The 54,128-nt window shown below is 36.6% G+C and overlaps 2 protein-coding genes across 2 annotated transcripts; both read left to right on the top strand.

Annotated features, from left to right (window-relative positions):
• The first annotated feature begins 26,305 nt into the window (after positions 1-26,305).
• On the top strand, positions 26,306-26,953 carry LOC141632110 (protein FAR1-RELATED SEQUENCE 5-like). Its single transcript, XM_074444688.1, has one exon. It carries the CDS (start codon positions 26,306-26,308, stop codon positions 26,951-26,953), a length of 648 nt encoding a protein of 215 aa, XP_074300789.1.
• Positions 26,954-27,003: 50 nt separating this feature from the next.
• Positions 27,004-27,963, top strand: LOC141632108 (protein FAR1-RELATED SEQUENCE 5-like). The gene has a single exon (XM_074444687.1). It carries the CDS (start codon positions 27,004-27,006, stop codon positions 27,961-27,963), a length of 960 nt encoding a protein of 319 aa, XP_074300788.1.
• The last annotated feature ends 26,165 nt before the right edge of the window (positions 27,964-54,128 follow it).

Genomic DNA, 54,128 nt, shown 5'->3' with positions numbered 1-54,128 from the left:
CAAAGTCATTTCCAAATTGCTATGCAATAGGCTTTCTATGGTGCTACCAGACCTTGTTAGTGAGAATCAAGGAGCCTTCATCAAAGGCAGATCCATTATTGAGAATATCCTGATATGCCAGGATTTAGTCAAGATGTATAATAGACAAGCAGTGTCACCAAGATGTTTATTCAAAATCGACCTCCAGAAAGCCTATGATACTGTTGAGTGGAATTTTGTAGCTCAGTTACTTGAAGGTATGGGATTCCCGGATAATTTTTCCCAAAAAGTCATGACCTGTATTCAATCCACATCCTATTCTCTTAACTTAAATGGAAGTTGTTTTGGTTTTTTTAAAGGAAAGCGAGGCCTTAGACAGGGAGATCCCATTTCCCCCCTTATATTTGCCTTGTGTATGGAGTACTTAACCAGAATGCTACAATATGCTACTGATAGATGGCCATTCCAGTACCATCCTCTCTGCAAGAATGTCAAGTTGAATCACCTTATGTTTGCAGATGACTTGTTGATGTTTTGTAAGGGTAATGTCCAATCCATAATGTTGTTGATGAGAGCTTTTTCTTCTTTCTCAAAAGCCTCTAGATTTTCCATGAATAGTTCCAAATCTGAGGTATACTATAGTGGAGTCTCTCAAACTGTTAAGGATGACATAAGGCAAATCACAGGATTTACTGAGGGTGCTATGCCATTTAGATATCTGGGAGTGCCTGTTCAAGCTACCAGATTGACCAAGATTGGGTGCAATGTCCTGGTGGAGAAGATGGTTAACAGAATTCGTAGCTTGGGTGCTAAGAAATTGTCATATGCAGGCAGGCTTGTCTTGGTAAACTCAGTGCTGAACACACTGCATAACTACTGGTCATGTATCTTCCTTATCCCAAAATGTGTTGTAAAACGCATTGAGGCAGTTTGCAGGAACTATCTTTGGGATGGGACAGCTGATTTCCATAGAGTACCATCTGTAGGTTGGGATAGGGTAACTCTACCCAAAGAAGAAGGTGGATTGGGAATTAAAATAACGGGTACCTAGAACATTGCTTCTGTTGCAAAATTAGTAGACGGGTTATACTGGAAAGCTGATAGGCTTTGGATTAGGTAGGTTAATCAGGTCCATATCAAGGGAAAGAATTGGCATGAATATGTCCCTCCTGCTGATGTGGCTTGGTCTTAGAAAAATGTCTGCAAAGTAAAAGATTTGGTCAAGAATGCTTATGTAGAGGATCAATGGATGCCTGATGCTCAAGGATTCACTATCAGAAATTTCTATGAATGGTTAAGGCATAGAGCTGCTCCTCAGAATTGGGCACCTGCTGTATGGAACACCTGGAATGTCCCAAAACATTCTTTCATCACTTGGGTGTCCATGAACAATGGTCTTAATACTCGTGCTAAGCTTGCATCATTTGGATACTGTCAAGAGCATCTCTGTTGCATTTGTGAGATCTCAGATGAAACTCAAGCTCATCTGTTCTTCCAATGTGCATACAGTCAAAGAGTCATGCAGGAAGTTGAGAAATGGTGTGGTTTCAGTGTTGATGTGACTATGGCAGTACTGGCATCACCTGGTAATAGAATGAAAGGGTTGAAACAGCTGGTTCATTGTCAGCTCTGGGTATCCTGTCACTATCACGTCTGGTTGGAAAGGAAGAGTGTAAGGTTGAATGCAGTGGTCACTCCCCCCATCAAACTGGCTGAAAGGATAATTGTAGAAGCTAAGACGAGAATTATGAGTAAGGTAGGCAAGTCCAAATGTGTTCATAATAGTATTTGGTTGAGGAAATGGGGTTGTTTGGTAACATGAATGTAACTTAGCTTACTCTTATTTCTTCCCTGGAACAATACCTTTGTATATCTTTTTTTATTATTAATATATTCTTACATTTCACCAAAAAAAAAATACATATTAACTTGGCCAAGTTATGATTTAACAACGATAGATGATACAAATAAACATACATGTATCATAAATCAAATAAAACAAATCAAACATGTGAATACGATATAATTACTTCGTAATTAAAATTAAACATATGTAAATCCTGTGAGAATGAAATAAACTAACTAAAATTTCATTTTAATTAATTTAAAACATGTTATCGTCCTACAATTAACAAACTGTTTCATTTTATAATTTAAACAAGATAATTATTCTAACTAAACATGTTATCGTCATAAATTGAAAGACATACATATGATTAACTAATCCTAACAGCAATTAATCCGCATTATTAATAACAAATAATTACGAAATATTAACTAATGAAATGATAATTAAAAGACAATAAAAATCAAACAAAAAGACCTTTAGGATGTGACATACAGGATAAAAAGGAAGGAATTGAGACGGGATTTTGTGCGCCCTCAATTTACATGTAAACCTGGACACCACTCGGGATTCCGTATGCAAGTGTTGCTTAAAAGGCGCGTCTTCGATGATTTTAAAACAAATATCGAAACAATTTAACAAAATCAATTTCGAAAAACAAAAACAATTTCTCGCGTAAAAGGCACTTCGTGCAGCGATTTTCAAACGAAGATTGTGACTTCGTTTCTTACTCAAATTTAAATCCGAAAGATGTTCAGGAATCCTTAGAATCCAAAGATTCAAAATTCTGTAAAAAACAGCGGTAAAAAAGGTTAAAACACGAGTCAAAATGAACGAGAACAGGTGCTGTCCAGAACGCGAGAGAACACGAATAAGAGAGCAAATCGATGCTCTAAGGTTCATCTAATCTCTTGTGTGAACTTTGTTATTTGTTTCTGGGTATTATAGGAGCTTAGGGTTGCTTTTTTACGTGAGAAAGGAAGGCAATTGCTAGGGTTTCGAGTGCTCTCAAAACCGTGTTGTTTCGTCCCTCCTTTCCGGTGTTCATGTGTGTGGTTTATATAGAAAACGGGAATGGGGTGCTAGGGGTAGGTTATTTGGCTGGTAGGGAGGCTTAGTAGTTGGCTTATGGAATGGGTAAACGAATTTGGTTAAGATATGGAGTATGGAAGGATATAGTTTCGGTTTTGGAAAGGATAAACAAAGGTTATTGTGTTTCGGTTTTGGTGGGATTTCGTGAGCTGTTGGGATGAGGGAAATATCTTTCTTTACTTGGTGAGTAAGTAAGAAAAGATAGGGAAAGGGATTAGCTTGGATGGGGGTTCGAATAGGGCTTGAAAGCCTCTGTTTTGGGGCGGCAAAACAGAGAACGGGGTGGGTTTTTAGGTACGGGTTTGGGCATGGGTTAGGGCTAGGATGGGTGTTGGGTTAGTGGGCTAGGTAGTGGTGTGGTCTAGGCTGGGTTGGGTGGTGGTTTGGATGTCGGGTTTGGGCTCGAAAAACAGGGGAAGGGGTGTTTGTTTAGGGTGTTTGGGTGTCGGGTTTGGGGTGGAAAAAAGGAGGGGGAAGGGTGGTGGTATGGGGGATCAAACCCAGGACCTTGAGGATGGGGTTGCACCAAAGCAATTCCCTCGAAACTCATGCTCAAAACCGTTCAAAAATCAAGCTTAAAACCGTCTCAAAAAACCTCGTTTAAAACCGCTTTTAAATCTAATTTTTCAAATTAAATAAAGCGATAAAACACGAAACCATCACATATCTCATTTCAAATAAATTTAAAATAAAAACTTTCAAATATAATTTTTTTTCGAATAAATTATAAAATATTTAAATTTTAAATAAACTCGAAAATATGAAAACCCATGAAATAAATTTCATTTATTTCGAAATAATTAAAATTTCATTTAAATTATAAAACCGTCAAATAACGCTTGTCCCGCAACACAACACGAAATCCGCTAAGGAGCGATGTAAGTAAACATGTGTCCTTTCATCATCGGATGTTTTATCGGGATTTCGGTAAATTTCAATATCGACGGATACGGGTATCTACAGAGCCCCCACTTTGACTGAGGCTTGGACAAGGCGAAAGTCAAAGTATACCCCAGGTCCCTCTCGACCTGAGGATTCCGCGGGTCGTTTATAGTTCATTAGATTTGCGTATGTAATTTCGCCATCCATAAACTTGCATATATGGTGCGTTAAGCCTTATCCTTAGGCGCCTACGTATCCGTTGTGGCGGAATCAAACCCGCATCGTAGTTCGGTATACCTTGGCCTTGGCATTCTGCAGTCTCGGCCCGAAACGAGCTTTCCGAAAGGAGGTTGCCGTCATACTTTGGAGATAATTCTCCCATGATGTCTATACTCTTCGAGTTGCATGTGCATTAGCCCACTTAAGCCGCGATTCTTTATCACTGGTGCCCAACATCTGAGCACGTTGTTGTAATATCATTGGTTGCATTCCGTTAGGGAATATTTTCATCTTAGTAACCCGACACGGATTACTTTACTTGGTGGAGACTTCTCCGTTCATCAATATGGCGGTCTCAGGAGCTGGAAAGCGACAGAGCCCCCAGTTGCATTGCGTCTAAAGTTTTCGACTTTAGGGCGCCTAGATGAAGCGTACCTGCTTAAACTTGGACATATATCATAATAGTAATCACATAATGCTATCCCAAACTCATAGCTAAAACATGGATGGGCTCGAGGTCCGAACTAAAACATTGAATTGGGTTTCTGACCCGATTTGCATGTGAAAATGGGCTTCGCCCGGGACTGACATTTCCCTTTGAAAATGGGCTTCGCCCGGAATCATTTCATTTTGAATATGGGCTTCGCCCGGAGCTAAAGTTTCACTTTGAAAATGGCCTTCGCTCGGATTCAACATTTCATTTGAAGATGGGCCTCGCCCGGAAAATTGAAGATGGGCTTCGCCCAGAACATTTCATTTTGAACTTTCGAAATTTCATAGGAAAAAACTATGAGTACACATGTTTCGATTTTCTGACTTGAGGATTGACCCGTAAATAAATGGGCAAGACATAACCCGTAAAATAAAAAAATCCGTAAGCGTGTACGGGTTTTTTAATCCAAACATGGACTCGCTCGGGATAAAAAATGTAGATTAGTCATTCTGGCTTGCGACAACGAACTTTGGTGCAACAAGCGATAAAGGGTAATGAGGGACCCCGTAGGCCCATGCCCCAAGGCCCTCGGCCGTGTTACTTGGGCGGCAAGCAAGGGTTTCCTAAAACCCTTGTTAAAACTCTCCCTTTATTTTTCCTATATAAGGAGATCATAATAGGAGGTAAACCATAACTTCTTATTCTTTTCTTGATAGAATCTTCTTGTTAAACATGAATTCTCTTCTAAAAACCATGTCATCTTGGGCCTCTGACTTCAAAGGATTGGAATCTCAAATACTTGTTGATATGGGTTTGAAACAACTAGTCCCGCTAAGGTAGGTCTTGCCAGAAATTGTTTTTCTTGATGAGTGCTTAAAATTCTGGGACCCTACCCATCATGTTTTTGCCTTTCCAGAAGGAGAGATTTGTCCCTTTCCGGAAGAAATTGCCATTCTAGGAGGTTAGAAGATTGTGCTAACTCCTGTTATTCCCGACTTTCATAGGGGATATGGGCTAACAAGTATCGTGACTTCCTTGGTTTGTCACGAATTGAGGCGCGTGCCTTTGTCGATTACCTGGTCAAGAAAATACTTTCGAGGGGCGCAGTGAGATTGAGTGACCTAGACGGGGAGGACTTTACAAACCCAACCAACCTAGACCAACTCAAGAAATACTACCCTTAAACCCTATCAATAAACAACCTAGCCTAGTTTTACAACTAGCACCAACCTCAACCCTTTTCAAGTCAAGTTCTTCAATATGTTCTGATTTGAAATTGCATGTTTTATCGAGTCTAAGCTGCGGCACCTTGCCCGTTTCGAATGTCCTTTGATCCGTCAAAGGCAACATCCATTTGCAATACAAAAACCAAACCCCTGAACTACGAGCATGGTTTGATTTCACCTCTTCAGGTGAATACGTAGGCAGTCTCTCTTATGCTTGAGGGATACAACCACAAAACCCAATTCAAATTCACAAAACATTTCGAACTACGATCATGGTTTGATTTCACCTCTTCAGGTGGATACGTAGGCAGTCCTTTCTTACACAAGAAGGATACAACCATCCCCACGTACAAAAAAATCCCATCAAAAAAAGGAAAGGGAAAACCATTCCCTTTCCCCACGAAAATACAAAAAACGAGCCTTTCTCCCTTTCCAAAAAATACCACTTTCCCAAGTGCAAACGTTTAGGATGATTCAAATCGAATTGCCTTCAAAAAATGGATGGAAGAAACAAGCGTTCACAATTTTCGACACGAGCAATCCTCTTATTTAATTAATAATGGGAGGGATTACAACTTCAACAACAAATAAAGCTCGACGAGTCTACAACTTGTCAAAGCTAAGGTGTCCACTAACACACCTCACATAATAAAACTAGCACAAAACACACAACTAGCTAGTACAACATAATACAAACTCACAACAATAATACAACATAATAATAAAGCAGGTAATGGAGGTCTTCACTCTTCCATTCTACCCTTGCCTTTTCCCTCGGGGTACATCTTCCCCTTGTTCTTCTTGTTGGCCCGCCTAGCATGGAATTCCTCCTCGGAACGGATCCTAAATGGATCTAAGATGGCGACGGCCTCCGGTCTAGCACAAGACCCCATGTTCGACCCAAGACGAGCCAATGCACGGCCCACTATACTCTTGGGGCCGGAGTTCCTCCTCTTCGGTGGTCTCATCACATCAAGAGTAGCTCCATCAACATACTCTTCAAAGAAGGCACGGTTGGCCTTGCCAACCTCTCGGTACTTCAAGTCGACAACCTCGTCCTTAAGGAATTTGGATTTCTCTTCCAAGGACGGAGCACGTGACCACTTGACATAAGCGGGAGTCACCCATGTCGTGGCAACAGGGTTTGGCACCTCCCAAAGTGGCCGAGTGGCCCACCACCTTTCAAAGAATTCCACAAGCTCGGAGTTCCCGAAAACATCCTCTTGGACAAGGGTATCTTAAGTGGGCACCTTTTGTTGACGCACCATTTGCCTAATGAGCCTTTCGGGATAAATGAAGGAAACAACCTTCAAACCCACCACCATCAAAGAACAAGGACTAGCACCCGAAGTGGGCAACCCCGTGAAGGACCTCAAGTGCCACCACGGCACCACCCAACGGAGATGAGGACCACCCTCCTCCGCCAACCTTGCGACCCAATAGGCCTCGGTGGAAACAAAACTATCTGGGTACAACTTCTTCCTCATGGTAAGGTGACGAAAGGAATAAGAAGAAGGATTAACCGGAGGCTCTACATACCTTAGCCTCTCCAATAGCCACACTTGAAGGATCCTTGGGGATCCAAAAGAGGGAGCTTCTCCACAAGAGCCTTCCTTGTCCAAAGCTTGGATAATCTCTCCAAGCACCAACCACGATGGATCTCTACCATGCTCCATTTGCTCAATCACATGGATAAGGGTCATGCTACCATGGCATCTTGGCCCCTCCTTCTTCAAGACATCAACAAAACGGTACACATGGACAAGGCAAAATGCAAGAGCCCTTCTCCTAGCAACCTCCGAGACATTAGCATCTAACCGATTCGAGAAGATGTTGATAAGAGCCAACATATCCACACCATGTGGAGCAAGAAGAAAGTTGACTTGGCTTGTTGATAAGCCCAACATGGAACGGAATTTCTCCTTGTAGCACAACCGAGTCGGAGGAAGCACCGGAGTACAACCCGCCTACCCACCAATGGCTCCAACTTCTTCAACAAGAGGACAAATCTCGCCCTTCGGGAAAACAAAAACATGATGTTTCGAATCCCAAAACCGAGAACATGCTTCAAGAAACGAAGGTTGCAACTTGACTTGACGAAGCACCAACAATTGACCAACTCCCATGCAATCGAGTTGATACTTCTCGGGAGGCGACAAATCCTGACACCATTGCCGCAAGGCGTTCTCAAAAGCATCCATGAAATATTTTTTTGTGGAAGAAGAGGAGGTTTTGTAGAGATGTTTTTGTGTTTCAGATGCTGAAACGATGAAGCGCAAACGTCTCTATTTATACAAAATGATCAGCGCATTTTTCAGAAAAAGGGGAGAGCCGGCTTCCATCGCCAAGACGCTCGCGCCTCTTTGAGGCTTCTCCAGGATTTCCGCTGTTGACTTGTCTCTTTCAACATGTGTTTTCTCCTGACACCTCAAACCTCCCGCCAGGAACCTCACGCCTCTTCGGGATGATTCAGGAAATTTTGTGTTTCTTCACACTCACATTTCCTTGTTTTCGCGTTTTACGAAGTCCGACACGGTTTCCATGACGCAGCTTTAAACATACGGATTTTTTCTTTCTTTTTTAAGGGGAGAAGGGCTAGTCGCCCCGATCCGCGACGGATCGTTTCCATTCGAAAATTTTTCGCTTTTTCGCAAAACAAAAATCAAAATCGAAAATTGATAACACGACATCAGTTTTCCTCAAAATTCAAGCACTCACAAATTCGAGTCTTGACCTCAAAAGCCAAATATACTCGCAAAAATCCTTTTCTAAAATTCTTTCCTGACGGTTTGAGTTTTTATATTTTTCGAGTCAATTTTCGAAATTTCGATGCAATTTAATTCACGACACGAGTTAATTGCTCAAATTTTCAAATCAATTTCTTTTGAATTCCAAACGTGACGATTTTGCCACGGAATTTTCAAAAATTCATTTTCAAAATTTCAATTTTAACTTCAAGTCATCTTGGTTAATTTTGATTTTTCAAACAAATGCTTTACATGATCAAATGCTTCTACGTGTTTACATGCTATCTGTTGCCTGTTTTTCTACACGAACGATGCAGGAACTGGTGCAAAGCAAAAGGAGAGTCGACAGCCAACAACGCTCCTCCGAAACACAACACAAAAAAGCCAAAAATCACAAAACATACCACATTCCAAAAACACATATATACAAACCGCCTTACGCAAAATACATCAACAAACGTCTATCATACAGACACTGGCCTAAAACAAACGTCTATCATAAAGACACTGGCCTAAAACAAACGTCTATCATACAGACACTGGCCTAAGACAACGAACTAGGGGCTATCCGCCACCTACCGAACTAAGCACTCCCTACTCTTCTGATCGGAAAAGAAAGGAAGCAACAGGAAACAGAGGAGCAACAGTGAAAGCAGAGGAGGTTACCATGGCGATAACCCCTCACTCCTGCTCCATGACAAAAAAGAAGACAATGTCTTGTAGATTTCGGACGATACGACAACCAGGGACCGTAGCTTAGCATGCTACCCCGATGTTGGACCCCACTCAAATTGAACTCAATCGCGATCAAGGTCAACAACAGGGGATAACACACTCAGATCGACCCCAATCATCTGGTCGTCCCGTCCATGAGCCACGATTTAAAAGGACAAACCAGCCATATTGGCCGCCTATCCGGATTTCTACAGACAACGACCAACGATCAATACCCGATCGTTGGCTGGGACAAAGGCCGCCAGGGAGAAACACAACCAAGCTCAGAATAAAAAAAGTCGACTCTTCCCCTCCGGGATCGACTTCCTCCTCCAAAGCCTCAACAACGGACCCCATCGGTCCCAAATGATATCCTGCAATCAAAAATAACAAAAAACGTCAGCCGAAATTTCGGCATTACGACGGCATGAAATGGATAAACCCAAAAACAGCAAAAAACAACCTGCAATACAAAAAACAAAGGGCAATCCCGCCCCCAAACCATTCACAAACAAAAAAAACACAAAAATGACTCGCCCCTCTTTTCAAGCAAAAGACGAGTCAAAACCGCAAAAACGGCATTTCAAGACCCATACAAGGTCTGCCAACAACCCAAAATACATTCCCGACACAATGGGGATTTTTCTACGGTTAAAAAAGGCAATTCATACGCTAATTTGAGCCCGAGCCGGTCAAAAATTCAAAAACGACCGCAAAAAGGCAAACGTGATTTTATCACGCCTCAAGGTGACCCAAAATACCAATAAGGTCCATTTCAAGGCATACTGACTCAATTCAAGCCCAAACAAGCGCTTATTTTGTCAGACGTAAGACCGTCGCAAAAGGCAAAAATTCAATTTTGCCCACAAACATCCAATGAAGGTCCTTAAATGGCAAACACGAGTTTTCCCAACTACAATGCAACTTAGTGGGACCCACTACCCAAGCAAATAAACTTGGCATTGTGAAATGAGATGGTTTCTCGCCTCAATCACGTTTTTCGAGCATAGGGAGCGGGAACGGGGACCAAAATGCAAACTAAAAGCACCCCTATACTCCTAAACAGGTTTCTAACCTAATGCAAATATCAATTTCACTCGAAATTGGCTTAAGCAAAAACGCCCAATTCGATTTTTAGGGCAAAATCCGCCCTAATTCAATTTAGCTAACAACCAACAAATTTGAAAGGATTCAAGAGGAAATACTTACCTTGAGATGACATTTGTTGACAATGGCACGGATGAAAGCAAGCTTGAAGGTCCGTCAATGGCAATTTTGGGCGAATTTTCGAGGTTGAAGATGAATGTTCATCCGCAACTCAACCTCGCGTCTTTTTAACAAAAATAGGAAGCCGGCAGATCGCCAGTGGCTCGCGCCTAAACCAGGCCTCCCCTTTCTTTTTCAGTGAAATTTGGGCTTTGGCCCAATTTCCCACAACAGAATTCGAAATTTTCATTGACAATATCAAATATTGTCATTTCCTCGAAAAAAGACAAAAACAAATGGCGAAAATTCAAAATCGCTATTTTCAAGCAAACGCCAATCGGAACCGCCAACTTCAAAAACAAATGGCGAAAATTCAAAATCGCTATTTTCAAGCAAACGGCGGCAAATAAACCGTCACTTCAATCGATAGTGAAGATTCCAAATTCACTATTTCTTTCAACATGTCAACGGCGGCACATAAACCGTCACTTCAATCGATAGTGAAGATTCCAAATTCACTATTTCTTTCAACATGTCAACGGCGGCATATAAACCGTCACTTCAATCGATAGTGAAGATTCCAAATTCACTATTTCTTTCAACTTGTCAACGGCGGCATATAAACCGTCACTTCAATCGATAGTGAAGATTCTAAATTCACTATTTCCATCAAATGTCAACGACGGCCCATAAACCGTAACTTCAAACGCTATAGCGAACTCAAATTTGCTATTTTCCTTCAAAATTAAAACAAACGGCGATCAAAACCGCCACTGCAAATTCAAGCCGACGAATGGTGAAAATTCCAAATTCGTTGTTCCTTCAAATGCCAGCAAAGGGCTTCCTCGCGGAACCCGCTCATTCTAGAAAAACAGTGATAGTGAGAATCCATACTCGCTATTTCCCCAGCGACATCACGAGTTTGCTACTTTCGAAACAAGCCCATTCGACGCGGCTATTCCCATGGTCTATTAACCGACCTTTACCGCAGCTGGCGAGCATTTGTCCGCAACCTTTTCAGGGATACATCCCGAAGATGCCTCGGGTACATTTTCTTGTCTCGGCTGGCGAGCCTTACAACGCACCGCGGCTGGCGAGCCTTACAACGCACTGCGGCTGGCGAGCCTTACCACGCACCGCGGCTGGCGAGCCTTACAACGCACCGCGGCTGGCGAGCCCTCCTCATATACGCACCACAGCTAGTGAGCATTTATCCGTAACCATGCAAGGACATATTCGAAGATGCCTCAGGTATGACTCCTTCTTATGGCTGGCGAGCCTTTGCACGTAGTCTAATGGACTTTAAACGACCCGCACGGACAGTCGACAGACTATAAACTGTTCCCGATGACAGGTCCCGGACTCGTATCCTCGAGTCGCCTTGGCATCGCCCTTCCCGATGGCAGGTCCTTGGCCTGAATCCTTTCAAGCCGCCGATTTGCCTCGACGTCGCTTGGGTCTTCAGGTTGTAATCTTCGATTGACTTGGGGACTCTACTTTGACTTTCGCCCTGTCCAAGCCTCAGTCAAAGTGGGGGCTCAGAGATACCAAGATCTCGCCGAGACTCCAACAAACACCCGATGATTATCGGACTACAACATGTTTTGGGATCGCAGCGTTTGATCGACAGTTTGTGTACAACTTTACGTCGGAAAACTAAAAACGATTTCGAAAACAAAACATTTCAAAACATTTCAAAAATACCTGGAGTGTTTAATGCACAACGACGGGGTCGCGATGACACTAACTAGAGTCAAAACCGACACCGAGCCAAAAACCGACTCGAAAATTCAAAATCCCGACTCCAACAACGAGTCAAACCGAGTCAACCACAAAAATAAAATATCTTCAAGCCTTCTACACTAAGTTTTCCCGGATTCATGAATGGTCAAGTACCAAACATGTGACTACAAAACCTAGGATAGAACAAATCATGATTGCGTTTGTTGTGATAGTGACAACACAACTCGAAGTGCCGCGATTTGGCTCGCGCCTCTTTGAGCAGCCCAGGTGGCCACGTCGCTCAAAACTCACACAACCACTCATTCTTCTATAAATACCCCTCAAATGTCGCCCATTTGAGACTTACGCGAGTGTCCGCCCCCTCTTTTCTCCCTTAAAGTTCTCGACTCGACTTCTAAAGTCACAACCCGACGCGTGATTACGACCTACCGATCGTAAACACGAGCCTTACACATTGTTTGGTACCGTCATCGTGCATTAAACCACTTGTCCGACCACTTTCACCACTACACCATCACTAAACATTTAAAACACTCTTTTACTTGCCAAAACGGTTTTAAACCGAGTTTTTTCTGATCAAACAAGTTGTTACGCTTACGTCGGTCACTCGCCACAACCAAACATGTAAGTATGAGGGTGTAAAAATCCTCTTTTATTATGTTTTCTTTCGTTTCATGACTTTAACATGCTAAAACATGCATAACATTAACCAAAACATGGAATAAACGAGCCAAAACTGATTTTTGGTCTGAGGCAGAAGCCCCTTAGGTCGCCAACAGGCTCGCGCCTAAATGGGGTGCTCAGACCAGAGATCAACCGTGTTTGTTCTCGTCATTTCCCTTAATCCATTTTCATATTTGTAATCGGTTTTTACCATTTCAAGTATTTTCAAAACCTTTTTGTTTCATTTCACATGTTTTAACCATAAAGCATTTTTCACCCTTGGTTCTTCATACCATCGGTGATAATATTTGGTTAATGACATTTAAGAGGTATTTTAAAGCCTTTTATTTCATTTCTTTACATTTTCAAAACAAACATATTAGTCACCAACAAGAAATCATCCTTGGTTCTATATACCATGCCGGATTTTAACCCGGGTACGATGATGAGTACCGACTAATTACATTCAAAATGGTCTTAAAACAATTAGTTCATAATCATTTTCAAAACTATTCATGTCAAGCTTGTCAAATCGAACCCGACATCGAATATTATCAAACAATGATGATTATTCGAGTCTAGCTCTTCAAATCAACAAATACGGTGTAAACGACCCTTTCAAAATCAAACCGGGTCCAAATACCCATTTTCACACGTTTTATAACGTTTTCTAAACAACCAGAACACGGCATACAGCCGTTGGCTAACCCGCGCCTCAAGCAGGCCTCTTCTTTCTCATTTTCAAAACCAGAGGGAGGCCCCTTACACCGCCGGCTGGCTCGCGCCTCTTGTAGGCGTCTGGTACAGGGCCTGTTCCCTTCCAGCATTAGTCCAGGACAATCCCGACTCCGGTTAACCCGGATATAGGACGGATCAGATGACTATTCAAACCATATTTGCCAAATGCCTTACTAAGACAAATGGATCATGATATGCACCCTAAACCTAATACGGTAAATGGATGTTTAATTTCCGTCTTGCATGCAAATCAATCATTAATCCAACTCGACATCTTATACTTGATACTTGGATTAAATCAACCGACTTAGAAAGCTCACATGTTAGGTTTAAATCATTGGATGCGCATTCATGCATTTAAACCGTTTTATCAACTTTTGCATTCAACCAACCAAGATCGATCAGTAGAGGCCGCTAAACGCGGGCGGGATTGGGTGTTTGATTAAAGGGCTTCCCAATATGTACCTTCACCTCTTACTCAGAAACTTTGGATAGTGGACGACCTTATCCAGGGCGTACGAGAGTCATTCTAGAGATAGGATGCTAAAGAGGGACGATTTCCTTATCTTTAGTACCTATGTCAAACGCTGCTTTGTGCTTCGATTTGACTGAGGTATAAAGTGGAATTCGAACGGGTTCCAAGCATCCCACAAATGCTTGGTGGCGACTCCGAACATCTCTAATCGTTTCGAGACCCTTACCGAGACGAAACCGACCGATCTAAAGCGATCCGGTCGAAAGCACCTTTACGCCGGCGAGCGTGGCTTTCAAAAAGATCGCTGCCGTTGTCCACAGATCGGCTGTGCATACGCAGGTGGGCCCATGTCCACACTTGGCATGAAACTGGAAGAATAAATGATGGAAAGCTAAGACACCTGGCAGATGGTATGCAATGGAAATCGTTCGACGCTAAGTATCCCGAGTTCGGCAATGAACCTAGAAACTTACGTCTAGCGCTGTCCACTGATGGAATGAACCCACACGGAAACTTAGTAGCCAACATAGTACTTGGCCATTAGTGTTGGCTAGTTATAACTTACCTCCATATGTGTGCATGAAAAGAAAGTATTTGATGTTGTCGTTGTTAATTTTCGGCCCTAAACAACCTGTAAATGATATAGATGTCTATTTGGAACCTCTTCTAGATGATTTGCGAATGTTGTGGGATAGTTGGATAGAAGTGTTTGATGCATATAAGAACGAAACTTTCAATTTGAGAGCGACGTTATTGTGTACAATATCTGACTATCCGGCTTATGGCGACCTTTATGGGCACAAAGTTTATGGGAAAGAGGCTTGTCCATTGTTTGGGGAGGATATCGAGTCTGAATACTTGAAGTCTTCTCGTAAGTATGTGTATATGGGAAATAGGAGGTTCTTATATCATGACCATTGTTATCGCAAGATGCAGAAAGCATTCAATGGAAGACAAGAACTTCTTCAACCTCCTAGAATTTTGAGTGGGCATGAAGTTTATCAGAAAGTAAAGCATATTGAGATAGATTATGGGAAGAAGAGCGGCTCTAAATTGTCTACTCGTGGGTATAAGAAAAGATCCATATTTTTTGATAAACTATCATATTGGTCTAACCGGGAGGTCAGGCATTGCCTAGATTTCATGCACATTGAGAAAAATGTCTGTGATAATATTATCAATACCCTTCTGAATGTTCCCGGTAAAACAAAGGATAACGCCGCAGCTAGGGAAGATATGAAAATGATGGGTATTAGGCTAGAGTTGGCACCACAGGAGAGAGGTAATCGTACATTTTTACCGCAAGCAGCTTATACCCTTTCACGGAATGAGAAAAAAGAGTTATGTGCATGCTTGAATGGAATTAAAGTGCCACATGGTTATTCGTCGAACATCAAAAGCCTAGTGTAAATGCAAGACCTAAAACTCACCGGGTTAAAGTCACATGATTATCACACTTTGATGCAACAATTACTACCTGTGGCTATTCATTCCATTTTACCTGAAAAGGTAAGATATGCTATAACTAGATTATGTCTCTTCTTCCAGTCCATATGCGAGAAAGTCATCGATCCCGATGACGCGGATTCATTGCAGGACCTCGTTGTAACCTCTCTTTGTCGGTTGGAAATGTATTTTCCACCCTCTTTCTTCACTATCATGATTCATCTAACCATTCACTTGGTTAGGGAGATTTCGTACCTTGGGCCCGTGTACTTGAAATACCAGTATCCTTTTGAAAGATTGATGAAAGTCTACAAGGACTATACATATAATCGGTATCGTCCGGAAGGTTGTATTGCTGAACGCGCTATTTTAGACGAAGCTCTTTCATATTGTTACGCTCATCTCTCCCCTGAGGAGTTGATTGGCGTTCCTAAGAATCGTCATAGTGACTGGATGACCGGAAAAGGTATTAGGGGCCGGGTTGAAAAAATTGTGACACGTGAAATGTTGCATTTAGCACATACATATGTGCCAAATAACGAAGATGAGGTGCAACCTTATATTCAACAACACAAAGATGAGCTCAAATATGATCACCCAAATAAGACCGAGAAGTGGATTGCAAACTAGCATACGAAGACGTTTGGAGAGTGGTTTAGGAATATTGTCTTAGAGTGTACAAATCAAACTGGTGATGACATCTCTCCTAGGTTACTACGTCTTGGTTTAGGTCCAAATGCCAGGGTCACCTTTTACAGCAGTTTTGCCGTTAATGGATATACTTTTTAGACCCGCGAGTAAGATGAGTTGAGCACAATGCAAAATAGTGGTGTGAGTTTTGAATTTGAGGCAATGCACTTTGCTACTTCAAAAGATAAAAAGCCTATTTGGGGAAAATGCCTTTATTATGGTGTTATTCAAGAAATATTGGTATTAGATTACATTGATTTCACAATGCCTTTGTTTTGATGTAACTGGGTTGATAACAACATCCACTGTGTCCGATAGGATAAGATGGGATTTACGTTGGTCAATATGGGTAAGATTGGCAATAATAAGGATGATTCTTTCATAATAGCATCCCAAGCTAAACAAGTGTTATATGTCACCGATCCTATGGATAAGAAGTGGTTTGTTGTACTGTCTATAAGGAGTAGAAGGAGTAGTCCATCCGATAATGGTGATGATGATCAGGATGTCGTTTTTGAGAGAATGGATCACTCTACCACTGTATCTTATTTCGATGATGTTGATACTGATCATGAGGACACTGAAAGCATCTATATGCGTGATGACCATGGTGAAGCTATTTAGGTTAATGAAGAAACTATGACATCCAAGAAACGTCCCCGATCATGAGATGGTCTATAATGTAAGTTATTAGCTTTTATTTTTATTTTCATTTTTTAAATATATATATCTTCCTTTTAGTTTTTTTTTAAATAACTATCTCCACTGAACAGATTTGCATTTAGGAACTGCATATTTAATACAAACGTAAAGCACTGATACTCTCGATGCTACTTATACAACAGTACTGGAAATCTTACAAGACCATAGGGTTACACATTACCTTTATTTAAGTTGCCTTTTCATACAGGCTCATGACACTGCTTATGATAGGCGGATACAGACACAAACAGTTTGACACTCAACAAATAACACACGACGTTGCTTGGAAGTTTCAGCCACAGACACATTTTGTAGGAGTTTTAGGGGTACATTTCTTGGAAAACAGTCACAACCTGGTTATAGGCATCGATGCTTTCTGACCTGGCCGACTGCTGTCCATCAAAGATGGTCGCATACGGCACTTGGACATAGTCCACGGTATTCTTCAGAAGCTCGGCATCCTCGTCTGTGGCTACCTAGAGGTATAGTTCGAGTGTTGATCTATTCGGAGCATTCCAATCGTTCCTGCCATGACCTTTGAGTTGAAACATTATGTCAAGCTTAAATGCTGATTCTGCATGTGCAGGTGATGTTCCAAACTAAATGAGTAGACTCCCTTTGAATCCCCATGTGGCTTAATTTTGCTGTCCGAGTATCCCAGCTCAATAAGCTTATTCCTCAAAGGGTTAAAGCTTTTGGCAGCAAATTTTTCATTGTCTATATCTATGTGGCATGGGGCATTCATCAGGACACAGTGATATGGACGACCGGCATTTTGAGTCATTTTCAGACCATTAATTTGATGGTTTATTTGTGAGTTGTGGGAAGCTAATGGATACTGAGATAATGGGATGCCTCTTTTCTGAATTTATAGCAAGTTTGAGATGTGTTGCTGGAGTGTATGTATGTTGTCTTTAGCTTTTGCTAGCTTTCAAAAGCCAATAGAAGCAGTGGTCATTGTTAAAGATTCCCAAATTTAGCATGGTAAATCCTGTAGATATGCAGTATGCATGCTGTTGTTGTCTTATTTTCTTGATCTTATTATTAGATGTGGATATTGTTGTTGAAATTGCTGATTAATGTTGTTGTTTCTGCTGTTACAGTTGTGATGCTACTGTATTGTTACAGGTTTGGACTGTAATACAATTACAGTAATTTAAAAAAAAAGAGTTAAACAATAACAATGGTTATATTGACAATACCCGGTGTTATTACTTTCAACAACGGGTTATAACACAGGAACCGTTGTTATTGGTCTGATTAGATTAAAAAAATGAGATAGGAAGTGACAATGGTTGTAGTACTTCTACTCATTGTCATTGCTTTTTTTAGACATATTTCATTTTGGCGCAAATTGGGTGAAAATATATTACAACGGGTATATTTTAACCGTTGTAATAAAGTTATGACAACGGTTGATTTTTATTGACCCGTTGTTATTAACATATCACAACGGTTTTGTTTTAGTGACCCGTTGTTAATAGTTTGTCTTAATAAAAAACTAATTTACAAACACATACAGGTATACAGCATACCACCCAAACACACACAACATCAGTTCAACCGTTGGTATCCTGAGTTTATTCTCTCTCCCCCGCTTTCTACATTCTCGTTGCCGGTCGTCGCCCAGTTTCCGACGCCCAGATTCCGTTGCCTTCCCTTATCATCCTGCTCGTTCTCTTTATTATCATCATCATCAGGTATGTTCACTTTTGTGTTTCGTCATTAGGGTTTTAAGATCATCTTTTTTGTTTTTCATCTGTTTGTTTTTCGTCTTCTTTGTTATCTTTATCATCTCGCATCATCTACTTCATTCCTCTTATTAGGGTTTTAATATTTTAGAAGCACAAACTATTGTTTTAAATTTTCATTCCTCTTTAGGGTTTTAGATACTCTTCATATCGTTGTTCATTTCCTATTTCATTCATATTTAGGGTTTTAGGATTATCATGGGTGAAAAACGGAAAAGAAGTCAAAAGATTAATAAGCCTGAGGATAATAAGCCTGGTGAGAGGGGTGCTACGAAGTGCCCTGCAGCCCTTGCAGCTATAGCGGCTAAACATCCGCTTAAAATAACATGGAACGCGAAGGGTTTTTCTACGGGTCCAAATGCGAAAGATTTATCCACTTGGATTGGATGTTGCACAAGACAGTTTGTGCCTATCCATTTAGATGAAATTAGGAATTTGAATCCAAAATTGGCGCAGTTATTCTTGGATCGTATAAAGGAAGCCTTTGATATTGCCGAATGCTATGATAAGTATTTAATACAGAAGGCAGGGAGTGTCTTAAGGCAGTGGAAGTGTGACGTTGGTAAGTATTGGTTGTATGTGGACAAAGAGACGGGGGAGATGCGTAAGAGCCCACCGTCAAACAAGTGTCCCACCATCACTCATGAACAATGGGATCTTTTCAAAGCGATTCGAACTAGTGAGAAGTTTGAGGTTAAATATCCTCACCTTTTAGCGATTTACCTATCATTTTTTTTTTAATTAATGAGTTCTCTATAATCTTTTTATTATCTCATCTACTTGCGCCTTTATATAATTTCAAGGCCGTTAGCAAAAGAAATCGTGCTAACATTTCATGCAAGAAGAGGAAATGGTATGGTTCTCGAGGCGGTTACAGGTTGATAGAAGACCAACTCGTAAGTAGCATGCATCCCCCTGTTTATTTGATTTTTTTAACCACACTTGGACTTGATACACATTTATATATATAACTGTTACCATGTTAATGTGTAGGTGGCAGAGGGAGTGACCGACTTGAATCGGCATGTAACTTATAAAGAAGGGCACACGCCTAAAGGATCCCGGTCGTGTGACAAATATGATCAGGAAGTATTGGCCAACATAGTAAGCATTATTTTATTAAGACGAGTTCATTATTAACTTTATTATTTTAGTCACAAATATAATTTGAAATTTATTTAATATATTATAGGAGAAGGTATTGAAGGAGGTAGAAGAAGGGAAATTCACTCCCAATGGTCGTGATGACGTTCTTGCTAGAGCGATCGGCCGACCCGAACATCTAGGTCAACTGAGGGGCGTCCCGTTATAGGTTGGAGTCACGAAATATTATGGGACAACTGCCCCGAAAAAGAAGAAAAGGAAGGCTAAGATTGAGAAGGCTGACATGGTACCATTTATTGTATTATTTTCATTTAAGTTCAGATGTTATTGTTTTAAACAAATTACTGAAACATTACATTCTTGCCACGCAGGTTCAGTTATTGGCATCCGTGATACTAAAGATGAATTCTGGAGGCAAGCCTTCCGAAGAAGAATTGAAGATGATAGAGGATGTCATTAAAGGGGGTAAGGTACAACAGATTAGTCAAGAGGCCGAGAACACTACTACCTTGGCAATACATGAGAAGGAAGTATCAGTCAACGAGATTCAGAAAGATCAAGTACCTAATGCTTCTGAAGTTGTAACAACTAAAGCCAATAAGGTAAATATATGACTTCCTTATTTTTTTTTTCTTTTTTTTCTGGGTAAGATCAGGGGGTGTGTTCCCTACCAGCTCTAATGCTATAACTTTTGACATCGTGCCATTGGTTAATTTTATTAGGTAAATGAGTCTGAAAAGGAGATGCAACTTGAGTTATCCGCCACAGCTGACAATAATCAGGGGATGCAACTTGAGAAGATGGTTGATGGAAAACAGCAGCATACATCCCCTTCAAACAGTTCACAGTTTTCGGCAAGGTATGCATGAAGTCTTTAATTAGTGAAATTTATATGAATTCTATTAAATTTTGGGATATAATATATAATGTATGTGTATTCTTCAGGCCGTAAACAGGAAGGTAGTTATTCTTACTGACCCTAAATCCGCGAAACTTATGCGTGTTGGCCGGGGTCTCGTAGACTTGCCCACCAAATCAGGGGAAACTTTATTGGTTCATGGCGAACAACTTTTGCCTGGTCATAGAAAAGTGGAGATAACTCAAGTCTTAGAAGGCCATGAAAAATTTCAACTGCCCGTCCCAGTTCGTGATGACATTACCATTCTGGCAGATGCGGTTGGAAGTTTCATCCAATGGCCTAATTCTCACATCTTCCTAGCTCGTTCGTCTCCGCCTCAACCGAAAGCAGTTGGGGTTAGAAAAAATACCTTTATATATAAAATTTTTATATGTTAAATGTTTTTATATGTTATTTTTTTTTTTGTAGGGAACAAAAAACACGGATAAGCCGGATAAGCCTAAGTCCCCAGACATGCCAACTACCTCGTCGAAACAACAACTTGATGAAGTATTCAATTAACTTCTCTATTTTTTTAAAAACCTCCATTTATTTTTTTATTTTTCTGTATTTCTAAAAAGTATGAAAATTTTGTGTAGGGGATAAAAAAGACGGATAAGTCTAAGTCCCCAGACATACCTACTACTGCCTCATCATTGAAAGAGCAGGTTGATGAGGTATTTAGTTAAGTACTATTTTATTTTTATTACTCCAACTAGGTAGGATATGTTACCTTTGGATTTTTTATTATTTTATTTATCTACATGTATAGGTTGGTGGTAGTAGCCCAAAAAAAGAAAAGCATTATTTCCCCGCACTGAAAGATGTTACGAGTATAAACTCCACTAATGTTACGAGTATAAACTCCACTATTTTTATTACTCCACTAACTGTATTTGGAGGCTAGCCGTCGCATAGCAACCGAGCAATTGATAATTATTCCGTTCGAGGAGGATATTTTAGGAATTGAGCGCGAAGCAATTTTGTCATGGGAGCTGCTAGCCATTTGGGCTGGCCTTCTCGAGATTGATGTCCACCACCTATTTGTTTGGATGAAGTAAGTTTCTTAATAAATCATTTCATATTCTAATATTTTGACTAGATAGTGTTTTAAATACCAGAATTAATACCGTAATAATGTAGGTTAATGAAATCGAGATTGATCCCCGAGAACAAGATTCAATATGATCAATATGGATTCCTGTGCCCCTATATTTTATCTATTCATATCACGTTGATTTCGTACGAAGATCGGGTAGATTATATTGCTCGGGGATTGGCGACAAACAAAAAGCTCATTTTTGCTCCTTATAATGAAATCGGGTGATAAACAAATTAATATTATGATTCCACCTACAATTGCATTTTCATAACTAATTTATGTACTTGTTAATAATGATGATGTATCTTGATGTAGGAGTCATTGGGTGCTAGCAGCCATCATACCGACCAAGAAGAAAGTTTTTTGGTTGGACTATTTGTATAGAGAACAAAACGATACCTTTAAGGGCTTGATTATTAAGTAAGTTTATAATACTGATTTATTTATAATAACATTAAGTTTCAATTTTTATTTATAGCAAAAAGCTCATTTTTGCCCCAAAAATATGAGTTTCTGCCTTTTTTTTTTTTTATAAAAAAAGGGCCTTTGAGAAGAAAAGAGCTAACGAGGATCAACCCACGAAAGATTCTGATGATGGCCCTACTTTTATTACGATAATAGGGGTACGTGCTCAAATACAATACATTAAGTGCAAAAATCTGTCTTTAATAATAATACGTGCGCAAATACAATACCTAGAGTGCAAGATTCTGATGTGGGCCTTCTCGTCTCTTCGTCTTTTATGTAATAATAGGTCGATCTCCAGCCGGATAGCATACAATGTGGATACTACGTTTGTCGGTTCATGTTGGAGATTATTATGCGAAGATATATTCTTATTCCAGAAAAGGTTAGTAATTTAATAATGTGTTTATTACTTTTTTTAAATTAGAGCTGATGTTGTCTTGCTTGCTGCTATACCATGATGTTGCTATACTGAATGAGGTATGTTGTTACAATAATGTCTTGTCTTTGTTTTTTCCGCAGTATGTAATCAACGCGCCACAAGTACCTCAGTACAAAGGGCACCAAATAGACGAGGTAAGGGACATGTTAGGCAAATACGTCTTAGAACATTGCAATGAAGACTAAATGCATGATACTTAGAGCTTAGATCAACTTAGTAAATTTTTTGTTGAAGTTAGGGAGTGATCTTTGTAGATAGAGCTAGGGGGATGCACAGTTTTAGGAATCTTAGTTCATGTAAAGTGATCAAATTGTAAGTATATATGACGTTGTTGTTGTGGTTGAATTGAATTAGAGCTGATCAAATAGCCCAAGCCCATTGGCTCTACCCGGCTCGGCCCGGTTTTTTGAAGGGCTTGGGCCTTTAGTTTTGGCTCAAAAAAGCCCATGGGCCGGCCTAAAAAGGCCCAAAATATTTTGGGGCCGGGTTTGGACCAAGCGTTTGGCCCGGCCCGGCCCATATTTATTAATAATGAATATTTTTTCTAATAAAACCTATTAAAGTAGCGTTAAAGTTATACCCAACTCTTTACAAACTCAAGTATATTTTTTTAGATTTATAAAACAAAGTATACATAACATAAATCATATCTAAGAATGCATGATTAAGCATTCTAAAGTGGCGATTTTTGTCATTAATTTATTTTAGAGAGCAATTCATATGCATTTCATCATATTTTGTGCAATTTTATACATTATGTATGTTTTAAAAGTTGTAACTGAAGGTATTACGCTAATTATTTTGTAGGGTAAGTCGTAAATTTTAGGGCCTGAAAAAGCCCATTTAGGCCCAAAAGTCCGCATTAGCCCATAAGGGTCGGGTTTGGGCTTGCTAAATAAGCCCACGTATCTGGCCCGACCCGGCCCAGCCCACACAAATGGGCCGCTTTTGTTAGAAAGGACTGGCCCAAGCCCACATTGGCCTGGCCCATGATCACCTCTAAATTGAATCTATTGAGTTCTGATGAACCCAGCTGTGATTTATGCTGGTGCTGATATATGATGCTGCTGATATATTCAGGATTTTGAATGGTATGAAACAAATTTAATTTTTAAAAAAATTACGAAAATGTAATAAAAACGGTTACTAAAACACCATTTTAAATACCTTTCACCCGCGCATAATATTCAACAACATGTTTTAAAAAAAGAACCGTTATAAATACCTTTCCCGCGCATACTATTCAATAACAGGTTGAAATGAAGAACCGTTGTTACTAACAATTTCAACAACGGTTATTTACCGTATACTCGTTGTTAAAAGTCTTCACAATTTTGGTGGGAAAGATACAACAACGGTTTTTTATATGACAACCGTTGTTATATCCTTCCCACCAAAATTTTGTCAAACTTTCCACAACGACTTACTCGCAACAACAACGGCTTTTAACCGTTGTGAATAATTTCCACAACGGTTTTAGTAAATAATCTAACCGTTGTAAATACCTTTTACAACGGCCGCTTTAACAACGTCCACTTTTTGTTTTAACAATGGTTTTTACCCGTTGTTATAGCATGTATCTGTAGTAGTGTATATGTGATTTTCTTGTACTTTGCCAGATTCATGACATCAGAGTAACACCACAATAACAGTAAAATAACATCAGAGTAACACCATAATAACATAAGAATAATATCAGAATAACAGTACAATAATACCAGAATAACCACCAGAATAACAGTACAATAACACCAGAATAACACCACAATACCATGTGTTATTGTAGTGTAACAAAAAAAAGACAAAAAAAATAACACTCGAATAACAGGTATTAACCCAACAAAAAAAAATTATTAGATTAATATGTGCTAACACAAAATAAAAAATAAATTAAAAGGTAACATAATGAGAAAACTAGGGAAGCATAAGAACATAAGAATAACACTAGAATAACATGTGAGCACAAACTCACCATAAGAAACCAAACTCACAAGATCCAAACTCTCTCTCTCTCTCTCTATATATATATATACATATATATATATATATATATATATATATATATATATATATATATATATAGGGGCGGGATCAGGTATGAACCAGTTTAATGTACGAACCTACCTTTATGAGACTACACCCGCGTCTTAACTTAAACTGTCATAAAAAACTAACCAAAAATATTCGAAAAATCAAACTCCTCCATCTCCATGTCCGGTAACTTTACTCCATTGCTTCACCTCTATATCGAACCTTCAACTCCATTGCTGCGCATCAAAGGTAAGTTTCACATAAACAATTGAAAAATCAAAAATTAGGTTTTGAACAATTGAAATTTGAAAAAATTAGGGTTTACGATTTTTGATTGCAGATCGTGTTTTTAGTTTTTGATGGTGACTTAATTAATGTTTTGTTACTAATTTTAGGATGGTGATAATTTCGTCATATTCTCCTCCTTCAAGTACTCATAATTTCGTGATTATTGTCCTCCTCCCAAATACATTTTTGGGAACCCTAGAAAAAATAATTGAATTAGGGATCCATTGCTGAAATTGCTTTAGGTATGCTAATACTATTTATTTTTAATTGTATTGTAACAGATAACGGAAGAGAGGACGATTCAGTCATAGAAGAAGTTATAGGTACACATCACTGATTTTCCTTCAATTAAAATATTGTGTGTATATAGAAACTTGTATAAATGTATCTATGGTTTGGTAGATACATGAATTGATTCATGAATCCATTCATGTATCTGTTTATTACCGAATTAACATGAGATGTCAGAAAATGTGACCTTAGACAAGATACACCTCTTTAACTTGTTAGGTACATTTTTCCAGCTAGGTAAATTTCTATTTCTAAATAGTATGTATTAGAGAACTGAACATTTGCATCTAGCCTAATGAAGATATGTACCTGTGCAGAATTTTTTTTCCAACTAGTTATGATTTATTGTTTTTTGGTTTTGCTTATTTAGCAACTAACAGAAGTGTATCTATGTAGCTAACAGAGTGTACCTAGCTAGTGAAAGGTATGTATCTAAAAAACATATATTCTGACACAACAACTAGAGTACCTAATTTCATTGAGATGTGTATGTTTGCAGATAGTATACCTGCTATTAATGTCCATGCTTCAGGTAGTACTGATATACCGCTTCCCTTGACTTATGCACCAAGTACAATAAATGCACCTTCATATTCATTATTTTGGAATTTAAAAAAGATGTATCTTAATACATGAACTGGTGTATCTAATATGCTAGTGATGTGTATCTCTCACTATGCATAACTTCATGTGCATTTCCTGTGCAGACAATGACATTGCTTGTGTAGTTCCATTGACTGATGCACCAGGTAAAAAAATTGTATCTTGCTCATTATTGTACTAGCTAATGAAAATTGGTTTCACATTAATAACAATCTTTTTGTTGATTGTCTTGTAGAAACCCCAGAAGTTGGTTCTGAACATATAATTTTCGGATTCCCGAGTTGTCCAGAACATGTTAAACTAATGAATGGCATGTTATTTCCAAATTTGGAAGATGGCATTGATTTTTACAACAAATATGCCAAAGTTTGTGGGTTTGTTCCAAGGTTAGATTCAACAAAATTGGTTAAAGGGATTATTACACACAAACGTTGTGTGTGTAATAAAGAAGGCAAAAGTAGGAATAAGGGAACTAAAAGGAGGAGGACATTGCAGAACAGGATGTGAAGCTAAGGTTAGTTTTAGGAGAATGGATAGTGGTGAATATGAAATTTATGATTTTGTCGAGGTTCACACACATGCTATGGTTACACCATCAACAATGGTTCATTTGAAACCATCTAGAAATTTGAATCTCTTTCACAAGAAAATAATCATGGATAATTCAAAAGTTAATCATGGTCCGGTGGATTCATTTAGAATGTTCAAAGAATATGTAAAAGGGTACAAAAATGTTGGGGCATCTTTAGACGATTTCAAAAAAATTTCAAGGGATGTTAAGAAGTACATCAAGGAATATGATGCTGAGATGTTACTTGAGATTTTCATGCAAAAGAAGGCTATGTCTCCATCATTTTATTTCGACTTTGATGTGGATGATCAGAAGAGACTAAGTAAGGTGTTTTGGGCAGATCCAATCTCAATTAAAAACTATGTCCTTTTTGGTGAAGCCGTCTCTTTTGATGCTACTTATAACTTCAATGAATATAAAATGGTGTTTTGCCCTTTCACGGGTGTGGACAACCATAAAAGGTGTGTCACTTTTGCGGGTGGTTTGTTAAGAAAGGAAGATGGAGAATTATTTACGTGGTTGTTTCACAACTTTGTAAAGGCTATGGGTGATTGTTATCCTTCTACAATAATAATGACCAATGCCGAGGCATCAATCAAGCTGTAAAAGATGTGTTTGGTGACAAAACACAACATCGATTATGCATGTGGCATATAATGAAAAAGCTGTCAGACAAAGTCGGTCCATCAATTTGCCAAAACACTAACTTTTTGAAGGAAATAAATTCTATAGTTTGGGATGGAGAGATTGATACAGAAGAATTTGAATTGAGATGGAAGGCGATTCTTTCCACGTATGAGCTTTCTGATCATGAATGGCTGAAGTCAATGTTTGACATTCGTGCAACTTGGATTCCCGCCTACTTTAGAGACATATATCTTGGCAGGATTATGCGCACAACATCAAGGTCAGAATCTGAAAATAGCTTCTTTGGGAATTTCACGAACCCGCACCTTACTCTTGTCGAGTTTTGTATGCGTTTCCAATCAGCTATGGATGCTCAGCGATGGAAATATTCAAAGGTCTCAGCGGATGATAAAAACTCTTCTCCAAAATTATCAACACCTCTGCTTTTGGAAAAGAAAACTGCTGAATTCTACACAACAACTCTGTTTTATGAATTCCAACAAGAACTCCAAGCTGCTTGTTTTAGTTGTGGTCTTTCACCGAGGACGATTGAAGACTACAATGACCATATTTCAATAATAGACCGTGATAAAAACAAGGTATACACAGTTGATTTGACTGGTAACAAGTTTTCTTGCTCGTGTAAAATGTTTGAAAGAATCGGAATACTTTGCAAGCATGTTCTGTGGGTGTTGAAGGATAAAGGGTTTGATGAAATACCAAGGGAGTATCTATTAGACAGATGGAGCAAAAATGCAACCTGCCACCCTATTTTTAATGTTGTTGGGACAACACTCCTAGCTGATTGTATGTCGACAGAAAACCACCAAAGCAAGGTAAGTGAATTGTGGTCGGAAGTATTTACTTCGGTTTCGTTTGTTGAGGATAATGAGGAACTTGGTGATGAGCTGCTTGAACTTCTTCGTAGTTTCAATGAGAAATTGATGATTTTAGTTAAACGTGGGAAGTCAAAAAAACAAGAAAGTTGATATTGAGATGCTTATTGGGTCAAAAATTCCTACTGAAGCTAGTGTTCTACCACCAGAAAAATGCAAGAATAAGGGATCGGGAAGACGCGTCACTTCAAGCAAGGAAAAAGCAGTACAAGAAAATGTAAAGCCTCTTAGGAATTGTCGTGCATGTGGTGAAATGACTCATCACGATAGTAGAAATTGCCCAAGTCGAATCAGTCAAAAGTGATTGCCGCAGTTGAACTACTCAAAAGTTATTTCCAGTTTGATTTCAGTGAGTAAAAGTGTAAGCCATTAACAGTATTGCTGTGGACTTAGTAGTATGTAAAAACTAGTAAAAAAGTATGTAATATCTAACTCTAAATTGTAGAAGGATTGTCTTGTTGTTTTGCTTACAATTGAAAACTTGTAGTATTGAAGACTTCGAAGGATTGTCATGTTGGACAATAATAGAAGTTCCTAGCATCCTAGCAAAATTTTAGTTAATTTTAGTTAATTATACTCCCTAGGTCCGTAATACCGTGACACGAAATTATATTCTAATAAGTATTCAATTTAATAATCATCGTGTTCTTTATTACTCCGATTTATTCAATAAAAAATGGTTTGCCTAGTGTAATGTATATTTGGACTACTGTAGATCACCCTCTCCAAGCATGTCAACCACACACATTCACACTATCTACATCTACTTGTCAGTAGCATGTTCAGCTTACTTGACAGTTGAAACATTGAGCTCTAAACTTGCATGTTCAACTGTCTCACAAAAACTAACTTTTAACACTGCTCGATAGTATCCAAGAGTTTGGAGCATGGTGAGCTGAATCAAAGCATTTTACAGCTATTAAAGAAGTATGTTGGCTAGCTAAAAAGATAGCTAAATTCAAATGGACATACACTCTGAAACATGCACTTATATAAACATTGAGCAAGATTCACTCTTACAGAAAATCGAGAATCTCCAATCTTCACCCTAAACCATTTGCTCAAGAAATTTACACTCATCAGTGGCAGTTACCCACTGAGGAACGAAAAAAAATCTCATATTCTGAATTTCAATAACATATTGTGAATTTAACAATGTTCAAAAAAGACAATGAACAAACTGAATTACAAAATACCACCATAAGAAAACACATAAAATCCAGAAAACTTGAGTTCATCCATCTCCTTAAAAAGATCCTAGCAACTGACCTGGCAAAAAACACATGAAAAAGGTGACATTAAGTTACTTTAATAAATCAGCAAAATAAAAAAATAAACCTAACACATGCCATATGTGTATCTACTCACTGGCAGATGCGTATCTAGAAAACAGAAGATGTGTATCCACTCTCCATTCCATTCCTTCCCTTCGAACCAAACACCCCCTTATTTAATTTCAACTCCACTAAAGACTGAGTTTCAAATGAACAGGCAGTGAAAAAGAGTGAATAATGTTCTTCTATCATGATTTGCTTCGGATTTCTAGAGCAAAACAGCGGAAGCCATGATTATAAACGAGACTGACAGAGTTCGGCTGGACCATCGAAAAAAGGACCACTTAAACCAAAAAGGAAAGTGTGAAGCTTCAGCAACGGGAGCTGGCTGACTATATGGTCTATGGTAGTCAAGAATTTCTCATATCTACCAGAGTAAGATGTGATAATGTCGTGATAGTGTACATAGATATCGCAATGGTGAGACAGGACGAAGGTGCTACCAGCTGTTTTGATGGGGAGAAGAGATAGGATTTCATAGAGAAGGAAGTCTGTCTTGCAATTGTTCGTTGCAGACACTGTTGATAGAGTTGTTTCCCATCAAACTCATACTTTCCACGACTCCTTATCATAAACTGACCACGAGGATTATTTTTTCCCCTTATTTTTTCACCTCCTCTCCTTTTGTCCAGGCAAAACAATAGTGCCTTGAAGGTCAAATGAAGATTAACCCTAGGAAGTGTACTTTCGGCGTGCACTATAACCACGAGTAATAGACACTCCTAACAAAAAATTGTTAGTCTCAACAACTACATAGTCTTGATTCACAGCAAAGAGGCATGTAACTGGTCTCACATAGATATGTATCCAGCCGTTTAAGTAAATGCAACTATAACCCCTAGGGTCTTGAAACATACGCATGCCGTATGTGTATCTACACAGTAGCAGATATGTATCCATAAACAGGATATGCGTATCTGCTTTAAATTCTAAATCCACCGTCCTCCACACAAAGGGTCTTTCAGATAACATGCCCCTGTGTGTATCTGCCCCTGTGTGTATCTACGCAGCAGCAGATCTGTATCTATAACACAGGAGATGTGTATCCACTGCAAACCCTTGAAGGTAAAAACTATGAGTTGTATCGACAAAATTTAATACACAACAAAGGAGACGTGTAACTAGTCTCATAAAGATGTGTATCCAGCAGTTTAAATAAGTGTAACTATTGTAATAAAGCTGTGTAGTGTATTTTACCTTCAGAGTATTTTTCTCCCATTTTAATAGTTTCAACATAATTTGACGACGATAACCAATGATATTCTGCAAAATAAAATGGTACAGATTTAGTTAGAAACAAGTGAAATGAAAATTAAAATCAACATGTTAGTTAGGCATTACTTTTTTCGAAGAGCACTTTCAACCAACATGTTGCATTTAGGGCAGCCAACATTATCTCAACCAATTTTTTCAATATATAAAGAAATAGCTATTAAGTCCATGAAACTCACTTTGAAGTAGTTCTTGTCCTCCCATAAATTCTTATCTACTAATGCGCCTTCCAAAAACTTCATAACATATAGTCCGCAATCAAAACTACACACAAATACAGTGTGGGATTGAAAAAACTGCAATCTGTTATAGAGATAGTCTGATAATATGTTAATCAGTAGATGAGAATTTATGCAATTTAAAAAAACGTACGTGTTTTCTTGCTGAGGTACATTCACAATAATAGAAGGAAACAAGATGATGCTCTTTAGATGTTTGTAACCATTGTGGTGGTCAAACTGATTTGAAACATAGAATACCTTTGAATGAGAAACAATCATCAAAATATTAATAGCTTTATTCAAAGAGAACTGATAATACCAGAAGCATAATTATAACAAACACGAGTAAAAAGTCCATACAATATCCTCCACATAAGAAGTATATGCCTCCATTTCATCTATATTTTTTGTATTTGGCTTGCATGAATCCAAAATATAGTTTTCCTGCTTCTTCAAGTCCGACACACAAGCTAACCAATGATTACCATTTTTGCCAATCGTGAAAAAAATTTACAAAAATAAAGAAAGTCAAAAATGAATTGTCAAACACAAAGCTGACTTCGTTCCGAAAATGGACACAAATACACCAAACAAAAGTGGAGGTTACACGAACAATAGACACTTCAATAAAAAAAAAATAGGTTCGCATAAATTCCATTTAAAAAATTTACCTTATCAATAGTTGCTCCATTTTTAGGCTTGTAGTGCATCTTTAGATGAGGACACCAGACAACGTTTCCATTCTTAGGACTTAAGGACGGCTTAGCAAACTAGAATTTTTTTTAAAAAAATGGGTTAGATATGGACTACTAAAATATCAGCAAGGTGTATTTTGAATCTGAACAAAAAGTACCTGCACTGTTGATGGCAAGTAGAGAATATCATTTCTATCATATGTGCACATCACACCATACATATCAAGCACCTACAAATAAAGCATCATATTCTAAAATTGTCACACATACATCAGTATAAATATAAAAAAATAAAAATAAATATCTACATACTTACCAAATCCATTACCCAATGACGATTTTGCAAACTTTGCATTGCTTTTCGGCACACTCCCATCCACTCAGTTTGCACAAGAGTCTCATTTAAGCTACATATGAAAATAATTAGAACAAAGTGCATCAACATTGAGAATTGTACAAATATGTTATTAATTTAACAACTTACTCGACGTCTTTACCCCGCCTCATAACAACACCAAGCAGTTCCGTGTCTGTAAGTTGACGTTGACGTTGACGTTGTGACCGTCTTTTATTTTGGAACTCTTGGTCCACTGCTTTAAACCTAGAAAATCAGTGTCAAATCAAACAATTAAATTTATCGCCAACTATTGAGTACTAAACAAAAAAATGCAGCTTCTGATAAGTACAACTTGATTGAGATGTTTTCTGCTTATATTTAATGAAGGAATAAAAGGATACCTCACATCCAAACACGAAGATCCAGCTTGTGATAAGACTTTATCCTTCAGTTGATTACCATTGAAACAACAAATTTCAGAGCAAACTCTTGCAGCAAAAAGCTTAAGTTGATTGTGCTACAAAAGAAATTGAAACATATGTTAACCATTATATGTATATAAACTCTGTCTTGAGTCGACTTATGTTCTATTTTGAAGTGTATATAGCTAGCTAGATGTATGTACCTTGCAATTTAAAGCAATGCAACCAAGTAAATAAACCCCATACACTGAGATTATTCTATATGAATCACAACTTACATCGTTTAGACCCAAAGGAAAACCCTTTCTAGTGCCTTTGTACTTCTCCAACAAACGCATGAGATAAATTCCACAATCAACTCCATCACCCAAATTTGATTTCGGAATATACTCCTCTGTCACTAGCCCCTTGACATCTTCTATAGACGGAATCTTGTTTTGGACCAAGCAATTCATAACAAATTGTATCTGCATTTAACAAATTAGTTTAGACAAACCAAATTAATAGGAAACCAAAAAAACCAGAATCAAAAAACGAATGATGAAAACATATTAGCCATCATCACATACTGTAGGCTGAATCAGTGTTGCATAGTTGACAGATTTTGCCTTCATAACATGTAAAATCTCCAGCTTCATTGTTATGAAGTTAAAACAAAACACAAAAGGCGTCTCAGATATTATTGGAACAAATATCTGCACATTCCATGTTTGCAAAAAACAAAAATAAGTACCACATGATAAAAATAATAGGAAACTGGGCACAATGATTAATAAATATTAATGAAAAAACCTAACGTACACTAAAACCCAATATACACTTACAAGATTTGCTCCTTCAAAATTGAGATCAATGTCGGCAGTATAAGTAGCAGTACGAGGATCCTGCTCATAAAAAAATTAAAAAATAAAATTAGCAATGCAGTGAGTATGAATGCAGAAGAGATACACATGACTAATTTCGAAAATAACATGAGATAGTTATAGAAGTTACTTCATGATCTGTTTTCGGAAGATACACCCTATATGGTGAACTGGCAGCTCTGCGTGTTTCACCTTTGTTCAAAATGAAACACCAAGCGTATATGAGAGATTTAGGGATCCTATCACCTGTCACTATTGTCTTCAAATCTGCCCGACTAAGTTTGTGTTGCTCACATTGGAATAGAATCTCACTGGAAAAAACAGGTATACATAAAAAGCTAGTAACACAAATTCATCAAATTAAAAACAAGTAAGTAACACAAATTCATACACATTGTTAAAAAATTCATACCTTTCTTCAGCTGACTCTGAAAATACAAATTCCAATACATCTTTTTCAAATTTATTCAAACTCCCAGCAACTAGAATACTTCTCTGAAGGAAAGGAGATCTAAAAAATTGAGTCTCAACTCTCTTTCTCTTAAGCATTCCTCTCGTAATGGGGGCTGGTTCTTTTGGTGGCAATGAAGAAAGGGGTTCAACAACAAGTGGTTCTACAACTTCAATTCCGTCTCCAATATCTACTGACCTTTTCACGAGTAACTTTTAAACTCATCTCCTTGTGATTGTGATTCTGAACTAAGTAATGTAAATGAAGGTGGGGTAAAATCCTTATCCAATAGAAGGGAAGGAGGTGTAAACTTTGGAGGAGAGGGGTAATTAAGTCGTGGAGACCGACGAACAAATGATGACGATTTTGCTTTTTTCTCAAAATTTAGTGGCTCAAACTCTTGCGACTCGGAGTCCAAATAATAGGAGAAACTGACTTTTCCTTGGTCTTGACAGCAACAGGATCGGGAGCCATTACACGAGTTGCTTTTTCCTTAACCTTACTTGTCTGATTTGCTAACCGTTTTCCCAAAGCAATCTCTAATTTAACAAAAGTTGCCCACAACTCATCCTCACTTTCAAATTTCAGTTTCCCAAACTTATAAGTGGATCCTGCTCCTCACTATCATCTTCATTACAACCAGCACCATTCACTTTCTCAGCTCCATCCTCTTTCACTTTCTCAGCCCCTTTCTCTTTCACCATGTCAGCTCCCTTCTCTTCCACTATCTCGGGCTTTTCAACTTTGTTTCCAGGAATATTCAATCCATTTGATATAGGATCTGACGAATAGCTACAATCACTTAAAGCAGACGCCATTTGAGCCATCTTTTGTACAATATTACACTCTGGATAATTCATTTTAGCTTCTGCCAGCGACTTTGAGAAGCTAGAATAAGCAAGAGCAAGAATGTTTGCATCTTCTGCCAATTTCTTTACGGAAAAAAATCGCTCTTTCTGCATCGTCCTTCGCCACTTTGTCTCGGTAGACTTTTGATCCTCATTAACCGTCGGGTTGTCGGTAACCTTTGGATCCTCGTAGTCTCTCGCTTGTTGAATGGAAGCCTCAGACATATCTGATTGTGTTGAAATACTGAAATTTACTTCTTGAACTGTACCCTTGACAATACGACATAGAACACCTCCAGTACCAAACCCGTCCTTCATCTCTTCCTTAAGCCTAGATTGAATCCTTCCCTTCGTCCATGAAGCTATTGTTGGGAAAACTCGAGGAACTGAAAAGTAACTAAAGGATACTCTATCAAGATGGATAAACACGAACACCATGATAGGCCCTGCAAAGTTATCATTTTCATAACTTTTCCAATTTTTAACAGCTTCAATAAACTGCTGTCGAGTGAATTTACACCAGTTAAATGATGAGACAGCTGAAATATCTTGCAGACACTTCAACACACGCAAGCTGGCACAAGTTCCTTTTACGACCACTAAAAATGCTGAGACGATGAATACAATAAAATTTCTTTTAAACTCTTCCCCACCGTCTCTTTGGCTTATAAGTAGCAATAGTATGTCCTTAACATCAACCTTTGTGGGATCTTTGTTATTGAATTGTGTCAACCATCTACTCTTAAACTCAATGAAATCAACACTCCTATCTGTTGAGGAAGCTATCATGACGTCATTTGCACCCATTGGAATACCAAGTGATAAATGAACATCTTCATCCGTTATTTGAAGTTGCCCTTTCATATAGGAACATGACGATGTGTTGAATCTGGTAACAAGCCAATGAGCAAGAGCACCCGGAACCATATCTGTCTGGAGATTAAGAAGGCCGCCAAAACCCATGTCCTTTATATCGGCTACTTGTTTTGCACTCAAATTGCTGTTGATAAATGTCAACAACATTTTAGGTGACATCCGTGTTCTCAAATAACACTGCCCAAAATCATCATCTTCTTTCCTATTCCTTTTACCAACTTTCTTAGAAAGACTGCTCTTAGTAATAGCATTCTGGTTTTGTTTGCTTGTACTTGCACCACCATCATATATTATCAACTTATCCATTTGTAACCTAACAGAATAATTAACCCATTTGATTAAAATAAGGATACGTATCTAGCTATTAAACCAGGTGCATACTAGAACAAATGCAAATGTATCTATATAAAGTAAGGACATGTATCTACCTATTAAATCAGATGCATCTAGCTACTAAAGCAGGTGCATCTATTAAGCTATGTATATAATCAGCGGAGACATAAGTCAATTTGTGTGTCCGGTAGAAAGACCGTGTGTATTAAGTGAATGACAGATGTATATCTATGCTAACAAATACATAAATATAATGTAGCTAACAGATACATGAATCAATTCATGTATCTACAAAACAATGCACAGAATATTGCTAACAGATTTTCTCTTATGAATTAATCTGTAAGAAAGTGAGACAATGACATTTGACAGACACACGTATCAAACTTTAAATAGTGAATCTAGCGTGCTAGACGTAAGTATCTAACTACTATAAAGATGTATCTACCTAAGCAATAAGAGCTATGTAACTATCAAGCAGAAAAAGGATCAAAAGACGGGACAGAAATCATAAAATTACAACGTGAAACACTTTAGGGTGAACCCTCTGTGAGACCGTGATTAAACTAGAAGATTGATGCTAATATTGGATACAAAAGTAAAAAATTATAATACAAATAGAGGGTACGTAAAATGTTAAACAACTTACTACAAATTATACAAAAGAAGTACATAATTATACAAAAGTTTATAACAACTACATAATTATACATAATAACTACTAAAAAAAAAAGAGAAAATTTACACATAAACTAGCTTGGGCTATATGTCGTGCGGGAAAGGGAAATCAAAAAAGAGAAATTTTCACGAGTAATTAGCAAATCTGCAGCAATGGAAATTGTTGTGCTTCTTGTCTCAGATGGCAGAGCTCTAAGCAACAACAACACTTCGCCAATTTCAATATCATTAGGAATGTTAAGATGCATATTAGGACTTTCATTTTTTGCCAGGTGAAAATGGAGGATGAACTTCGCTAACATATTGTCTGTTAAAAAACATTTGCAGCTTTGATAAAGGATGTTAGGACCCCTACGAGCAATCCGTACCCAATTCAAATCATTTAGTACTAAAGACCCCAAGAATGCCATGTCAACACGAGGTGCATTTCGATGTATGAGAAAGATTTGACACCAATTTCTACAAACCATTGCCATATTTGCCTTATCTTCGTACAAATCAAGACGTGTGAAGATCTCATTCATTAAATGTTGATTATTAAAAACATCAAATTGTGCTTCACAGCTTGTGCCATTGAGGGTAACTTCCTTTAACGGATCAAATGAAAACTTCATTCCTGTTTGCTTTTCAGGGACATAATTTCTAATAAACGGTTCTTTATCTTCTGCTAGAATATTAAAAACACACCCATTGCACCAATTTTCCATAAATGATTATGTAGACTTAATTAAGAATAAATTATCTGGACCTACATTTTTAGCAAGTTAGGAAAAAAAAGAAAATTAGTTACAAAAAAATAAACTGAAAATAACTAAGATGAAATTTAATTCTGTTTCGACACAACTCCCCCACATGTGTATTCCATAAGTGACAAATGTGTATCCTATAGAAGTAGTATGTGTATCCTATAGTAGTATCATGTGTATGTTGTAGGCAAGAGATGTATACGTAGAGGTAAAAGTACAGCTATGAACACAGCAACACATGCTAATATTGGAAGACACACAGGCTAATGCTACCAGATACATGAAACAATTTGTGTATCCAGTAAAAGTATCGTGTGTATTCCGTAAGTGACAAATGTGTATCCAGAATACCAAAAGACCTAAAATGGCATCCTAATTGTGGACTTAGCCCAAAAACGTGAGACTCTTCCGAATTATGACCCAGCACAAAAAATCGCGAACATTAAAATAGTTCCATCCATTTTTAAAAGAGATATTGTCACTTTGTCATCCTTTGCCAAGAAGAGATCTATATCTAGAGGTAAAGTCTGACTATGAACACAAAGAACACATGCTAATATTAGAAGATACATAGGCTAATGCTACCGGATACATGAAGCAATTTGTGTATCCAGTAAAAGAAGCATGTGTATCCCGTAAGTGAAATGTGTATCCAGAATAACAAAGACCTAAGATAGCATCCTAATTATGGACTTAGCCCAAAACGTGAGACTCTTCTGAATTATGACCCAGCACAAAATAGCGAACATAAAAATAAAATGGAGGGACATGCACAAGCTACTGCTACTGCATACATGAAGCAGTTGTGTGGATCCTATAGAAGTAGCATGCGTATCCTGTATGTAAGAGATGTGTAGTTAGACTTAAAAATACACCAATAAAACACAGCACAACTAAGCATACCACTCAACAGAACTCAGAACAGGACAACAACCAGAAAAATCAATCGCATCCCCGCAAAACACATGACAACATAACACAACAGATAACCATAGCAATTAAAACATTAATTATATACGTTTGAGCTTCAATAATCAACATTTGAAGCTTAATAAAGATCAAAAATCAAAAAATAGAAATCAGCTGAAACATAAACAACATAAAAATGAATAAATTAGGGTTACGGCAGGACAGAAACGTTACTGTCGGAAGGCAATAGGAGATCAAGTCGCCACCGTCGCCGTCGCGAGCGGTCGTCGGTGATGTCGCCGTCGGGGAGCGGTGGTCGGTGATGAGAGAGAAGTCGTCCTTGCTATTATCGGGAGTCTAATGGGGATTGTGAGTGTGATTTGTGATTAAAAAAATTACACAAAGTGAGGGGTATTAATAGTTCGTACGGTTCGTAACTTAATTCGATTTAAATACAGGATCCCGATTCTATATATATATATATATATATATATATATATATATATATATATATATATATATATATATATATATATATATATATATATATATATTTAGGATCCGGTGAGAACGAACTAGAATAACAAAATAAATAACATCTGTGACTTCATTTATCCCCATCCACACATTTCAATTAATCTAACCCAACTTCTCCCTCTTCTTATCACCGCCCAACCCGTCGTCGGCCATCTCGCCAGAGCACATCGCAACCACCGCCGACGTATCCCTGATTCACTCATCTTCCCATAATCACCCATCACCATCGCCGACGAACATCTCTGATGCAGCCACAACCCCGGCGACGCTATTGAGCCGGTTGATGGTCGAAGTATGACATATATCGCGGCTCACCCAAATACACCACCAGGAATCTTAGCTTCTGACCACCTAATAACCACCAAAAGCGGCGCTCCTTCGCCCAAATCTACTTATCTTCTCCATGTCTAAGTTCAACGTCTTTCGTCAGATAATTGATGAGGCCGCCGACGATGTCAGTGGCGCCGTTATCCCCTCTCTTCCATTTTCGCCCTTTCGATCAGTTTACTGTTTTGATTGATTTGTTGATTGAATTAATTATTGAATGGTGTATGACTATTGTATTGATTCCAGTATTCTTGATTTGTTGATTGGATTTATTGTCTACCAATCAACTCGGTTATCGATTCTGAGTTATTCGTCGGAGTACGACGGGAGTGCGGCCGAAGGCGGTTATGCCGGTGGCGGAGGGAGTTTATGGTAATTTGGAGCCGCCACCGGCGTATGTGAAGAAGAATAAGGGGAGGGAGAAGGTGATTGAAGTGGTGGTTGAGGCGGCAGAGAGGGCAGCGCGTGGGGTAGGGTTTGAGGTGGTTTATTATCCGAAGTCGGGTGTGGCGGAGTTTGTTGTGGCAGCGGAGAGGGTGGAGAGGTCGTTGGGAGTGTATTGGACTGAAGGGGTTAGGGTTAAGATGGCGACTGAGACGGAGGATTCGTCAAGGTTGTAGTGGTTTCAAGGGACGGTTGTGGCGGTTTCTGTTAGGGATAGTGGGTTGTTCCGTGGGTCTACTTGGCAGATGCTTGAGGTATTATTCGGGTTTTGCTGTTAATTTAATTTGAATGGAATGTTTGTTGATTTGTTTGTTTTTATCTGAAAAATGTGGTACTGGTAGTTTCTTAATAATATCTGATTTGGATTTGTTTGATTGTTTGCTAATTAGCTTCTGTTTATGTATAGGATTAAGCAATGCACTTACATTTTGACGATTGTTAACGATTTTTTGATGCAAGCGTAGTATTGTAATGTGTGGTAATTGGTAATTGATTTCATTTTCTACGTGGCTTAGTTGTGAAGCATTTGATAGTGATGCATTGCTAGATGACGTGGTATGAAGGGTTGTCTCTAGTTGCGATGGTGATTCAGGACTCAGGTGAATTGAGGAGTGTCGGATTGAATTGGGCTCGAGGGGAAGCAGGTGGTTGAATTGATGGTGGTGATTGATGTTGTTTGTTGTCGTGGTGGACGATGGCTGATGGTGAGTGATGAAAGGAGGTGGTCATGGTGGTTGTCGTTTTGAACAGCTCCGGAATCGGGTTTTGTTTGAAGCTTACAAGCACAGCCATGGTGTCATTGAATTGGTGGAGGGATAACATTGAATATTATGATGGATACGAAGTATAATCTTGGTCCATGTTTTAATTGAAAATGACGATGGTCAATGAAGACTTGAACAGACCACTGTACCAGGGGTATATGATTTTAATGAAGTCAAATGGCACTTGAACTTATCAATTTAATTTCGCCCCAAATTCGAATCCGTCCTGCTTTTCCGTCACACCTATACACAATATTAATAAAGTAGTAATAATAATAATAATAATATTATTATTATATAAAAATCCGTATTTATCTAAAAAAATGTATCTAGGTTGTCAAAAGATGTATCCATATTGTAAAGAGTGTGTGTAGAATTCCGGTAAAAAAGTGTACCTACAATAGTCAAAAGTGTATCTGAAATTTGGTAAAAAAAAAAAAAAAAAAAAAAAAAAAAAAAAAAAAAAAAGTGTATCTACATTATTAAAAAGTGTATATAAAATTCTGGTAAAAAGTGTATCTACGATAGTCAAAAGTGTATCTGAGGTTTGGTAAAAAAAAAAAAAAAAGTGTATCTACATTATTAAAAAGTGTATGTAGAATTCTGGTAAAAAGTGTACCTACGATAGTCAAAAGTGTATCTGAGATTTGGTAAAAAAAAAAAAAAAAAAAAAAAAAAGTGTATCTACATTATTAAAAAGTGTATGTAGAATTCTGGTAAAAAGTGTACCTACAATAGTCAAAAGTGTATCTGAGATTTGGTAAAAAAAAAAAAAAAAAAAAAAAAGTGTATCTACATTATTAAAAAGTGTATATAGAATTCTGGTAAAAAGTGTACCTACGATAGTCAAAAGTGTATTTGAGATTCAGTAAAAAAAAAAAAAAAAAAAAAAGTGTAGCTTGTATTATATATATTCTATTGTATATAGTGCGTTTCTCAGAGTGATCGTTCTCACCAGGATCCTATATATATATATATATATATATATATATATATATATATATATATATATATATATATATATATATATATATATATATATATATATATATATATATATATATATATATATATATTTAGGATCCGGTGAGAACAATCACTCGATGAGAACGGTGAGAACGAACTAGAATAACAAAATAAATAACATCCGTGACTTCATTTATCCCCATCCACACATTTCAATTAATCTAACCCAACTTCTCCCTCTTCTTATCACCGCCCAACCCGTCGTCGGCCATCTCGCCGGAGCACATCGCAACCACCGCCGACATATCCCTGATTCACTCATCTTCCCATAATCACCCATCACCATCGCCGACGAACATCTCTGATGCAGCCACAACCCCGGCGACGCCATTGAGCCGGTTGATGGTCGAAGTATGACATATATCGCGGCTCACCCAAATACACCACCAGGAATCTTAGCTTCTGACCACCTAATAACCACCAAAAACGGCGCTCCTTCGCCCATATCTACTTATCTTCTCCATGTCTAAGTTCAACGTCTTTCGTCAGATAATTGATGAGGCCGCCGACGATGTCAGTAGCGCCGTTATCCCCTCTCTTCCATTTTCGCCCTTTCGATCAGTTTACTGTTTTGATTGATTTGTTGATTGAATTTATTATTGAATGGTGTACGACTATTGTATTGATTCCAGTATTCTTGATTTGTTGATTGGATAAATTGTCTACCAATCAACTCGGTTATCGATTCTGAGTTATTCGTCGGAGTACGACGGGAGTGCGGCCGAAGGCGGTTATGTCGGTGGCGGAGGGAGTTTATGGTAATTTGGAGCCGCCACCGGCGTATGTGAAGAAGAATAAGGGGAGGGAGAAGGTGATTGAAGTGGTGGTTGAGGCGGCAGAGAGGGCAGCGCGTGGGGTAGGGTTTGAGGTGGTTTATTATCCGAAGCCGGGTGTGGCGGAGTTTGTTGTGGCAGCGGAGAGGGTGGAGAGGTCGTTGGGAGTGTATTGACTGAAGGGGTTAGGGTTAAGATGACGACTGAGACGGAGGATTCGTCAAGGTTGTAGTGGTTTCAAGGGACGGTTGTGGCGGTTTCTGTTAGGGATAGTGGGTTGTTCCGTGGGTCTACTTGGCAGATGCTTGAGGTATTATTCGGGTTTTGCGGTTAATTTGATTTGAATGGAATGTTTGTTGATTTGTTTGTTTTTATCTGAAAAATGTGGTACTGGTAGTTTCTTAATAATATCTTATTTGGATTTGTTTGATTGTTTGCTAATTAACTGCTGTTTATGTATAGGATTAAGCAATGCACTTACATTTTGACGATTGTTAACGATTGTTTGATGCAAGCGTAGTATTGTAATGTGTGGTAATTGGTAATTGATTTCGTTTTCTACGTGGCTTAGTTGTGAAGCATTTGATAGTGATGCATTGCTAGATGACGTGGTATGAAGGGTTGTCTCTAGTTGCGATGGTGATTCAGGACTCAGGTGAATTGAGGAGTGTCGGATTGAATTGGGCTCGAGGGGAAGCAGGTGGTTGAATTGATGGTGGTGATTGATGTTGTTTGTTGTCGTGGTGGACGATGGCTGATGGTGAGTGATAAAAGGAGGTGGTCATGGTGGTTGTCGTTTTGAACAGCTCCGGAATCGGGTTTTGTTTGAAGCTTACAAGCACAGCCATGGTGTCATTGAATTGGTGGAGGGATAACATTGAATATTATGATGGATACGAAGTATAAGCTTGGTCCATGTTTTAATGGGAAAATGACGATGGTCAATGGAGACGACCACTGTACCAGGGGTATATGATTTTAATGAAGTCAAATGGCACTTGAACTTATCAATTTAATTTCGCCCCAATCTCGAATCCGTCCTGCTTTTCCGTCACACCTATACACAATATTAATAAAGTAGTAATAATAATAATAATATTATATAAAAATCCGTATTTATCTAAAAAAATGTATCTAGGTTGTCAAAAGATGTATCCATATTGTAAAGAGTGTGTGTAGAATTCCGGTAAAAAAGTGTACCTACAATAGTCAAAAGTGTATCTGAAATTTGGTAAAAAAAAAATTAAAAAAAAAAAAAAAAAAAGGTGTATCTACATTATTAAAAAGTGTATATAAAATTATGGTAAAAGTGTATCTACGATAGTCAAAAGTGTATATGAGGTTTGGTAAAAAAAAAAAAAAAGTGTATCTACATTATTAAAAAGTGTATGCAGAATTCTAGTAAAAAGTGTACCTACGATAGTCAAAAGTGTATCTGAGATTTGGTAAAAAAAAAAAAAAAAAAAAAAAAAAAAAAAAAAAAAAAGTGTATGTACATTATTAAAAAGTGTATGTAGAATTCTGGTAAAAAGTGTACCTACAATAGTCAAAAGTGTATCTGAGATTTGGTAAAAAAAAAAAAAAAAAAAGTGTATCTACATTATTAAAAAGTGTATATAGAATTCTGGTAAAAAGTGTACCTACGATAGTCAAAAGTGTATTTGAGATAAAATAAAAAAAAAAAAAAAAAAAAAAAAAAAAAAAGCGTAGCTTGTATTATATATATTCTATTGTATATAGTGCGTTCTCACCGTTCTCACCGAGTGATCGTTCTCACCGGATCCCACCTATATATATATATATATATATATATATATATATATATATATATATATATATATATATATATATATATATATATATATAGTATAAGAATCAAGTAAGTCCTTCTATCCATATTGAGTCCATAAGTCCTCTTAGAGGCCCTTGGATCTTGAGAAATGAAGGGCTTAGATTGAAAGGCAAAATAATGATTATGGGGGGTGATTAAGACTCTCCTTCATCTACTCCCTAATTAAACACTAATCCTACTACATATACCCTCCCCTCTCTCTTTCTTACCTTATTCTTTTCAAGCTTACTTCTCTCTCATCCTAACAAAAAAATACTCTCCTCTCTTCTCTCATTTCTCTACCATCCTAACAAAAATCCCAATAAATAAAAAACCCAAAAAATAAAAAAAACCCAAAAAATTCATCCACTTTTCTCTTCTTCATTCACCACCAACCACCACCACCACCCAAAAAAAAACCAAAAAATCAAAAACCCAAATAATTCATCTACTCTTCTCTTGTTCATTCACCACCAACCACAACCACCACCCAAAAAAAACCAAAAAATCAAAAACCCAAATAATTCATCTGCTGTTCTCTTCTTCATACCAACCACCACCCACCCGACACCACCACCGCCGCCGCCAACTCAACCACCACAAAATTACCATGATCTCGTTTTTTTTTTTTTTTTTTTTGGTGTTAACTTTGATATTTAGTGTCGTTTTTTTCTATTTGTTTATTTTTGTTGGTATTAGTTTATTTATATATGTACTATACTTTTTTTCCCTCAAATATCGTCTTGTTATTCATTTTTTTCTTTTTCAAATTTCGTATTTTAAAATCTCACTATTGTTTTGTGAGATCCTTTTATTTTAATTTTAGATCTAATAAAATAGATCTCATATAATTTGTTGATTTTAATGTTAGATCTACTAGATAAAAAATAAATTTATGAACAAAATAATCGTATTACCTCCTTGGTGGCCGGTGGTAATTGGTAGTGGTAGTTGGTGGTGATTGTTGTCGGTGGTTAAGATTAAAGTTACACACGTTCTCTATTAAAGTTACACACGTTCTCTATTAAAGTTACACACCGTCTATATTAAAGTTACACACACGATATATTATTATGGACTAAAGTTATATTAAATTGCCTTAAAATTAAATAAATTTCAATTAATTAATCAGAATAAATTAAAGTTACACTATTATTGACTAAAGTTACACTGTCAGTGAAGTAAAGTTACAATCAGAAAAAGCTAGATTTACATAAAATCAAAATAATGTATAAAACAGACTATACAGTTGAAGGTATAGTATCAAGGACTAAAGTTACACCCTTAAAGAATTAAAGTTACATGATTTTGAATATATAAATTACACTATTATGAACTAAAGTTACACTATCAGTGGCTAAAGTTACACTCAGAACAAACTAGAGTTACATAAACTCAATATAATATATAAAATGGACTATATGACTGAAATTATAGTATTATTGACTAAAGTTACACCCTTTAAATATTAAAGTTACATGAATTCAATTAATATATCCAATGACTAAATTGATTTTGAATATATAAATTTAAATTTATATGATTTTAAAACAATTTGATATAACTTTAGCATTTGACAACTGTAACTTTAGTCCAAATATGTGTAACTTTAGTATTTTATAGGTGAAATTTTAGTCCAAATTTGAGGAACTTTAGTCCTTTTTTATAAACTAATTGAAATTTATGTAACTTTAGTCTCAGTGTAACTTTAGTCATTTTTTGTATAACTTTAGTCCCAAATTGTGTAATTTTAGTCCAAAATCGGGTAACTTTAGTCAAAATTTAAATTTCAAACCAACACAATATAAATTCAAATTAATATATCCAATGACTAAAGTGATTTTGAATATATAAATTTGAATGTAACTCCAATATAGGAGATATGTAACTTCAATAAGGATGAATGTAACTTTAAACCCCATCTAACATACACCATACTATCACCACCATGATAACATGAAAGTTTATGTAACTTTAATCAAAAAACCAAAATAAAAACCAACTATACTAGAACTAAAATAATAAAAAAAAAAACGGAGATAAGGAGGAGAATAACTGATTTAAAAACCGAGATAGCAAAAAAGACGCCTTAAACCACGAACAAACGATTTATTTTATTGATTTATAGAAAAAACCAAAATAAACACCAATAATACTAAGATCTAAAATAAACTAAAAAAGTAGATCTTAAAAAATAAAATAACCAAAAAGAAATTAAGGAGATTTGAAAATATTAAATAAAATCACCACATCCACCCAAAAAAATCGACATACACCAAAACCAACAACAAACCACCACCAACAACGAACGAATGTCGAAAACTAGATAAAAACCAACAATAAAATAAAATAAAATAAAATAACCGAAATAAAAAAAAATAAAAACCAATAATACAAGATCTGAAATTTAAAAACCGAAAAAAAAATCTAAAAAAAAAAAACTCGAAATGAGAACAAATAGATCTGAATAATAAACACACCAAAATGAAGAACACCCAAAATATGGAAACCAGATGCAAAACCGAAACGCACATAATTGTTGCGGTAGTGCGGTAGTGCGGTGGTGGTATTTGCTAAAACGACCCACCAAACTACCACCCGTCACCTTCTGACCACCACGACCCACCAAACTACCACCCAACAACTTTGTTAAAACGAAATCTAAAAAAAAAAAATCACAATCGAAATTTGAAATTAAAAAAACCAAGATCCAGAAATAGAGGAGGAAGAAGAAAAGGTAGTGCGGCTTGGTGAGTGGCGAAAGACGAGAGACGAGGGTGGCAATGGTGGCCTTGTTGTTGACGTGAAGATGTTGCGGTGGCTTTGTTGCTGTTGTCGTGGCTAAATCTGGAAAAAGAGAGAGATGAGGGAGAAGAGGGTGGTAAGGTGGCGAGGAAGTGGTGGTTGGTGGTGAGGCAGGGGACGAGAGCAAAAATGTGGTGGTTGTGGAGGGCGGCGGTGGATCCGAGGAGGGGTTTTGTCGGTGGGGGTGGTGGTGGTCGGGTGTTTGAGTGAGGAGATCATTAGATAAGAGGGGGTTTTGTTTGGGAAAAAAAATGAGAGAAGTGTGGCAGAGAGAGAGGAGATGTTAGAATAAGAGGGGATGAATGATTAGTGAGGGAGTGATTGACTGATTGGGTTAAGAAGATCATTAGCTAAGATGAATTTGTGGCCATTCATTTTGATTGAATCTCATCCCTCCATCCCCTTCATCGCATGGCTCCTATAAAGACTTAGGGACTCAATATATTTGATGGACTCATTTGAACCTCTCTCTCTCTCTCTCTCTCTCTCTCTCTCTCTCTCTCTCTCTCTCTCTCTCTCTCTCTCTCTCTCTCTCTCTCTCTCTCTCTCTCTCTCTCTCTCTCTCTCTCTCTCTCTCTCTCTCTCTCTCTCTCTCTATATATATATATATATATATATATATATATATATATATATATATATATATATCCTCGTTCTTATACTTCATCTTTTATTTCTGTAGTTGTAAGAATAGCTACTTTTTGATCGTTAGTGAGGTAATTATCCCATCATCCTTTAAGTTGACCTGTAAATCCTGATATTATCATTATAGCAACATTAGAATCACTATTATTTGCATTTTTACAACATTGAGAATACATAAGCATTCTATGACAATGGTTATGAATTTGTTTTTCAGCAAAATAATCTATATTCCATTCGTAAATATCAGTTCCACGATAACTGTTACCAATAATCTCAGCATTTTCTTCCTGCATAATATCTACAGGTGTAGGTCTTTTATTATAATACAAAGTATTAATAGGTTTTTGACCCTATTTATGTCTTGTGATAACATTTAAATCGTCTTTGAAATCTGGATATAATTCTTTATTTAAAGTATTTAAACTTAATTTTGAAATCTTTTCAGCTAACTTACTTATTAACTGTTCGTTTTTAATATCCGATAAAAAATTAAAATTTTTTATTTCAGGAGGACTTTTAATAATAGGAACCAACTCTTGTGAAGAAGAAGTATGTTCTTCCGCTTTGGTATTTTGGATGACTTGATTAAGAAGATTAATGACTTTATTAGTTTTATGATGTAAATCTGTAATATGTTCACCAAGAATTTTCAAAGATATATTAGCATAATTATTCTGCTCAATTAAAAAATTTAAATGATTAGTAGTTGTTGTAATAGTTCCATTTTCATAAATTTTTGAAAGGGGCATGAAAGAACACCCGTCTAATTTAAACTTTTTAAGGGGAGGATAAACCCCTTTAACTTCATTTCCATTGAGAAGTTCAAAATTTCTTTCAAGGATAGTCAAATGATTATATAAATAAGTTGAACAATACCAAGGAACAAAATAAATAATTTCATTAACCGACTTTAAAGTATTCATAAAATTCACCTTGCAAAATATCTTCTTTGTTCTTCATCAAAATTATGAAAAAACCAATTTCTAAATTTTTCCCAACTGGGAGATTGAAATTCATTACTAATTAATTTTCTGGTTGTTGAACCAGGAGAAAAATCTAGTAAGGCCTTATTAATCATCAGTATAACTCATTTGGGACAATGTGTCCGCTTCCTTTTTAGAATGTCGTCTTAAAATTTTATCAGAATGCATTCTTAAAACATCTTCATTTGCTTCAATAAAATCTTCATCTCTTAATTGAGAAGTTGAACACCTAGATGTACTAGGTATGTCTAAATCTTGATCAAGGGCTGAAATAAAAGTCCTATTAGAAAAAGATCTAGTCATTTTTGAAGAACTACTTCTAGGTCGAATATGATTGTTACCAAAATTTAAAGTAACAGCTCTTTCAGGTGTTTGCTGTACATCAAGTAAATTAGTCTCCATAATCTGTTGAGGAGGCATAGCCTGAGTAATCGTCCAATTTTGAGGAAAAGATATTTCTTCCCATTTAATAGCCTTTCTAGTAGTGATATTAGATCTGTTACAATTGGTTTCAATAATAATAGTTTCATTTATAGCTTTATCAGCTAATCTACAGTGAGGATTTAACGTATATAAAGGTTTATAATAAATTCTGTAGCAAATACAGATTAATTCAGATCCTTTAGCATAATTGTAACCATGAGTTTTAACATTCAAAGTTAAAGCATCTAATATATTAGCATCTGTTAAAGATAATTGTAAATTTGGATAAACGTCAAAATAAACTGGACCATGAGCCAAACTGGATTTAACAACTCCAATAATTGACTTTTGCCAATTTAAATTTCTGCCATCTCTTAAGGCTGCAATAAAACTTTCTGGTAATCCTTCCAGAGTTAGTGGTTTAAAAGCCACTTGAACTAAACCAATATGAATAAATTGATGTTTAGATTTTCTAAATGGTTCCAAGTCATTGTTACTAGGTAGTATCCCGCGCTTCGCGCGGACTATTTTAAAATTTTATTATTATAATTGAAGAAAAATAATATAATTCATATATAACCTTTAATATTTTTACCTATTAATAAAAATAAATTAATTTGTTTTCTCAAATTTTATGTTTTTAGGTTTAAGTTCAGTGTTTTAAAATAAAATACATATAATTTTTATTAAAACTAATACTAAGTTATAGCTAATTACGCATGATCAACATTTTACCAAAAAAAATTGTAACTGATCAAATATCACATTAATTAAATTAAAATTTATTAGAATAATGCAACAATGAACATTAAGGTATCAAATTATATCATTTCACGATACGTTATGTTCCAAATCAGTTAAAATATTTGTTCAAAATGATGTGAATATAATTTTATTCAATTTTTAATTTTGTATGTATAACGTTTGACATTTATGTATCAAACATATATGGCCCAAACTAAACTTATTCAAATGTTTTGGTTGTGTCTTACATGTGCTATGTGTCAAACATATCCATCAGAAATTTGTTCCTTTTGTTTTTTTTAACAACTATATATAACGATGTTTAAGAGTTTACCGTAAATAAAATAGGTTGAATTTTCTCAAATATCATTTTTATAAGATAACATATAAAGTATTTAAATAAAAGTAATATCTAGTTAGTCATAAGTCATAACTAATGTTTTGTTCTTGACTTATGCATATTTAATTAAAGATATTAAAGGAAAATGTAATGTGTATTCTACTTTTTCATGTTGTTTATATAATAGGGTTTTTTCTACATGATACCCTTGTATTTATTCGAATTCAACGTGATACCTCTCGCTTTTCAAAAATACCCGTGGTACCCCTAGACATGATAAAAACATCTTAAAATACCCAAAATGCTCTAATTCGCCTCTTTAAAATGTTTAATTTATACATTTTTTTTTATAGATTTTTTGGCAATAATTTGTCATGTCATTAACATAAACATCGTCTACTCAATTGTAAACATATTATTTTTTACAAAATCTAACATATTAAAAACGTGATTTTTAGTAGATTGGGTATTTTTAGAACATTTTACTAAATTTGGGATACCACTTATATTTTTAAAAATATAGGGGTACCACGTAGAATGCGAAGAAACACGGGGTACCACGTAGAAAAACCCTATATAATATTATATTACTTAATAATGATTACTTTTCTTTTAATTATTCAAACTCACTCGTGATCACTGTGTACATACATACCCGTTATCACAATATTTAAACCTCTCAAAATCTCATATGTATTCATTTTGTTGCAATATATTTTTTTCGTTCCCACACTATAAAAACTTATATCTTAGTAGTTTTTTTTAAGTTTTGTTTTTAATAAACACAATTATTCTTCAATATATATTTTTCTTAATAAAATTAATGGTCGGTCTAAGTTTTATAACTTTCTCAAAATGTTTTTTTTTTACGTAAATGTAAAATATTGTAAGATGCTCACTTTAATCATCCCTACATATCAAAATATGCTAATAAATATAATGAAAATTATACTCGATTGAAAGCATTTTTCGCAATGAACGTTTTTATTTAGAATTTAGAATTTTTATCAAAATATTTTTTTTAATAAATTTAGAATCAAATCAACGTAATTATTTAATATAATTTTATAATAAAATTTATTAAATTATAATTAATATTTACTGAGATTTATGCTGCATTTATTATGTTTATATTTAATGTTCAGCTGTAATTAATACTCGTATTTAATGCGGGGTTGACACGTGTCGTATCCACAACGATTCAACCCAGTTTTATATATATATATATATATAAGATTTAAAAGTTGAAGATACATTTCTTCATTATTTAGAAAATAGATTCCTCTGTGGTTTTAACTCTGTGTTTTAACCCAATATATTCAAAAAATCCATAATTATAAATAGTTATTTTGCTAACTTCTGGAATTGTCCATTTATTTAGCAAATCTAAATTCTGAGGATATATTCAACCTCTTCAGTCATAGTGTTTTTTACAGTAGACTTACCCGTATTAAAAACGTGTCAACTCATAAGATAAGAAAGTTGAATTATGACTTAACTATCATAAATTACACAAATTCTCATTATAGACGGACACTATCCGTCTATACGTATAGACGGATACCATTTTCCCTCACAAAATACCCATTTCGCCATAAAGTGGGAAGCACATGGGGGTGCCCCACCTTGTCCCCCCTACCCATTTTATTAGAGATCTTTACCCGCATGTTCGCTCCACCCGTCTATACCAAGACCTATTGCATAAATTATATATACTTCCATGGCTATGATACCAAGTTAAGCGGATCTTTTTACAGTACCAACATAGTATAAGAACGAGGTCGCACACCCAAGTGCTCATTACTAGTGATTGGTATATATATATATATATATATATATATATATATATATATATATGAGTCCACCTAAAATGGTGAGTCCTTAAGTCCTAATCTAAGCCATTGATCTTCTAAAATTGATGGTTGAGATTTGAAACTTTTTAAATGAAACTTTAATGTTTTATAAGTGTAACTTTAATATGTAAATGTAACTTTAATTCTTTATAATTGTAACTTTAATCTTTTATGGTCATTTTGTAAAAAAAAAAAAAAATTATGTTATACGACGTAATTTTAAATATAAATTTGATTTGTTGAATTAAAATTTAATGTTTTACAAGTGAAACTTTAATGCTTAAAAGTGAAACTTTATTTTTTTTAGGTTATTTTTCAATATAAAAATTTGAATTTATGTTATAATGTAATTGTGACTAAAATTTATGTAATTTTATTGATTTAAGAGTGAAACTTTAATTTTTTACGAGTGAAACTTTAATACTTAAAAGTGAAACTTTAGTTCTTTTAGGTCATTTTTAATTATAAAAATTTGAATTTATATAATAATGTAATTGTGATTAGAATTTATGTAATTTCATAGATTTAAGAGTAAAATTTTAATTTTTTACGAGTGAAACTTTAATGCTTAAAAGTGAAACTTTAATTTTTTTAGGTCATTTCCAATATAAAAATTGAAATTTATATAATAATATAATTATGACTAAATTTTAAGTAATTTCACCAATTTTTGAGTGAAATTTTAATAGTAACGAGTGACTTTAATTTTTCTAGTCCATTTTCAATATACAAATTGGAATTTCACTGATGTATAAATGAAACTTAAATGTTAAACGAGGGAAACTTTAATGGTATACTTTGTAACTTTATTGTTTATTAGTGAGTCATCTTATATATAAATTTTTTAGGTAACTTTAATGGTATATGATGAAACTTTAGTGGTAGATTTTTGAAACTTTAATGTTTGACAAGCTACGTCCTCTACGGTTTATATTACACCACCACTTTCACCTCAACCATCAACCACCACCCTCACCTCCAACAACACCATCACCGTGGCGGCCCAACTCACCCAAGCCAAAACCACCCCCACCCAAACCACCATCTTCCCATGACATACACCTCCAAATCGCAACAACAACCGAAAACACCACCATACTCAGATTCGAGAAAAAAAAAAAAAAAAAGGAACCAGGAGACGGAAAACACCACACCATGACCCACGACTACCGCCATCAACCAAAAACCACCCTACCACCCTGACCTTCTCCAACCACCACCAACAAACAAAAAAAAACGAGTTCAAAAAAAAACTTAGATCTGATTTGTGGGCGACGACAAAGGAGATGGTTTCCGTGTTGTAGATCTGGGGTGTGAGGAGAAAGGGCGGCTGTTTTGTGGCGGCGGCAGCAGCGTGGAATTGGAGGCGGCGTGTGAGGAGTTGTGGCGTGGCAGTGGAGGCCAGAGAGAAGAGATGAGGACGATGTTTTAATGGTGAGGAGGTGCGGTGGTCGAGTGGTGGAGGGAGGGACTGGTGGCAGCAGGCCGGTGGTGGTGGTGATGCCGGGGAGATGAGGAGTATTTAGAGAGAGATAAAGAGTGTTTAGAGAGAATGATGAAAGAGGTGTGTGTGTTAGGGTTTGTGAGAGTGACTGAGTGAGTAGGGTTTGGTGCCTTTTATATCTTAGCTTTTTTTTTGTTTTAATCTTAGCCTTTGATTTTCTATGATCTAAGGGTGTAAAATAGGACTTAGGGACTCATCTAAGGAAGGTGGACTTAGTTGAACCTATATATATATATATATATATATATAAGGTTGATATCCGGTGAGAACCATCCATATAATGAGAACCGTGAGAACCCTCACTAAATCTCCAGTAAATCTTATTCCGAAAGTTTTGATGGATCATTTACCATTAGTTTAGTTTATTCAAACACTTTTTTTAGTATCACTAAACAAAATTTATTGATTTTATTAACAAAATATAAACTTAATGTTCAAAAAGACAATTAGGTATACTAAAACGGCTATAGATGCACGAAAACGACTTCTACGTGCTTGAAAATTGTTATATGCATGAAAATGATTACTAGATGCATGAAATAAAAGGCTCTAGGTGCACGAAAACGAGTTCTAGGTGAATCAAAAAAGTTAGATACATAAAAGTCAGTAGTAGGTGCATGAAAATTAATAAAATGTATCTCGCCTCGATTTCCATCACAAGTATATATTTTCTAGACCAAGAAATATGTTATCTAGCCATAAAATTCTATGTCGAATCCAAATATATTATTAATTTTTAATTTTTTTTTAAAAGGTATGTAAGGTGTAGTTCTCATGGTTCTCTTTATGTTGGTGGTTCTCACCAGATCCCAAATATATATATATATATATATATATATATATATATATATATATATATATATATATATATATATATAGGAAGGATCAACTAAGGCCACTTATATATTTGAGTCCATAAGTTCTATTATGAGCCATTGGATGGAGGGAGATGGAGGGATGAGATGAACCCACCCAAAGTCATTATAGAAGCTAATTAACACACTTTACTAATCCACCCTAATTAACCACTAATTTACTATATATTTGTTTTCTACCCACCAATTTCTCTCTCATCTCACACATTTCATTCTTCTCTTCTCTCAAAACCTCAATAAAAAAACCCAAAAAATCCAAATAAATAAAAAAATCCAAATAAATCAAAAAACCCAAAAAACCCAAAAAATCCAAATAAATCAAAAAACCCAAATAAATCACCCACTCCTCTCATCTTCATTCACCACCACCCACCACCACCCCACCCGACACCAACTAAC

The sequence above is a fragment of the Silene latifolia genome, chromosome Y, assembly GCF_048544455.1.
Source record: "Silene latifolia isolate original U9 population chromosome Y, ASM4854445v1, whole genome shotgun sequence".
NCBI classification, from domain to species: Eukaryota; Viridiplantae; Streptophyta; class Magnoliopsida; order Caryophyllales; family Caryophyllaceae; genus Silene; species Silene latifolia.
The sequence above is the reverse complement of the archived record's forward strand: the minus strand, read 5'-3'. Positions and strand labels throughout refer to the sequence as shown.

Excerpts from the sequence above, each read along its gene's own strand:
- LOC141632108 (XM_074444687.1), top strand. The coding sequence starts at position 27,004 with ATGAAAAAGCTGTCAGACAAAGTCGGTCCATCAATTTGCCAAAACACT.
- LOC141632110 (XM_074444688.1), top strand. The coding sequence starts at position 26,306 with ATGGATAGTGGTGAATATGAAATTTATGATTTTGTCGAGGTTCACACA.